Source organism: Zea mays, chromosome 4 (assembly GCF_902167145.1).
Source record: "Zea mays cultivar B73 chromosome 4, Zm-B73-REFERENCE-NAM-5.0, whole genome shotgun sequence".
Classification (NCBI taxonomy): Eukaryota; Viridiplantae; Streptophyta; class Magnoliopsida; order Poales; family Poaceae; genus Zea; species Zea mays.
Window position 1 is genome coordinate 10,356,792 of NC_050099.1, and position 72,089 is coordinate 10,428,880.

Consider the following 72,089-nt stretch of genomic DNA (forward strand, 5'->3'; position numbering starts at 1 on the left):
TAACAACACTCCAGGTAATTGCACTTTGACTAGCCCAAAGATACAAAAGCAGATTATTCAGTGTTGCGCTATAGAAACTAGAAAGAAAATAATTGAAGAGCTTGGTGAAGAGCCATTTGCAATTTTAGCGAATAAGTCTAGTGACATATCACACAAAGAACAACTAACTATTTGCTTGCGTTATGTTGATGCATTGGGAAGGCCATGTGAGCACTTGTAGCACCCTGAATTTGGGGTATAAAATTTCTTTGCTCATATTCACAAATTCAGGTGTTACTCCTCTCTTCTCATCTCCCCCAATCTCCTCTTTCTCTTTTCTATAGAAGAAGACTGGTTATTTTTATTTGTAAATGTAATTATAATCTAGTAGGCTAAACTCCAAGGGAGTATGAAATGTTGCATCATGTTGAACCCTAAACTCCACTTTTGTTTGATGCATATGCTTGAGGGTGCTAATTTGAAATTGTGGCATATTTGGATTTGAGTCAAATGGAGTAAATAAAAAGAAAAGGGAAAACAATTTCCGAAATAAAAGAAAAGAGTAAAGTGGCCCGCAACCCCTTTTCCCCTCGGCCCAGCCGGCCCACCGCGCGCGCGCCCGCTCCCTCTTTCTCTCTCTGCCCCGGCAGGCCCGCCCTGTCGGCGCTGCCGCTTCCCCTGCGCGTGCGCCCGCTCCCTCTCTCTCTGCTCATGGGCCCCCTATGTCAGCTCCCTCGTCCCCGCGTAACTGCCCTCCCTCGCTGCGCGCACGCCGAGGACTCCACGCCCATGTCACGCGTCGAGCTTGCAACCGCCCTGCCCTCGGCCACTTGAGACCCCAGAGCCCCACTCACTCTCCCCCTCCCTCATTTTCACACCCGCAGAGCCTCATTTCAACCCCCCGCGCTGCGTACACGCCAGGGAGGAGCCACCGTTGTCCGCTGCCGTCCCGAGCCCGTTTCCCCGTCGACGTCGGAGCCCGGTCGTGCCCTCTGCCATGGTGAGCTCTACCTCGACATCCGCAGGACACGCTCCAATTTCTCCTCTCCCTCACTGATTTCCTATGCCCGCACTCACCCACCGTCCTCTGCGCAGTCCCGGTGCTGCCACCGTTGACCCGAGCCATCGTCGCGCCTTCACCGCCACCGAGAGGTTCCTGGGGTATGCCTTGAGGTAAGGAACCTCCCCTGCCCTCTCCTTTTCCCTCCCTTGCTCTCTGTTGTGCTTGATTTCTCGTCGGAGTCGGTTGGCGCCGCCGCCGAGCCGTGGACCGCCACCCTCCGATGCCCCTATCGCGACTTAGCCCTCGCCATTGGGTTCCCTGTGCCTTTTCTAACCTCCCAGACCATCCCGGTCGCCCTAAGACCCGCGGAGCCCCCACGTCCCTTGTCTCCGGCGAGCTCCCCGCCGCGGGTACGAGCGCCGCCACCTCTACTGGCCGGAGAAGGGGGCTGAAGCTGGCCGCCTGATCCCCGTCGTCCATCTCAGATTGGACGGTTCCTTTTTAAATAACCCAAGTCTAATCTTAACCGTCCGCCTGGAATCTGACGGCCCAGAGCCGCCTCGCACCCTGCCTTCCTGTCGCTGGGCCCCGTTTATCAGCCGCCCGCGCCCGAGCCCCTGCCCGCGCAGCCCCGCCTGTCAGCCGCTCGTGCCCCCGCGCGCTCGCGCACCTGCCCGCCGATCTAATCTCGAGCGTCGATCCGAGATCCAACGACCGAGGGAGCCCGATACCCCTTCGCCCACGCAAATTTCTTAAAGAGACCCTCGGTTTTCTGCAAATTAACCCGCCGTCCCTAGTATTTTGCAGATAGGTCCTCGGACTTTTATTTAATCAGGAATAAGTATTTAAAAGAGTATTTTTAATCCCTAATCTTGTAAAATTCATAACTTTGTCATATGAACTCCAAATTAGGTGCTTCAAATTGCAAAATGTTCATAATGTTTTTATCTACCTGTTTAAAACAATGTTCCCCTGCTGTTTTTATGTCCCAATTAATAGTTGATCTCTAGTTTAGAATTAATGTTATTGGAACCCTAATATAAATAAAATAAAGATAGTAGACTCTAATAAATGTTGGAGTACTTAAGTTTATAGACTTAACACCATATAATGATTAACCCCCACCACTAAACTAACTTTATCTGAACAATATGATAGTGACATAGACTTGGTTAGTGAATAATGAATCACTTTGTATAGTCATCTACCCTAGACCTAGGGAACACCATATTGCCGATCTTTTTCTATTTGAACCTGTGATCTCTCTGCTGCACATGTTTGGTATATTGCTCTTTTGTTATTCCCAAGTGTATAGAATGAATGATTGTTTTGCGTAGACAACGAGCAGTCTGTGTTTCCCGAGGAAGTTGCAGGAGAAGTCCCTGAGCAGCAGCTTGGTGAAGGCAAGTGTCCTCTAACCCATTATGTCCCTTTCACTTATAATACACTGTCCCGCATTACTTAACTGAAACCTAAGGATTGACTAGCTTTGTATTTACCTTATACTTGATTACCTATTGGGTTACTATGGTTAGCTTTATGCTATTGCTTTAACTTAATCAACGAACATGATGTGAATATTTATGATACGATGATGTTGTCCTGATGATCTTGTGATATTTTAGGGGACTCGGGCTGTTTCCCGAGTACCTCTCCGTAAGGATCTGTTCGTTGAGAGACCACCCGAGGATAACAGTGCAACCATGAGGGTGAAATGGGGCGCCCTTAGCTAATTAATTAGAGGAACTAGAGGTATAGTTGCTTCGCTGTCGTGCCGTCAATGCGGTCCAGGCACAGTGCTTGCTCTGGCGAGGCTGGGTGCCGAGGTTCTTTCGTTTTGCTTTTGTTAGTCACCCCCCTGCGGGGAGGGGTACTGTGTTTATCAAACTGGAGAAACCTAACGGGCGGCTATGACCTCTAGGGAATCTTTGTAAAAGCTACATAGTGATACCCTGCCGGACCACCTAGGAAGTGATCAATGGGGAGTCATGATCCCCGAGCAAAATGGGAATCACGGCTCATGGGTAAAGTGTGCGACCTCTGCAGAGGGTAATGAAACTGATATATCAGCCGTGCTCACGGTTAAGAGCAGCCTTAGGATCCTCTTTGATTAGAGATACTTCGCATGCACCTCAGATAATGACTTTAGTGATGATGGTTAATGACGGTGACTTTAATTATGTATTCTAGTATTTCCTCTCCGACGAGGTACTTTATGGGATTATAACTTGGGTTTTACGATAAAATCTAGCTTCTACTAACAATAAATACCTGACCAACTAAAAGCAACCGCTTGAGCCTAACCCCACATAAAAAACTAGTCCACTTCAGCCAAACAGGGCATTTGCTGAGTACGTTGATGTGTACTCATCCTTGCTTTACCACAAAACACCAGGTTGTCCACATTGCAACCACTGCTCAGGAGAAGAAGCCGTCGAAGGAGACTTACAGGAGTTCCAAGACTACGACGAGTTCTAGGTGTGGGTTGGCGGCAAACCCCCAGTCAGCTGCCTGTGAAGGCCCTATCTTTACTGCATTTCGCTTAGCACTTTGATTTACCCGTTATTTGGATGACTATGTGGATGTCTCTGACTCTGTGATGTAATAAGTTAATACTCTTTTAAGTTATTATTCGAGCACTATGCGATGATGTTCATTTATGTAATCGCTATGTACGTGAGTTCTGATCCTGGCACGTGTATGGTTCGCATTCGGTTTGCCTTCTGAAACCGGGTGTGACATAAGTGGTATCAAAGCCGTGCTGACTGTAGGACCGCTGACCTAGAGTAGCACTGGTCGTACTAAGGACTATTGACCCTCATTCTCACCTTGACCTCTGGTGTCACTTCAAAAGTCGGTCACCTCGACCAATCCTATGTTCTACTACATATATATATATATATATATATATATATATATATATATTATACCTTCCTAAATTTTATTTTGTTCTGTCTATGGTTTACTTACTTGTCATATTAGTTCTGTTCTTACTCTTATGCTTATGGTGTCTTTTGTAGATGGCTCGTCTTAGACACACTGCTCGTAAGTCGGTGATCCCTTTCCTGCCGTCTCGCCTTGCGGAGCGTCCTCTGTGCCGCACAGTGTCCGGTCAGTCGAGTCACCTAGAGAGGCTGCACCACCGCCTGCGTGAGGAGCAGGAGCGCCAGCGTCAGCAGAGGGAGCAGCAGGGCTCTTCCTCCCCACCTGAGCAGGAGGTGGAGTCTGTGAGGCGCCGCTCCCCTGTTCCCCAGCTGGAGGCACCCCCTGCACCACCGCAGGACGCCCTGGCTATTGGAGGAGCTACTGGAGGAGGTCCTGGAGGAGACCCCAACGACGACGACGACGACGGCTCAGACCACAGTACTGAGCCCTCTGAGCCGCAGGAGGCGGAGGGATGGGTCGCCCGACCCATCACCCGTGACGCCGCTCGCGGTTGTCAATTCCACGACGCACTCAACACCTTGTTGCGCCGGGCTTTTGACCGGCACACCTGGTCGATCGAGTATCGTTGTGTAGTCTACCAGCACAGTCGCGGGAGGTACCCGGACCGCTGGGAGGCTACCTGCCTAGTACGCCGTCCGGAGGATGACCTCCGGGGTGTAGAGGCCTTTTCGGAGCATTACTCCATCTCCGAGAGGGACACTGCGGAGGCGGCTATGCAGGACGCAGCACGGCGTGCACTCTCCCAGTACTGTTCCTTATTCGGTGGGATGGCCGACGATCTTAACCTTAGGTACTACCCCCGCCGTCCTACTGGTAGCATAGAGTGTAGTTGTCTCGCCTATTAGTGAGGATAACCCTAGGTTGAGCCGCACAATCAACCTAGTCGCTGTGCTTAACACCGAGCTGGACCACTCTCTGGACAAGCTTTGCAGGGCTCGAACGGAGATTGCTGAGTTCCGTGCCGAGCTGGCAGAGCGCCGCCACCAGGAGGGTGGTTCCCCCGCTCCTATTGGGACTCAGCACCCTTACCGCTTGCCACCACGTGGTCACCACACCTATGGTTCCCCTGCCTGTAGGACCAGGATAGATCTGGATCCTTAGATCGTTAGCGTTGGAGTTTGTAATAAATTCTTAAGTCAGATGTCTCAGTCTTAGGTAGTCAGTTTAGTATGCTTATCAGTGGCTTCCATTTAGTTTAGTTTGCTTATCAGTTGCTTCCATGCTTGTTATGATGAACTTGTGCTGGATTTGAATCTTTGTAATGACTGTTGCCAACATGTGGGCTTCCCCTGCAGCTTGGTTTAGCTAGTGATGTTAATGAAGTCAGTTATTTAGTTGGGAAACCATTTACTTCTACTTTCCTTTTTTATCTGAGAAGTTGTATTGGATCATAATGGGGATCAGTGAAGTTTTTTGTTCACTCAGTGTCATGAAGAATTCTGTATACCCTTTTCTTATGCTGAAGGATTGTAAGATCAATGCTGATGTGTGAATGTCTTCCACAGATGTCTGACAACAGACGCCGAGGTAACAGGCGTGTTCAGCAAGAGCAGCGTGCCCAGCAGGAGGAACCCCAGCAACACCAGAGGCAGCCACCCCCGATGATAGTGGAGCAGATGTTCTTGATGCAAACTCAGGCAGTGTAGGCTATTGGGCAGACTCTGGCAGCCATGCAGCAGGCTCAACAGCAACCCCAACCCCAGTTACAAGTGCAAATGCCTCAGATGCCATGGGACAAACGTGGTGAGTTCATGAGAGGGCACCCTCCTACCTTCGCCCACTCTGCTGACCCCATGGATGCAGAAGACTAGCTACGTGCAGTGGAAAGGGAACTGCGCATCGCCCAATGTGACGACAGGGAGAAGGTTCTGTATGGTCCCCGCCAACTAAGGGGAGCAGCCCAGTCCTGGTGGGAGTCCTACCTCGCCACCCATGTCGACCCCGAAGCCATCACTTGGGAGGAATTCAGAGAGAATTTCCGTAGGTACCATGTTCCAGAGGGATTGATGATCATGAAGAAGGAGGAGTTTCTGGCTCTGAAGCAGGGACCCCTGTCTGTTAGTGAATACAGGGACAGGTTTCTGCAGCTATCTCGTTATGCACCTGAAGACCTCAACACTGATGCTAAAAGGCAGTACAGGTTCATGAGGGGTTTGGTGGATCCCCTGCATTACCAGCTGATGAACCACACCTTCCCCACCTTCCAACACCTGATCGATAGAGCAATCATGACCGAGAGGAAACGCAAGGAAATGGAAGATCGGAAGCGCAAGATGAGTGGACCACAGTCCGGGAGCAACAGCCGCCCCCGCTTCTCAGGCAGTTCATCTCAGCAAAGCAAGCCTGGTCACCCACAGGGATACCAGCATCAGAGTCTGCGCCCGTACCAGCAGCAGTTTCAGAGGCAGTACCCACAGCAGCAGCAGTATCGTCAGAACAGCCAGTAGGGAGGTAACCAGTATCAGAGGCAGAACAACCAGGCACCTTGCCTTCCTGCCCCAGCAGCGAATCAAAACAACCAAGCAGCCCCAACACAAGGAGGAGGCAGAGGATGCTTCCACTGTGGAGAGCAAGGCCACTAGGCGATGCATTGCCCAAAGAAGATGGCGCAGCAGCAGACAAACCCCAATGCTCCAGCAAGGCAAGGTGTACCTCAACAGGCAACAGGTAATCGTGGCCATGCGTACAACCGTGGAAAGGTGAACCACTTGGAGGCCGAAGCGATCCAGGATGCACCAGATGTGGCAGTAGGTATGTTCTCAGTCGAATCTCATCCAGCAAAAGTGCTATTTGATACTGGTGCAACTCATTCATTTGTCACTGCAACATGGGTAGAAATGCATAACATCTCAGTAGAGTCAATGATGCCACCCATGAGGGTTAATTCGGTCGGTGGTAAAGTGCAAGCAGATAAGATATGCTCAAATGTAAGGGTGGAAATAAGGGGGATAGGGTTCCCCAGCGACCTAATAGTAATAGACACCCCTGGGGTAGATGTCATCCTAGGGATGAATTGGTTAATGAAGTATGAAGCGAATGTTAGCTGTGACAAGAGGACCGTAACATTGAAGTCCCCGCCCGGAGAGGAGGTAGTGGCTGAGCTAAGGATGCCTAAAACAGCGAAAGGAGATTGTCACCAGATTTCGGTTGATGGCAAGGAGGCCAACCCGCTCGAGGCTATCAGGGTTGTGTCGAACTTCCCAGATGTGTTTCCCGAGGAACTACCGGGCATGCCACCCGAGAGAAAAGTCGAATTTGCCATAGAGCTTATCCCTGGCACCGCCCCCATTTCTAAAAGAGCCTATCGAGTGTCTGGGCCAGAATTGGTGGAACTCAAGAAACAGATAGATGAGCTGTTAGAGAAGGGTTACATCAGATCAAGTACCTCGCCTTGGGCCGCTCCAGTATTGTTTGTAGAGAAGAAAGATGGTACCAAAAGGATGTGCATAGATTACAGAGCCCTGAATGAAGTCACCATTAAGAACAAGTACCCCTGCCAAGGATAGAAGATCTGTTTGACCAGCTCAGAGGTGCCAGCGTATTCTCGAAGATAGATCTGAGATCAGGTTCCCATCAACTCAGAATCTGACCCTTAGACATACCGAAGACAGCATTCATCACCAAGTATGGGTTATATGAGTATTCAGCGCCAGCCTTCTTTATGTATCTGATGAACAGTGTGTTCATGGACTACCTAGACAAGTTTGTAGTAGTGTTCATCGATGATATTCTCATATATTCTCAAAGTGAGGAAGAACATGTGGAACATTTGAAGATGGTATTGCAAAGGCTACAAGAGCATCAGTTGCATGCCAAGCTGAGTAAATGCGAGTTCTGGATTCATGAAGTCTTGTTTTCGGGTCACATCATAAACCAAGATGGGTTAGCGGTGGATCCAAAGAAAGTAGCAGACATTCTGAACTGGAAAGCACCGAAGGATGTTCGTGGAATCAAGAGTTTCATCGGAATGGCCGGATACTATAGACGTTTCATTGAAGGCTTTTCAAAGATTGCTAGACCAATGACAGCGTTGCTAGCGAAGAAAGTTGAGTTTAAGTGGACCCAAAAGTGCCAAGAGGCATTTGAAGAACTGAAGAATAGATTGACTACAGCACCTGTATTGGTTCTGCCTGATGTTCACAAGCCATTCTCGGTGTACTGCGATGCTTCCTACACCGGATTGGGATGTGTGCTAATGCAAGAAGGAAGAGTTGTAGCATACTCATCTCGACAGCTGAAGATCCATGAGAGAAATTATCCCTCACACGACCTGGAGTTGGCAGCAGTGGTTCATGCTTTAAAGACCTGGAGACATTACCTGTATGGGCAGAAGTGCGACATCTACACAGATCACAAAAGTCTGAAATACATATTCACCCAGTCAGAGTTAAACATGAGGCAGCGAAGATGGTTGGGATTGATCAAGGACTATGAGTTGGAGATACATTACCATCCAGGTAAAGCCAATGTTGTTGCAGATGCTCTGCGCAGGAAGAGTCAAGTCAATATGATGGCCACGTACCCAATGTCATATGAGTTAGACAAGGAGTTCGACAGACTGAGTCTCGGTTTTCTGAACAGTACGCAAGGAGTAACAGTGGAATTAGAGCCCACCCTAGAGCGGGAGATCAAAGAAGGGCAGAAGGATGATGAAAACATCAACAAGATCCGGCAGCTGATCTTAGAAGGAAGAGGCAAGGACTTTCGAGAGGATGAAGAGGGAGTAATATGGTTCAAGGACCGATTGTGTGTCCCCGACATCAAACATATTCGGGAGCTGATCCTCAAGGAAGCTCATGAGACAGCCTACTCCATACACCCTGGAAGTGAAAAGATGTATCAGGATTTAAAAAGGAGGTTTTGGTGGTATGGCATGAAAAGAGAAATCACAGAATATGTCGCCATCTGTGATAGCTATCAAAGAACCAAAGCAGAGCATCAGAAGCCAGTCGGACTGTTGCAGCCATTGCAAATTCCTCAGTGGAAGTGGGATGAGATCGGGATGGATTTTATAGTTGGCCTACCTCGTACCTGGGCCGGCTATGATTCCATCTGGGTGGTTGTGGACCGCTTAACAAAGGTGGCCCATTTCATACCTGTGAAGACAACGTACACCGGAGCAACATTAGCCGAGTTATACATGTCCCGGATAGTCTGCCTACTTGGTGTGCCGAAGAAGATAGTGTCAGATCGAGGAACACAGTTCACCTCTCATTTTTGGCAGCAGCTACAAGAAGCTTTGGGCACGCATTTGAACTTCTGCTCGGCTTACCACCCGCAGACAGACAGTCAGACTGAAAGAACTAATCAGATCCTAGAAGATATGTTGAGAACCTGTGCGTTGCAAGATAAGTCAGGATGGGACAAAAGATTACCTTATGCAGAATTCTCCTACAGCAATAGTTACCAGGCCAGCTTGAAGATGTCACCGTTTCAGGTGCTCTATGGACGGAGTTGTAGGACTCCGCTGCATTGGGACCAGCCTGGAGAGAGACAGGTGTTTGTCCCTGACATTTTGCTTGAAGCCGAAGAGAATATCAAAATGGTTCGGGAGAATATGAAGATAGCACAATCAAGGCAGCAAAGCTATGCTGACAGAAGGAGAAGAGAACTGAGTTTTGAAGTGGGAGATTACGTCTATCTGAAGGTGTCGCCTATCAGAGGAGTCAGAAGGTTCGGAGTCAAGGGCAAGTTAGCACCCCGATACGTTGGACCATATCAGATTCAAGCAAAGCGTGGAGAAGTGGCCTACCAGCTCAACCTACCAGAAAGTCTGTCGGCAGTGCACAATGTGTTCCACGTGTCGCAATTGAAGAAGTGTCTGCAAGTACCAGAAGAACAGTTGCCAGTGGAGGATTTGGAAGTCCAAGAGGATCTGACATACATAGAGAAGCCAACGCAGATTCTGGAGTTTGCAGACAGAGTCACTCGGAGGAACACCATCAGAATATGCAAAGTCAGATGGGGTCACCACTCTGAGGAAGAAGCAACCTCGGAACGAGAAGATGATCTGAAAGCCAAATACCCTGAACTCTTTGCTGACAAACCTTGAATCTCGGGGCGAGATTCTTTTAAGGGGGGTAGGTTTGTAACACCCTGAATTTGGGGTATAAAATTTCTTTGCTCATATTCACAAATTCAGGTGTTACTCCTCTCTTCTCATCTCCCCCAATCTCCTCTTTCTCTTTTCTATAGAAGAAGAGTGGTTATTTTTATTTGTAAATGTAATTATAATCTAGTAGGCTAAACTCCAAGGGAGTATGAAATGTTGCATCATGTTGAACCCTAAACTCCACTTTTGTTTGATGCATATGCTTGAGGGTGCTAATTTGAAATTGTGTTATATTTGGATTTGAGTCAAATGGAGTAAATAAAAAGAAAAGGGAAAACAATTTCCGAAATAAAAGAAAAGAGTAAAGTGGCCCGCAACCCCTTTTCCCCTCGGCCTTTCGGCCCAGCCGGCCCACCGCGCGCGCGCGCCCGCTCCCTCTTTCTCTCTCTGCCCCGGCTGGCCCGCCCTGTCGGCGCTGCCGCTTCCCCTGCGTGTGCACCCGCTCCCTCTTTCTATCTGCTCGTGGGCCCCCTCTGTCAGCTCCCTTGTCCCCACGTAACCGCCCTCCCTCGCTGCGCGCACGCCGAGGACTCCACGCCCATGTCACGCGTCGAGCTCGCAACCGCCCCGCCCTCGCCCACTTGAGACCCCAGAGCCCCACTCACTCTCCCCCTCCCTCATTTTCACACCCGCAGAGCCTCATTTCAACCCCCCACGCTGCGTGCACACCATGGAGGAGCCGCCGTTGTCTGCTGCCGTCCCGAGCCCGTTTCCCCGTCGACGTCGGAGCCCGGTCGTGCCCTCTGCCACGGTGAGCTCTACCTCGACATCCGCAGGACACGCTCCAATTTCACCTCTCCCTCCCTGATTTCCTCTGCCCGCCCTCACCCACCGTCCTCCGCGCAGTCCCGGTGCCGCCACCGTTGACCCGAGCCATCGTCGCGCCTTCACCGCCACCAAGAGGTTCCTGGGGTACGCCTTGAGGTAAGGAACCTCCCCTGCCCTCTCCTTTTCCCTCCCTTGCTCTCTGTTGTGCTTGATTTCTCGTCGGAGTCGGTTGGCGCCGCCGCCGAGCCGCCTCGCCGTGGGCCGCCACCCTCCGGTGCCCCTATCGCGACTTAGCCCTCGCCATTGGGTTCCCCGCGCCTTTCCCAACCTCCTAGACCATCCCGGTCGCCCTAAGACCCGCGGAGCCCCCGCGCCCCTTGTCTCCGGCGAGCTCCCCGCCGCGGGTACGAGCGCCGCCACCTCTGCTGGCCAAAGAAGAGGGCCCAAGCCAGCCGCCCGATCCCCGTCGTCCATCTCAGATCGAACAGTTCCTTTTTGAATAACCCAAGTCTAATCTTAACTGTTCGCCTGGAATCTGACGGCCTAGAGCCGCACCCCACCTTCCTGTCGCTGGGCCCCGTTTATCAGTCGCCCGCGCCCGAGCCCCTGCCCGCGCGGCCCCGCCTGTCAGCCGCTCGTGCCCCCGCGCGCTCGCGCGCCTGCCCGCCGATCTAATCTCGAGCGTCGATCCGAGATCCAACGACGGAGGGAGCCCGATACCCCTTTGCCCGCGCAAATTTCTTAAAGAGACCCTCGGTTTTCTGCAAATTAACCCGCCATCCCTAGTATTTTGCAGATAGGTCCTCGGACTTTTATTTAATCAGGAATAAGTATTTAAAAGAGTATTTTTAATCCGTAATCTTGTAAAATTCATAACTTTGTCATATGAACTCCAAATTAGGTGCTTCAAATTGCAAAATGTTCATAATGTTTTTATCTACCTGTTTAAAACAATGTTCCCCTGCTATTTTTATGTCCCAATTAATAGTTGATCTCTAGTTTAGAATTAATGTTATTGGAACCCTAATAGAAATAAAATAAAGATAGTAGACTCTAATAAAAGTTGGAGTACTTAAGTTTATAGACTTAACACCATATAATGATTAACCCCCACCACTAAACTAACTTTATCTGAACAATATGATAGTGACATAGACCTGGTTAGTGAATAATGAATCACTTTGTATAGTCATCTACCCTAGACCTAGGGAACACCATATTGCCGATCTTTTTCTATTTGAACCTGTGATCTCTCTGCTGCACATGTTTGGTATATTGCTCTTTTGTTATTCCCAAGTGTATAGAATGAATGATTGCTTTGCGTAGACAACGAGCAGTCTGTGTTTCCCGAGGAAGTTGCAGGAGAAGTCCCTGAGCAGCAGCTTGGTGAAGGCAAGTGTCCTCTGACCCATTATGTCCCTTTCACTTATAATACACTGTCCCGCATTACTTAACTGAAACCTAAGGATTGACTAGCTTTGTATTTACCTTATACTTGATTACCTATTGGGTTACTATGGTTAGCTTTATGCTATTGCTTTAACTTAATCAACAAACATGATGTGAATATTTATGATACGATGATGTTGTCCCGATGATCTTGTGATATTTTAGGGGACTCGGGCTGTTTCCCGAGTACCTCTCCGTAAGGACCTGTTCGTTGAGAGACCACCCGGGATAACAGTGCAACCATGAGGGTGAAATGGGGCGCCCTTAGCTAATTAATTAGAGGAACTAGAGGTGTAGTTGCTTCGCCGTCGTGCCGTCAATGGGGTCCAGGCACAGTGCTTGCTCTGCCGAGGCTGGGTGCCGAGGTTCTTTCGTTTTGCTTTTGTTAGTCACCCCCCTGCGGGGAGGGGTACTGTGTTTATCAAACTGGAGAAACCTAACGGGGGGCTATGACCTCTAGGGAATCTTTGTAAATGCTACGTAGTGATACCCTGCCGGACCACCTAGGAAGTGATCAATGGGGAGTCATGATCCCCGGGCAAAATGGGAATCACGGCTCTTGGGTAAAGTGTGCGACCTCTGCAGAGGGTAATGAAACTGATATATCAGCCGTGCTCACGGTTAAGAGCAGCCTTGGGATCCTCTTTGATTAGAGATACTTCGGATGCACCTTAGATGATGACTTTAGTGATGATGGTTAATGACGGTGACTTTAATTATGTATTCTAGTATTTCCTCTCTGATGAGGTACTTTTTGGGATTATAACTTGGGTTTTACGATAAAATCTGGCTTCTACTAACAATAAATACCTGACCAACTAAAAGCAACCGCTTGAGCCTAACCCCACATAAAAAGCTAGTCCACTTCAGCCAAACGGGGCATTTGCTGATTACGTTGATGTGTACTCATCCTTGCTTTACCACAAAACACCATGTTGTCCACATTGCAACCACTGCTCAGGAGAAGACGAAGTCGTGGAAGGAGACTTCCAGGAGTTCCAAGACTACGACGAGTTCTAGGTGTGGGTTGGCGGCAAACCCCAGTCAGCTGCCTGTGAAGGCCCTATCTTTACTGCGTTTCGCTTAGCACTTTGATTTACCCATTATTTGGATGACTATGTGGATGTCTCTGACTCTGTGATGTAATAAGTTAATACTCTTTTAAGTTATTATTCGAGCACTATGCGATGATGTTCATTTATGTAATCACTGTGTACGTGAGTTCTGATCCTAGCATGTACATGGTTCGCATTCGGTTTGCCTTCTAAAACCGGGTGTGACAGCACTTCATTGGAGTTGTTCATGTAGATGATACTAGCTCTTTATCACTTAAGGATGCAATTGAAGCTTTACTTGTTAGTCATGGCTTGACTTTGACATGAATTCGTGGACAAGGTTATGATGGGGCTAGCAACATGAGAGGTGATATTAAAGGATTGAAAACAATGATCATGGAAGAGCCACCTTCTGCTTATTATATCCATTGTTTTGCACATCAACTCCAACTAGTTCTTATTGTTGTTGCCAAGGGAAATAATGATTGTGTGTTTTTTTTGATCAAATAAATCTCTTATTGGATATTGTTGGAGTTTCTTGTAAGCGTCATGGTATGCTTCGAGATGCTAGACTTGAGAATCTCACGAAATCACTTGAATGTGGTGAACTTGAAACTGGGAGAGGATTGAATCAAGAGATGGGGTTGCCTAGGCCTGGTGAGACTTGATGGGGCTCTTATTACAAAACTATATGCAACATAATTACTATGTATCCTGTAATCCGATATGTTCTCATGATTCTTGGAGAGTATACTATAGTTAGAAGTGATTGGACAAGGATACATTCTATGCTTGGAGCATTTGAGTCATTTGACTTTCTTTTTGATGCACACTTAATGTTTGTTATTCTTGGATATACAAATGATCTATCAGTGTGTTTGCAAAGAAGGGAGCAAGATATTATTAATGCAATTTCACTTGTTAATGTGGCAAAGAGAAGAATGCAACGATTAAGGCTTGATGGTTGGGGTCAATTCATTCAAAGAATCACTTCATTTTGCAACAAACATGACATCCAAGTTCCTGCTATAGATGGAAATTATAAGCCTTATGGAAGATCATCACAATTTGTTCATAACCAAACCAATGATGCCCATTTCAGAGGAGAAGTATATATTGGGGTCATTGATCAAATTAGCCTAGAGCTTCATAGTCAGTTTAGTCAGGCTAATATGGAGCTGCTTTCTGGTATGTCAGCCTTGGATCCTTCCAACTCTTTTGCTTCTTTTGATGCACAGAAGGTATGAAAGCTAGCTGATTTCTATCCTAATGACATGTCAAGCACCGACTTGTTAAAACTTGACTTGCAACTTGACAATTATATTGATGGCACAAGAGAAGATAATAGATTCAAAGACATAACTAATCTTGTAAGATTGTTGAAACAAAGAGACATAAGGTGTTTGATATGGTTTATTTGCTTCTCAAATTGGTATTGCTTTTGCCAGTAGGGGCGGAGGGCCTGTTATGGCCAAGTATAGCCCACGCCATACCTCAACTCAGCCCAGTCGCAGCCTCCCTGCTAGTGCTTCCCCTCTGTGGCCGCGCAACAGGCACAACTGTAGTATCGCAGGCGCACAAGCGAGCCATCTGCTCATCGTTCCGTTCGCGACCGCCTCTGCCTGGCCGGCCGCCAGCTGCCCGAGCACGGCCGCGCGCCTGTGCCTTACTGAGTCGCCGCCTCTCTGAAAGTTGCCTAAAGGGGGGGTGAATATGCGAAACCTGAAATTTATAAACTTTAAAAACACATTAAGGCCGGGGTTAGTGTTAGAATTAAATTCAAGTCTGAAAGATTGTTTCTCTTGCTAAGAGTTACTCAAAGGTTGCGGATGACATATGGGAGCAAACTCAAATCAATACTAGCAAGGAAACGTTAGAGAGAGGAAAGAGGGCAAACAAATCAAGCGAGAATCAAGGCGAGTAGACACGGTGATTTGTTTTACCGAGGTTCGGTTCTAAAGAACCTAGTCCCGTTGAGGAGGCCACAAACGTCGGGTCTATTTCAACCCTTTCCCTCTCCCAAACGGTCACATAGACCGAGTGAGCCTTCTCCTTAATCAAACGGGTCACTAAGACCCCGCAAGGACCACCACACACTTAGGTGTCTCTTGCTTAGCTTTACAAACACTTAGAAAAGGAATGAAGAAGGAAGAAAGGCAATCCAAGCGACAAGAGCAACAAAAGAACACAAATGATCCTCTCACAAGCCCTTAAGCACTAGAGTTGATTTTGGGAACTTGGAGTGGATTGATTGCTTTGATTGTGTCTTGGAGTGTTGGACTTTGCTCTTGCAATGAACGAAAACTTCAGAATGCTTGGGTGGCTTTGAATGAGGTGGTTGGCGGGTATTTATAGCCCCCAACCACTTCCTAGTCGTTGGCAAAGTCTGCTGGCGATGGGCGCATCGGACAATCATTGTTCACTATTCGGTGCGCGCCACGTCAGCGCGTTCGTTAGGGTTTGGAGCTATTGACCGTCGGAGCGGTTTGTCTTTTTGCTGCACCGGACAGTCTGGTGACCTCTGACTTCTGCGCTCTGACTTCTATCGCGGCACTGTTCATCACTATTCGTCTGAGCAGTCGACCGTTGGCGCGCAGGGAGCCATTGCTCCGCTGGCTCACCGGACTGTCCAGTGGCACACCGGACAGTCCGGTGAATTATAGTGGACCGCGCCTAGAAGAAACCCGAGAGTGGCTAGTTCACTGACTGCTGGCCTGGCGTCCGGTGCACACCATTTTTCAGCACACTCTATGTCTTTTGCTCTAATTTTGATTGTGTCCCTAACTAAATTTCTTTGTTGGTTTGTGTTGAACCTTATGCACCTGAGATAAATGATATCTAGACAAACTAGTTAGTCCACATGGTTTGTGTTGGACGTCAACCACCAAAATCGATTATAGGAAATGATTAGGTCCATTTCCATTTCAATCTCCCCCTTTTTGGTGATTGATGCCAACACTAACCAAAGCAAATATGAAGTATAGAAATGTAACTAGTTTGTAATTGATATAGATGTGCATAGGTTACTTAGAGTTATACCAATGAAAGACTTCATATATATGAATGGATTGCTTTTCTCTTATTTAGCATTTTGGACCACATTTGCACCACTTATTTGTTTTTGCAAATCCTTTGGAAAAATCCTTTCAAAATCTTTTGCAAATAGTCAAAGATATAGGAATATGATTGCAAGAAGCATTTTTAAGATTTGAAATTCCTCCCCCTATTTCAAATGCTTTTCCTTTGACTAAATAAAAGCTCCCCCTGAATGAATTCTCCCCTTAGCTTTCAAGAGGGTTTTTGAAATGACAAAAACCAATTGAAAATTTTTCATATAAATGAGATACCAATTGAAAATTGACTTTAAGAATACCAATTGAAAATTAGATACCACTTGAAAATTCATTTTGAGGCTAACTCAAGTACTAATTGAAATAAACATTAGTGAAAACCAATTGAAATAAACATTAGTGAAAATTTTGAAATGGTGGTGTGGTCGCGGTCCTTTTGCTTTGGGCTTAATACTTTCTCCCCCTTTGACATTAATCGCCAAAAACTAAGAACTTGAGAGCCCTTTTTGGTTTTTCTCCCCCTTTGGGGCCTAATATTTTCTCCCAAATGGTAGAACAAGTATGAGTGAAGGGTCATACCTTTGAGAGTTACATGAGTAATGGCAAAGGATAAATGATATCGTCAGAGTTAGAGTGGAAGCCTTGTCTTTGTCGAATACTCCATTTCCCTTTCAATCTAAGATTAAGTATAGAAATACACTTGAAAGCACATTAGTCTTAGCCTTGGCACAAGAAGAATAAGAAATATGCATTTGTACCAAATGAAAGAGACATGGTCAAACGTATAAGAATTAGCTATGTGTGCAACATTTCAATCAAAATTCCGAGAGTCAAGTATATTTAGCTCATTCCTAAGTTTGCTAAAAGTCTTTTCATCTAGTGGCTTGGTAAAGATATCGGCTAATTAGTTGTGGGTGCTCACATAAGCTATTTCGATACCCCCTTTTGTTGGTGATCTCTCAAAAAGTGATATCGGATGTCTATGTGCTTAGTGCGGCTGTGTTCAACAGGATTATCCGCCATGCGGATTGCACTCTCATTATCACATAGGAGAGGGACTTTGCTCAATTTGTAGCCATAGTCCCTAAGTGTTTGCCTCATCCAAAGTAATTGCTCACAACAATGGCCTGCGGCAATGTACTCGGCTTCGGCGGTGGAAAGAGCTACCGAATTTTGTTTCTTTGAAGCCCAAGACACCAGGGATCTTCCTAGAAATTGACAAGTCCATAATGTGCTCTTTCAATCAATTTTACATCCGGCATAATCGGTATCTGAATACCCAATTAAATCAAAGGTAGATCCCTTGGGGTACCAAAGCCCAAACTTAGGAGTGTATACTAAATATCTCATGATTCTTTTCACGGCCCTAAGGTGAACTTCCTTTGGATTTGCCTGGAACCTTGCACACATGCTGTAACACCCCAGGGTCCACCAACACCCCGGAATGCTACTAAACAACACTTCTAACATTTATATATAAAATTTCGGCAGCATCCCCCTTGCAAAATTGCATAAATGAGGGGGCAACAGTGTATAAACATATATCATGACAAAAGCATACTAAGTATTATTAATCGGCTAGCAAAGAGAAGTTAAACATACGACATGAAGTGAATTTACTAGTGCGCACGACTAGTTAAAAAAACAAACTTCCTTTGACAATAAGTTTCTAATTAAATCATGGCTGCGCCTGGGCAGCGTTATTGTGAGAGTGAAAGTGGACGTGCTGCTACTCCCCTCATTCCCAATATGTATCAAGTACCTGCATTGAGTAATGCAAGAGTGAGATGACACATCTCAGCAAGTAAAATAATATCAAACTGTTTAACCACATAAGAACATTGTTTTACCACCACTTGATTCCACAACCTTCTTATTACGAAGGTGCAGCACGTATACAACGTACAACACACCTAGTCACCACACCTCGCAGGTAGAAACCACAATAGTAACATAGTAATGTCACACTTCATATATACCTCATGAGTGCAAATGTCTGCAAATGCAAGGATGACTTCTGCCTTCATACCTCTAAGGATATGAAGCCGCATCGTACCCCTCCTCGGGCAACGTACGATGCTAAAAATGTACCGGTACGGTCGGACCATAAGATCACGACATAACTTCAAAATGCAAGATGGATGATGCGATGAGCATGTCATGCCTACAACACTTCATATAACGTGATTCAAAAAAATACTTCAACTTCATCCAAGATGGGAATCAACCACATATATCATTACCAAATCATGATCATCCACAATATTAGACAATTGAGAATTAATACTTCCAAACAAATAAACTTCATCATAGAATTCAATGATTAACATAATTAAAACTTATGCATACTCAATGTCAGGGAATAGGATGCAACCCAAACGGTAGCAACCACCACTGTATTTACTTGCCTTTACCGGAAGTTCGGGCAAATCCCTAAGTACGATCCGGAAGTCCACCACCTGTTTATGACACACAACTTAGTGCACCAATTTCACATAATCAGGCTCATAAACGACGCTGCACCTACGCACAAACTCAAACCCCGCCGCGGGTTACATCTCTCCCCACACCCACTAAACTGCAGCGGCGCTGCTTAATAATTTCATAACTTTAAAATTATGACAGCAGTGGTAACAAACAAAAACTCCAGAGGCATCTACATGAAATTCCCCACAAGTTTTGTATACAATTTATAATTAAATTCCAACATCTAATTAGCCCAAAACAGTCCACAAGATGAACCCTGTAATCTGTTTTTTTGTCTTTTGGACAGCGACATACCCGGATTCAAACAGCGATATCTTTTAAAATATAATTCCAAATCAAGCACATAAGTACTTATTGGAAAGATAAGACAAAGCCCTACATGATTATCATACTGGTTAACACTAATTACCCACGAAAAATTCCCAGAAACTGCTAATACTACTGTTGTTCACCCACCTGAAAAATCTGTTTTTTTTTGGACAGCAACATAACCGGATTCAAACAACGATATCTCCTAAATTATAACTCCAAATCGAGCGCATAAGTACTCGTTGGAAAGGTATGACAAAGCTCTACATGATTCTCCCACAGATCCCTACTAATTGCCCACGAAAAATTCCCAGAAATCACTAGAACTACTGCTGTTCGTCCACACACTAAATTTCTGGACAGCACCTCTACCAAATCGCATAGGTAAACATGTAACCAATTGGATTGCAGCACAAATACAACAAAATGATCACGAAAATCACCTTGGGTTCCTCCTTTCCTCCTTCTTTTCTTCCTTCTTCCTCCCTCCAAACTCCCATGGAAGACTCGCACCCACACGACGGACACCAAGCGGGGAGGCTCCACCTTGGAGAGGAAGAGGTGGGGGGGGGCTAGGGTTGAGGGGTGGCGCTGCAATCACTTGGGGAAGAAGGAGAGGGATTGGGGCGGCTGCAAGAGTGGAAGAGAGAGGGGAGGGGCGGCCAAAGGGGTGGGGGAGTGAGAGGGAGGGGGCGGCTAGGGTTTAGGGGGGGAAACTAATGGGCTCCCCACCGCCGGATCGAGATCCACGGCCCAAACTCGCTCTCACGTCTGCTCCCGACCCCAACGCACAAATCCAACAAGTATTATACTATTTTATTGGTGAATGCTTCCTAAAAAACTCCAACCCCAACTACACAGATCACGAAAGAAAAGGGAAAAATACATTTAACTTCTTTTCAGAAAATTGGGTATCACACTCTACCCCCCTTAAAAAGAATTCGACCTCGAATTCCGACGCTTCTATCAGAACGACAAGGAAAGATCAATAAATCAACAAAAGTCACACATAAAGAAAGGTTCGGGTACTTCTGCCGCATCAGCTCCTCAAGCTCCTAGGATTCTAAGATACGCAGCAGACGACACTCTAGAGTCTGGTCTTGCTACACAGGAATCGGCTCTAGCTCGATTTGATGGTCTGGATTCCGCAAATACTTCCTCAACATAAAGACATGGAATATATGGTGTACTCTGGTCATAGACTCCGACAATTGTAGGTGCTAAGCCAAGCTGCCAACTCGGGCTAGGATAGTAGACGGTCCTATATAACTCGGACAAAGCTTTCCTAACACCAAATCAACATTGACACATGCAAGTACTTCAATAAATATATATATATGAATGCAATACATGCTGTGCTCAAATAGCTTAAACCAAACCTATCCAAACAAGAGTAACTTCAAAAGATCAATTTAATGCTTGCATATTTCTAGACAGCAGCACAACGGTTATTTGTTTTCCTCATAACTCACAAAATATTCATCCAATAGAAGTAAACTAGGACTTTATGGAAAGCTTACAAAGTCCACTATACCCTTGGTATTATCATCACCACAAGATTTGACACTTAGAAAGGCCAAACAATGCGAAACGTAAATTTTGTCCAGACTTGAACAGAATTCAACTACTCACTTCAAAAATCCATAATTGGAGTCTCATTCATCCCATTCAGGCGCTCTTAGACTTTTTAGAAAGCCAGTAAAATTGTCTATATTTCATTTATAAACCTATCAGGTTAATTCAATGCATATCAAGATCAAAAGACATAAGAAAGGCTTTGCTGTCCAAATTTGGACAGATTCAAAGATTCCAATTAAAACAGATGTAGCTTAACTTATAGGTCACCAAAAAGGGTGATCCAAAATTTGTTGGAAAGCTCAAGGAAAGTACTACCACTTCTTTATAATTTATAAGAACTGATTCGAAGTTTAACTTGGGCAAACAAGATCAGTTTCGAAATCTGTACAGAATCTGGACAGATTCCAAGACTAGACTTGAGAAAAATCATAACTCCTAACTACTAGACCTATGGTCATGAAATTTTACACAAGTAAGATGAAGAAGTTGGCTACAACTTTTTATATACAACACCTCTACCGAAAACATGGTGTAATTCATTGAACTAGCGGCATAACCAAAAATGGTCATGTAGTCCCAAACAACAAGCAATAGATTTATTCAGGTTCTATACTCTTCTAAGATTAAGCGTTCATCGAAGGACTAATAACTTTAGGTTCTTCATTACGAGACACTTAGACCCAACATAAGGGTAGAAGCAATATGCTTACTTTTTAAATCATTTTAAGCCTGATCTCACATCATGCAAGCAAGAATCAATTTAAGTATACTGTGCCTGCCCATATATCCATCCAATAACTCAGACAATCTGCATCTCCACCTAGACTTCACACGACGTAACTATTTCATAATTACGCAAACACGCCAAGACCAGAAAACATGGCTTCACAACAATACGTACTGGCCTATTCAAATATCCCTCGCTATCTCTCTGTTTTAGCCCACGCTCCACATATACAATAACAAGATAACTATCACAACCACTACATCTATTCCCTCCCACCATACAACATAATTAACATGGATTGCGAAAGAGCTCACCATAACTAAACCAATCTCCCAAAGAAATATCCCTAAATAGAAAATTGACAATCAACAGCACAAATGCTCATTCTGTCTCTACCTCTTTCACTATAAAAGCAATGATAACAAAGAAATATTGTAAAATCATCTAAACTTCATGACCTACAACTTTTGTATTCAAAGGATAAACAAAGTTTTTTATCTCCATTTTTTTAATTTGGCTTGTAAGGTGACATACATGATCTGCCACCAGAACCTGACGGAACATGACCCATAAATTCAAAACCTCATAACTCTCTGCATCTAACAAAATTTTACAAATATAAACTCATTGAAAAGATTATAACATTCCCCAAAACTTTTATTATAATGAGTGTCTCAGAATTGGTTTCCAAACCGATAAAACAATGCAACTGCTTTGTTGCAAAACTGATAGGTTAGAAACAATGGACAACTAAAATTCAAAATACTATAACTCCTGCTATACTCAACTTAAAACTACAACGAACACGCGTTGGAAAAGTTTGGAAATTGTCCACGACTTTTGCAATAAAGTTCCACCCAAATTTATCTTTATAGCCCTCAACTCTGCATGACCTACAGCTAAACTCAGCCTGAGATACTGCACATCAGAGATTCGACTTATATCCGGACAACCACCTCTCCCAATCTATTTAACAGACAATTACAAGTAAATACCCATTAAAAGGTACTAAGAAAACTAAAAGTTTTTCTTAAAGAGAATTCCCAAATTTGGGCTCTGAAACTATCAAAACGCGGTCGATTTATTAGTGGTTTTAACGACACCTAAAGTTCAGACACAACGGTGCAACAACTTCAGAGTAGCCTAACTCCAATTATATGCAATGAAAATTATAAACCAATACTCTTTGGGAAGATCATGAAATTACTAAAACTTTCATAATCCAACAAAACCCAAAATTTACCGTATTCAATGTCTATACTTCCGTACAAAATTAAGGCTGCTATAGGAAACCCATAACTCTCAAATGTTTAGACCAAACTGGGTGATTGAGCATCCTATGCAAAGATGAAGAAACCTACTATAAAACATTCTAGATAAGTGAAGCCTGATTCAGCCTCCAACTAATTTAAAATGACTCACAAAACAAAACAACACCTTACCCATAATAAAAAAACAATATAAAATAAAACCCAAGGCATTGGCAGGTGCGACCAACATTAGGATTTTCCACTACCAAATGGGGATGCAACTCCCCAAAGCCTTTAAGCAACACTTTACCTAATAGGTTAGAACACTAAGCACCACAATCAACGAATTCAACAACCTCATTTGTTAATGCCACTAAGGTCAAACATCCATGTATCGACAATGTATGAAACACCTAACATACCCGTCTCTAGCACTATAAAACATGGTTGTTATTACACTAGAATCCAACTATTAGAGCTCTCCACAACTATTCTGTTGATGTGAAGCAAATGGTGCTCATGTCATGTAACGTCTTTTCCTCCTCTCAAAAGAGATAAAATTTGCAATACTCATAAAGCAATGGAGGGATAACAAGAAAAACTAATGTACTTCTTGACACAGACTCATGCAAAAGCTTCATAAATATTACTTTCAATACTAAAATAATAACACGATACTATGCTCAACAGGAGTAATTGGACGTCCATAAGACAATCCACATAACCAAACTACCTTGATTAACCTCACATACAACAAAACCTACTATTACTGCACTTGAACAATTTGTACTTCGTGATATCACAGGATGCATTCAAAGTAGTAGACATACATGATCTATCAAACCATCATTCATATAAGAAAAATCTCAATCCGATGCAACAACCCCATCATTAAAGAGATCGATGACTAACAAACATAAGCAACTCCCAGTTAAGCATTGACTTCGTTTAAGATAAAGCGGTCCAAATAATGATTCAACAAGCATGCATAGAGAAACTGCTCATAAAAAAATCAAACTGCCATACAATGTTGGCAAATAGAAAAAATATAAAACGGGTTGTCAATATCGCCCACATGACTAGCCTGCAACAACTAAAAAAATATGCATAGCCTTTATGGCTATTGAAACAAGCCATAGAAGGAAAACATGCACGACATAAAATCCACTTGAAACCACCCTATTTATTGTTAAAAATAAGGTTGCACATAATAAGAAAACCTATCAGGTAGACATGGTTGGACTTATCAATCTACGTCATGTCACAAATTCACTCGAGTTTTACCAGTCTAAAGATTTCATAGACATTACAACGTTGCATCTGCTCTATAGAGACAAACCAATTTTATACTAAGATCAAGTTAGCAAGTAGCCACACTAGCCTAAAAAAAGTGAGGCGCAAAGCATTGCACCCATGGAAATATTACATTGATAAGTTGGGTTGTAACCCAACAGTCAATCAAACTCAACAACACCATAAAACTAATTATATAGTGTTTTCACACTACACCAAGTCGGATTAGACCCACTATACACAAGCTCAATAAACAATTGGTCCTATAAGTACAAGAACCCAAGAATCCTTTTGGGAAAAAAACATCCACAATCAAGCATATAGAAATATATGATGGTACTAGCTCAGAGATTTGAAAACATTGCATCCCAAAAAAAACATCATGATGATATGTATATAAAACAAGTACATTAGTAGCTTCACTTGCATAATATCTTCAATAACAACCACATCAAGAAACCAATACTAAATAGAAGTAACATATCATATCAAGCATTACGTCGTTAACGACATACCCCATCAAACCATAAAGGGATTTGGAGTAAGGAAGTTCTAGTCATCTATACAATAAAATACTAATATGAAAGAGATACGAACCCATACCCTTCCTATATGTGCAAGTGTGTCAAATTTATCTTCAAATTGCGTAGAATCTAAAGCATATCCTTTGATACCAACTGTAACACCCCAGGGTCCACCAACACCCCGGAATGCTACTAAACAACACTTCTAACATTTATATATAAAATTTCGGCAGCATCCCCCTTGCAAAATTGCATAAATGAGGGGGCAACAGTGTATAAACATATATCATGACAAAAGCATACTAAGTATTATTAATCGGCTAGCAAAGAGAAGTTAAACATACGACATGAAGTGAATTTACTAGTGCGCACGACTAGTTAAAAAAACAAACTTCCTTTGACAATAAGTTTCTAATTAAATCATGGCTGCGCCTGGGCAGCGTTATTGTGAGAGTGAAAGTGGACGTGCTGCTACTCCCCTCATTCCCAACATGTATCAAGTACCTGCATTGAGTAATGCAAGAGTGAGATGACACATCTCAGCAAGTAAAATAATATCAAACTGTTTAACCACATAAGAACATTGTTTTACCACCACTTGATTCCACAACCTTCTTATTACGAAGGTGCAGCACGTATACAACGTACAACACACCTAGTCACCACACCTCGCAGGTAGAAACCACAATAGTAACATAGTAATGTCACACTTCATATATACCTCATGAGTGCAAATGTCTGCAAATGCAAGGATGACTTCTGCCTTCATACCTCTAAGGATATGAAGCCGCATCGTACCCCTCCTCGGGCAACGTACGATGCTAAAAATGTACCGGTACGGTCGGACCATAAGATCACGACATAACTTCAAAATGCAAGATGGATGATGCGATGAGCATGTCATGCCTACAACACTTCATATAACGTGATTCAAAAAAATACTTCAACTTCATCCAAGATGGGAATCAACCACATATATCATTACCAAATCATGATCATCCACAATATTAGACAATTGAGAATTAATACTTCCAAACAAATAAACTTCATCATAGAATTCAATGATTAACATAATTAAAACTTATGCATACTCAATGTCAGGGAATAGGATGCAACCCAAACGGTAGCAACCACCACTGTATTTACTTGCCTTTACCGGAAGTTCGGGCAAATCCCTAAGTACGATCCGGAAGTCCACCACCTGTTTATGACACACAACTTAGTGCACCAATTTCACATAATCAGGCTCATAAACGACGCCGCACCTACGCACAAACTCAAACCCCGCCGCGGGTTACATCTCTCCCCACACCCACTAAACTGCAGCGGCGCTGCTTAATAATTTCATAACTTTAAAATTATGACAGCAGTGGTAACAAACAAAAACTCCAGAGGCATCTACATGAAATTCCCCACAAGTTTTGTATACAATTTATAATTAAATTCCAACATCTAATTAGCCCAAAACAGTCCACAAGATGAACCCTGTAATCTGTTTTTTTGTCTTTTGGACAGCGACATACCCGGATTCAAACAGCGATATCTTTTAAAATATAATTCCAAATCAAGCACATAAGTACTTATTGGAAAGATAAGACAAAGCCCTACATGATTATCATACTGGTTAACACTAATTACCCACGAAAAATTCCCAGAAACTGCTAATACTACTGCTGTTCACCCACCTGAAAAATCTGTTTTTTTTTGGACAGCAACATAACCGGATTCAAACAACGATATCTCCTAAATTATAACTCCAAATCGAGCGCATAAGTACTCGTTGGAAAGGTATGACAAAGCTCTACATGATTCTCCCACAGATCCCTACTAATTGCCCACGAAAAATTCCCAGAAATCACTAGAACTACTGCTGTTCGTCCACACACTAAATTTCTGGACAGCACCTCTACCAAATCGCATAGGTAAACATGTAACCAATTGGATTGCAGCACAAATACAACAAAATGATCACGAAAATCACCTTGGGTTCCTCCTTTCCTCCTTCTTTTCTTCCTTCTTCCTCCCTCCAAACTCCCATGGAAGACTCGCACCCACACGACGGACACCAAGCGGGGAGGCTCCACCTTGGAGAGGAAGAGGTGGGGGGGGCTAGGGTTGAGGGGTGGCGCTGCAATCACTTGGGGAAGAAGGAGAGGGATTGGGGCGGCTGCAAGAGTGGAAGAGAGAGGGGAGGGGCGGCCAAAGGGGTGGGGGAGTGAGAGGGAGGGGGCGGCTAGGGTTTAGGGGGGGAAACTAATGGGCTCCCCACCGCCGGATCGAGATCCACGGCCCAAACTCGCTCTCACGTCTGCTCCCGACCCCAACGCACAAATCCAACAAGTATTATACTATTTTATTGGTGAATGCTTCCTAAAAAACTCCAACCCCAACTACACAGATCACGAAAGAAAAGGGAAAAATACATTTAACTTCTTTTCAGAAAATTGGGTATCACACATGCATACTGAAAGCATAATATCCGATCGAGATGCACATAAGTAGAGTAGAGACGACTGGTATACCTTTTGATCTACGGATTTACCTCCCGTGTCGAGGTCAAGATGCCCATTTGTTCCCATGGGTGTCTTGGTGGGTTTGCCATTCTTCATTCCAAACTTCTTAAGTATATCTTGAATGTACTTAGTTTGGTTGATGAAGGTGCCCTCTTGGAGTTGCTTGATTTGAAATCCAAGAAAGTACTTCAACTCCCCCATCATAGACATCTCGAATTTTTGTATCATGATACTACTAAACTCTTCAAAAGTTGACTTGTTAGTAGAACCAAATATAATATCATCAACATAAATTTGGCATATAAACAAGTCTTTTGCAACAATTTTAGTAAAGAGAGTAGGATCGACCTTTCCAACTTTGAAGCCATTAGTGATAAGGAAGTCTCTTAGGCATTCATACCATGCTCTTAGGGCTTGCTTGAGCCCATAAAGCGCCTTTGAAAGCTTGTACACATGGTTAGGGTACTCACTATCTTCAAAGTCAGGAGGTTGCTCAACATAGACCTCTTCCTTGATAGGGCCATTGAGGAAAGCACTTTTTATGTCCATTTGGTAAAGCTTAAAGCCATGGTAAGTAGCATAGGCAAGTAATATACGAATTGACTCAAGCCTAGCTACGGGTGCATAGGTTTTATCGAAATCTAAACCTTCTACTTGTGAATATCCCTTTGCCACAAGTCGGGCTTTGTTCCTTGTCACCACTCCATGCTCATTTTTCTTGTTGTGGAATACCCACATGGTACCTACAATATTTTGATTAGGGCATGGAACTAAATGCCATACCTCATTCCTCATGAAGTTGTTGAGCTCCTCTTGCATTGCCACCACCCAATCCAGATCTCTTAGTGCATCCTCTATCCAAGAATGGAGTTGGCAGGGTGATCTCTTTGAATTGCTTGGTGGACTCTTGGGTGTGGCAGTCTTTGATCTCTAATTTCTTGTTCATCTTCCTTGTCTTCATTGTAATCTCCCCCTTGATCAATGTCCTCCTCTTGAGGTGGCTCATTGTCTTGATCTTCATCCTCTTCTTCTTGAGCCTCGTCATCATCTTGAGTTGGTGGAGATGCTTGCATGGAAAATGATGGTTGATCTTGTGCTTGTGTGGGCTCCTCGGATTCTTTTAGACACACATCCTCAATGGACATGTTCCTTAGTGCGATACACGGAGCCTCTTCATCATCTAATTCATCAAGATCAATTTGCTCCACTTGTGAGCCATTAGTCTCATCAAACACAATGTCACAAGAAACTTCAACTAATCCAGTGGACTTGTTGAAGACTCTATATGCCCTTGTGTTTGACTCATAACCTAGTAAAAAGCCTTCTACTACCTTAGGAGCAAATTTAGAACTTCTACCTATCTTAATAGGAATAAAGCACTTGCTCCCAAAGACTCTAAAATAGGAAACATTGGGCTTTTTACCAGTAAGGAGTTCATACGATGTTTTCTTGAGGATTTAGTGAAGATATAACTGGTCGATGGAGTAGCAGGCTGTGTTAATCGCCTCTGCCCAAAACCAGTCCGGTGGATTGTACTCATCAAGCATGGTCATTGCCATGTCCAATAGAGTTATATTCTTTCTCTCCACTACCTCATTTTGTTGAGGTGTGTAGGCAGAAGAGAACTCATGCTTGATCCCCTCTTCCTCAAGAAATCCTTCAATTTGTGAATTCTTGAACTCTGTTCCATTGTCGCTTCTTATCTTTTTTATCCTCAATCCAAACTCATTTTGAGCCCGTCTTAAGAATCTCTTTAAAGACTCTTGGGTTTGAGATTTTTCCTGCAAAAAGAACACCCATGTGAAGCGAGAATAGTCATCCACAATAACTAGACAGTACTTACTCCCGCCGATGCTTATGTAAGCGATCGGACCGAATAGGTCCATGTGGAGTAGCTCGAGCGGCCTATCAGACATCATGATGTTCTTGTGTGGATGATGGACTCCAACTTGCTTCCCTGCTTGGCATGCGCTACAAATCCTGTCTTTCTCAAAATGAACATTTGTTAGTCCTAAAATGTGTTCTTCCTTTAGAAGCTTGTGAAGATTCTTCATCCCAACATGGGCAAGTCAGTGATGCCAGAGCCAGCCCATATTAATCTTAGCAATTAAGCAAGTGTCTAGTTCAGCCTTGTTATCATTAAAATCAACTAGATATAGCTGACCATCTAACGCTCCCTTAAATGCTATTGAATCATCACTTCTTCTAAAGACAGTAACACCTATATCAGTAAAAATACAATAGTAGCCCATTTTGCATAGTTGAGAAATAGAAAGCAAATTGTAATCTAAAGAATCTACGAGAAAAACATTAGAAATGGATTGGTCAGGGGATATAGCAATTTTACCAAAACCTTTGACCAAACCTTGATTTCCATCCCCGAATGTGATAGCTCTTTGGGGATCTCCATTTTTTCTCGTATGAGGAGAACATCCTTTTCTCCCCTATCATGTGGTTTGTGCACCCTTTATCGATTATCCAACTTGATCCACCAGATGCATAAACCTGCAAAACAAATTTAGGCCTTGTTCTTAGGTACCCAAACGGTCTTAGGTCCTTTGACATTAGAAACAAGCACCTTGGGTATCCAAACACAAGTCTTGGGACTCTTGTGTTTGCCCCCAACATATTTAGTAACTACTTTGCCAGATTTGTTAGTTATAACATAAGAGGCATCAAAAGGCTTAAATAAATGTTATGCTCATTTGATGCATTAGGAATTTTCTTTTTAAGCATTTTGATATGACTGGAATGTCTAGAACTAGAAGCCTCATTTTTATACATAAAAGCATGATGAGAAATAGTGTGAGGTTTTCTAGCATGGATTTTCCTAATCTTATGCTCAGGATAGTTTGTAGGATATAATATATAGCCCTCTTTATCCTGAACCATGGGAGCCTTGCCCTTTACAAAGTTAGACAATTTCTTGGGGGCATTAAGTTTGGTGTTGTATTGGTTCCCATGTTGGAAACCAATCCCATCCTTAATGCCAGAACGTCTCCCATTATAGAGCATGCTTCTAGCAAATTTAAATTTTTCATTTTCTAGCTCATGCTCGGCAATTTTAGCATTTAGTGTAGCTACGTGATCATTTTGTTGTTTAATCATAGCAAGGTGATCATCAATAGCTTCAACATTAATGTCTCTACATCTAGTACAAATAGTAACATGTTCAACAGTAGATGTAGATGGTTTGCAAACATTCAATTCATCAATCTTAGCATTTAGACTAGCATTTTCATCTCTAAGACATGAAATTGCATCATTGCAAATGCTAAGCTCCTTAGACAAATTTTCACATTTCTCTACTTCTAGAGCATAGGCATTTTTCAACTTAATAATTGTTTTATTTTCCTTAACGAGCAAGTCCTCTTGGCATTCCAAGAGATCATCCTTCTCATTAATGGTTTCAATTAATTCATTCAATTTTTTCTTTTGGTCTATGCTAAGGTTGGCAAAGAGAGAAACTAAATCATTTTCATCATCACTAGAACTACCCTCATCACTAGATGTAGTATATTTGGGGGGGTACTTCTAGTGTGTACCTTCTTTTTTTGCCATCCTTTGCCATGAGACACTTGTGGCCGACGTTGGGGAAGAGAAGTCCCTTGTTGACGGCGATGTTGGCGGTGTCCTTGTCGGAGGAGGATTCGGTGGAGCTCTCGTCGGAGTCCCATTCCCGCCTCATGTGCGCCTCGCCACCCTTCTTCTTGTAATATCTCTTCTCCTTCTTCTTCCCTTTCTTGTCTTCGTCCCTATCGCTTTCACTAGAATATGGACATTTAGCAATAAAGTGACCGGACTTACCACATCGATAGCACACCCTTTTGGAGCAAGGCTTGTAGTCCTTCACCCTCCTTTGTTTGAGGATTTGGCGAAAGCTTTTGATGATGAGCGTCATTTCCTCGTTGTCGAGCTTGGAGGCGTTGATTGGAAGCCTACTTGGTGTAGACTCCTCCTTCTTTTCTTTGTTGCTTTGAGTGCAATGGGTTGCACCTCGGGTGTAGAGGTGGAGCCTTGTTCCAAGTTGACAATGTGTTTGGAGTCTTTGATCATAAGTTCAAAGCTCACAAACTTGCCAATCACCTCCTCGGGAGACATCTGTTTGTATCTAGGATCCCCACGTATTAATTGAACTTGAGTAGGATTACGAAATACGAGGGATCTAAGAATAACCTTGACCATTTCATGGTCATCCCATTTTGTGCTCCTGAGGTTGCGCACTTGATTCACCATTATTTTGAGCCGGCTGTACATGGCTTGCGGCTCTTCCCCTTTGTTGAGGACGAATCGACCGAGCTCTCCCTCGATCGTTTCGCGCTTGGTGATCTTGGTCACCTTGTCCCCTTCGTGCGTGGTTTTGGGGACATCCCAAATTTCTTTGGCAGTCTTCAACCCTTGCACCTTATTATACTCCTCTCGACACAAGGAGGCGAGGAGTATAGAAGTTGATCAGGAGTTGAAGTGCCTAATTTGGGCGGCCTCATCCGAGTCGTAGTCCTTGTCCCCTACTTGAGGTGCCTGCGCTCCAAACTCAATAATATCCCAAATACTTTCGTGGAGTGAGGTTAGATGGTGTCGCATTTTATCACTCCACGTGCAATAATCTTCACCATCAAAATATGGTGGTTTGCCTAGGGGTATGGAAAGTAATGGAGCGTGCTTTGAAATACGAGGATAGCGTAGGGGCATCTTACTATACTTCTTACAGTCATGGCGCTTAGAAGTAGTGGACGACTCGGTGCTGGAGGTGGAGGGTGTTGAAGAGTCGGTCTCGTAGTAGACCACCATCTTCATCTTCTTTTTCTTCTTGTCACCCCTCCTATGTGACTTGATGAAGTAAGAGGATTCCTCCTTGTACTTGTTGCCGGACTCTCTTGAAAGAGTCTTCCCCGAGCCTGTGGGCTTGTCGCCGGTCATGATCTCCCTCTTGGCGTGATCTCCAGACATCACTTCGAGTTGGTTAGACTCTTAATGAAGCACTGGCTCTGATACCAATTGAAAGTCGCCTAAAGGGGGGGTGAATAGACGAAACCTAAAATTTATAAACTTTAAACACACACTAAGGCCGGGGTTAGCATTAGAATTAAATTCAAGTCCGAAAGATTGTTTCTCTTGCTAAGAGTTACTCAAAGGGTGCGGATGACGTATGTGAGCAAACTCAAATCAATACTAGCAAGGAAACATTAGAGATAGGAAAGAGGGCAAACAAATCAAGCGAGAATCAAGGCGAGTAGACATGGTGATTTGTTTTACCGAGGTTTGGTTCTAAAGAACCTAGCCCCCTTTGAGGATACCACAGAGGTCGGGTATATTTCAACCCTTTCCCTTTTCCAAATGGTCACTTAGACCGAGTGAGCCTTCTTCTTAATCAAACGGGTCACTAACACCCTACAATGACCACCACACATTTAGGTGTCTCTTGCTTAGCTTTACAAACACTTAGAAAAGGAATGAGGAAGGAAGAAAGGCAATCCAAGCGACAAGAGCAACAAATGAACACAAATGATCCTCTCGCAAGCCCTTAAGCGCTAGAGTTGATTTTGGGAACTTGGAGTGGATTGACTGCTTTGATTGTGTCTTGGAGTGTCGGACTTTGCTCTTGCAATGAACGAAAACTTCAGAATGCTTGGGTGGCTTTGAATGAGGTGGTTGGGGGTATTTATAGCCCCCAACCACTTCCTAGCCGTTGGCAAAGTCTGCTGGCGATGGGCGCACCGGACAATCCGGTGGCGCACCGGACAGTCACTGTTCGCTGTCCGGTGCGCGCCACGTCAGCGTGTCCGTTAGGGTTTGGAGCTATTGACTGTTGGAGCCGTTTGTCTTTTTGCTGCACCGGACAGTCCGGTGACCTCTGACTTCTGCGCTCTGACTTCTGTCGCGGTACTGTTCATCATTGTTCATCTAATTAGTCGACCGTTGGCGCACAGGGAGCTGTTGCTCCGCTAGCTCACCGGACAGTCCGGTGGCACACCGGACAGTCCAGTGAATTATAGTGGAGCACGCCCAGAAGAACCCCGAGAGTGGCTGGTTCGCTGGCTGCTGGCCTGGCGCACCGAAAAGTGTCCGGTGCACACCCTTTTTTAGCATACTCTATGTCCTTTGCTCCAATTTTGATTATGTCCCTAACTAAATTTCTTTCTTGGTTTGTGTTGAACCTTATGCACCTGAGATAAATGATATATAGACAAACTAGTTAGTTCACATGGTTTGTGTTGGACGTCAACCACCAAAATTGATTAGAGGAAATGATTAGGTCCATTTCCCTTTCACTCTCAGCCTCGCTGCTAGCTTGCTGCCTACTTGAGCATAACCGCGCTAGCTTGCTTGGCTTGGCTTGGTTGCTTGCTCTCCGCTAGCCTGCTTACTTGGCTGCTTGCTCTCCGCTAGCCTGCTTGATTGCAATGGATTTAAGCTACGCGAGGTCGGTAAAAAGAAAGGCTCCATGAAGTGGTAGTTGTATTATGTGTAACAATATTGTCTATATATTTTAGTTATTCATATTTCGTAGTGGGAGTAGGACTAATTAAGTTTAACGTGTAGATTTGAAGAGCTATTTTAGCCATGCTAGCAACACACATCCTATTACTCGTCGAAGTGGTGTATATTGAGAGGGAGATATTCAAAGGAATTGATCTTGAATCTATTAAAAAGGCATTTCAAAAGAAGAAGAATAGGAATATGCAACTACCAAAGTCTCCTAGACGTAACTAAAATAATTATAATTATCGGTATGTCACGTGTCACTAGAGTCTACTTGAATATCTTGTATTAAATTTAGCTCTTTATTTTAATGATAATTTATGCTTCCTCTTTGTTTGACAGCTTATATTTGGTTAAATTGCTGATTTGACATATAATCTACAAGGAATTCTTCATCTAAGGTACTTCTTAATGATGGTTTTGTACTAAACTTTTGTTTTACTGCAAGATATGTCTTTACCATTGCCATACCTTATTTTTGGGTCGTGCTCCGCCATTGTTTGCCGGTGGTGACATCAAGTGTTGAAAGGGCAGTATCTGCAATGAGTTTGGTGAAGACTAGATTGAGAAACAAGATGTGTGATAGTCTTTTGGATGATTGTCTTGTTACATACATCGAGAGGGATATTTTCTTAGAAGTGAATGAAGAAGATATAATTGAAACTTTTATGGCGTTGAGGAAGCGCAGGCCAAATAAGTAGTATTATTGCAATCTTTATGTTTAATGTATGCAACTTTCATGTTTAACTGTTGAATGTCAAACTTTATATCTATATATCGAATTGTTTACCAAATTTACTATAAAATTATATGTACATTAGATATAATTCTAAATGGAAATTTTGTTGTGGCACACCTTATGTAAAAATCCTAGGTCCACCATTGCCTCTAGCCCCCGACACTGTCGTTATTGTCGCTGGCAATGGGGAACCTATCACTGGCATCCTTCTTGTGCGCGATGATGAAGATGACCCTTACTATTAGTCTATTATTATTTTGCCCAAATTGAGCCCATTACCTTTCTGTGGGGTCCATTTAAGACAGAAAAAACATTTCAATAGCACGCAACGGAACCGAAAGGAAAATTTAGCTTTGTTGAGACTCTGAACAGCAAAGCATAATGTATCAGCAGCACGGCGATGCAGTATCTCATTCTCATCCAGACCGCTATTGTCAGCAGCACCAGTTTTGCTATAGGTGCCTCCGTGCAGCCACTAAGCAGACGTGCCACGGCGGGATGGGGCGAAGGATATGGAGCGGATGGAGGAAGCAGTGATTCTCCTCTATTTGTGGACGCTGGCTTGGTTGGGTTTTGAGATTTCTATGAGCCGCGATGAGGAACAGAGAATGAGGGTGATGCTGAGTTGGTGACCCGCAATAGAATGAAGCAAGGATTTGTGCAGCAAGGAGACTATCTAGCAATTAGCATGAGAAAGAGAGGTGATTGTCTTTTTTAACGTTGTCATTAAACACCACTAGTTTGCTACTGTTGATATAGAGAGAAGTCAACTTTTATTTTGAGAAAATCATCTATACAGATTTATGCCATGTAAAAACTACAACCTCTTGTATATTATTATTATTATTGTGTGTTGTATTATGCTTAGCCATCCACCTATATCTTACCATCATTGTTTTATTTAACATTTTTCCATGCATTTTATTTTTAAAACAAAATTAAATTGATATACTTTTAATCACAGAAGACAGGGACGGCGGCGACTTGCGAGCGGTCGACTATCATCGAGTAGTAGTGCGGTGAGCTACCGGCAAGGGCGAGTGTGGGCGACCGCCGGTGAGGACGAGTGCGGACGGGCTGCTGGCGAGGAGTGCGTGCCGACAGGCAGCGATGACAGATTCTTGAATCACATCCAATGGTCAGTGATAATATCTAGCCTTAACTTTTCCATCTTCTGCTGATTAAAACTATCTCCACTGGAAAAAACTACTTAATTTGGCTTTTATCTTTGATACTTGTAATGATTCCCCTTTTCCCACCCTTTTTGCACCTCTACTATGAAGCAGGCAACACATTGCAACAATGATACCTCAAAGAAATCATGGATCGTCTCAAAATGTAGAGGATAATCCTGTAATTTTCTCATCTATCACTTCATATTTATGTTTCATTATTTAAGCTTTGTAATCTTATTTTGCATATTTTATTACGTTGGGAAAGAAGTCATATTGTATTCTATTATGAGATCAGAACTTCCTGATGCAATAGCAAATAATATCTCAATCAACCCAACCACCAAGGTGAGAGATGTTCCTCTTATAAGGGAGTTTACACAAGTTTTTGTGACTCGCGTGCTAAAAAGGAAAACTACTCTACCACGACCATACTTAGGTGTAGAGAGTATGGAGATGCCCTTTTTATGCCCATTGTATGGCCAACGAACAAGGTAATACTACATCCTTCAAATGTTCTATATTTTTAGATGAGTCATAACAAAAAAAACCAACATGACCCAAGGTTCTGCAGCATCAGTTAAATATTTTCTTCCCATCATATAGAGTTGTGTATAAGTGTAGAGTTGGATTAAACACAGAGTGAATAGTACAACTTTATTTATAACTGGTATTTATAACTCTGTATTTGTAAAAAACAGAGTGAAGAAGCCATATATAGCGCATATTGGTATTTATAACTCTGTATTTTTAGAAACAAAGTGAACAATTTGAAAAAGGCATTTAAGTAGTCCATGTATCCATTGATTTAAAAAACATGCCAACACATAATAGAAAAAACACAGATCCAAACCGTTGGGTAAACAAGTATTGTATATATATTTATCTAGAGTTTAAGTGTTCTAGGACTAGATGCCCAGACATATCAGTTAATTGGTTATATGCAAAATATGGTACCATGACCAGCATGTCATCTAATTTTCTCACAAAATAAGAATGTTGTAAAAGGAGATTTAGTTGCTCCTCTTTTGCTATATATCAGAGCATGCCAACTACACATAAATAACATGATTGCTTTCCTACAATATAGGTTGTTTCCTGCAAAATCCAAATCGAAACACACTGCAGGTCTTAGGTGCAGTACTCATGTTGATGGAGAAACACAAATGAACACGACGATTTGTTTCTCGAGGTTCAGTTCCGATTTCCAAAGAACCTACTTCTCGTTGAGGAGACCACGTAGGTCGGGTCTCTTTCAACCCTTTCACTCTCTCAAATGGTCACTTAATTAGAACGGTTGCGTGCTTCTTCTTAATCTCAAGTGTCGTAGAACCTCCCAAGTTATTGGGCCCACATGCACCTGTCCTTGTCTCAAAGACCTCAGACGGCTATGCATGTGCACCAAACAACTTAACAGGATCTGTCCGAGTGTCCCAAGGACTCCGGATAAACACTTACCACCAAGGTGAGAGATGTTCCTCTTAGAAGGGAGTTTACACAAGTTTTTGTGACCCACGTGCTAAAAAGGGCAACTACTCTATCCAAGGTTTTGCAGCAGCAATTAAATATTTTCTTCTCACCATATATAGTTGTGTATAAGTGTAGAGTTGGATTAAAAACAAAGTGAATGGTACAACTATATTTATAACTAGTATTTATAACTCTGTATTTGTAAAAACAGAGTGAATAACCCATATATAGCGCATATTGGTATTTATAACTCTGTATTCTTAGAAACAAAGTGAACAATTTGAAAAAGGCATTTAAGTAGTCCATGTATCCATTGGTTTCAAAAACATGCCAACACATAATAGAAAAAACACAGATCCAAATATCTAAATAAAATATCTATGTAGCAAGAACTAGTGATATAGGAGTAGAATTTGGCAGTATTTCTTGTTACAGTAAACGAGAAAACTCTTATCTCCCTTCTATCCAAACTGAAAGTCACCTAGAGGGGTGAATAGACAAAACCTGAAAATTATAAATTTTGAACATGAACTTCACCCGAAGTTAGCATTAGAAAGAGTAATAATGAAATCGGAGTGCAGAAGATGGTTCTTCTTGCCACGAGTTGCTCAATCAATGTGCAGATTTACTTTGGAAGCTAACTCAAAAGAATAAGCAAGAGCACTTTAGAGAGAGGGGAGAGAAAGAATCAAATCACAAGGTAAAGATCAACACAAATGAACATGACGATTTGTTTCTCGAGGTTCAATTCTGAAGAACCTACTCCTCGTTGAGGAGACCACGTAGGTCGAGTCTCTTTCAACCCTTTCTCTCTCTCAAACGGTCACTTAATTAGACCGGTTGCATGCTTCTTCTTAATCTCGAGGGTCACTTAGACCCTTAAGGATCACCATAGAATTATGTGTCTCTTGCTAGCTTTATAAGTCACTTGAGAGTTTAGAAGGAGATGAAGAAAGCACGGTCAAGAAAGCCAAGCAACAAGAAAAACATAAGATCACACTCTCTCAAGACTTTCCAAGTCACAAATCACTAACGATAACTAGTCACAATTATGGCACTTGGAGAAGCTTGGGAGCTTTCAATGTGTCTTGGGATGAAGTGCTTGCTCTTGTATTGTATGAGGATGAATGGAATGCTGGATGGAGTGAATGGAGGTGGTTGGGGTTATATTTATAGCCACCAACCACTTCCTAGCCATTGCCCACTTTCTGCCAACCACGGACGGTCCGCGCTCCTAGCCCGGACGATCCGCTCCTACACACATCAACGACTGAAATCACAACGGTCAGCAGTAATGGCTATATCAACAGCTATAAGTGCATTAAATGTGTCGTCAAATGTTAGATAAAGCAGTTGCGCACGGTCTGGGCGTGCACCCCAGATGGTCTGTGGGGATGCTAAAATGAATTTTACTGAATCTAGCACTTTCAGGTTTATCTAGATTCCAATGGGTGGACGGTCTGTGCCTAAGGTCCGAACGCTCCGCGCTTGGTCTCGGACGCTACTCTTCTCTCCTTCGAACAGTCCGTGGTAGAAGTCTTGAGATTTGCATAGTTCCTATTTGAGGCTCACTGAGGTGTCGCGGACAGTCCGCCAGAAGAGCCCGGACGATACGCGCATAGGTGAATTCTCCAAAAAGCTCTCCTGTTTAGAATAATCTACGGTATTCCGGACAGTCGATTTAGAATTGAGATGGTTGGACTTATGCACCTGAGAATCAATCAACTAGGCAAACTGGTTAGTCCATTAGGTTGTAATGGTCATCAATAATCAAAATCAATTTAGAGAAAATGGTAAAGGTCATTTCCCTTTCAATATCCCCATTTTTAGTGATTGATGCCAACACAAACCAAAGCAAGTATAAAGTGCAGAAATGTAATTAGTTTGCAATTTTGACAAGAGTGCATAAATTACTGAAGTGAAATCAGTTCTAAGTACATATGAATGTTTTGATATAGTTAAAATTTTGGACCACATTTGCACCACTTAGCTTGTTTTTTTGCAAATCTTTTGGAAAAGTCTTTTCAAATTATTTTGCAATTGTCCTGAGGTATAAGAATAGAATTTTTCAAAAAAACATTTTCAATTTTGGAAGATGCTCCCCCTTTTTCAAAATACTTCTCCTTTGGCCAAATAAAAGGTCCCCCTGAAATCATTCTCCCCTTTGGAATAAATACTTTTTCTCCTCTTAGCTGTTAAGAGGGTTTTTGCAAATGTAGTGGTAACAATTTGGAAGATAAAAAGTTTTCAGAAAACAGTGGTGGCCAAATAAAAAGTTTGCAAATGTAGTAGCAACTTACAACCATGGTTATGAATACTCAACTAACTAATAAGAGAGACACATTCGAGTGGTCTCTACATCAGCATGGTCGGTTCATGGTTTGGTCAATGTATCCAACTCTTATAATGCCGCATATTACACCTAGAAGACATCCTATATAGAAACTTAGGATTCCTCTAAAGATAAAGGTTTTTATATGGTATCTTATCAAGAACATAGTCCTTACCAAAGACAACCTAGCAAAAAAAGCAATGGAAAGGAAGTTTAAAGTGTGTTGCATGTATTTTAGATGAATTCATTCAACACCTTTTTTATTGCTATATTGCTAGATGTGTATGGCTGTGTGTTCATGTCTCCTTTAATATCTTACCACCTAGAAGCATACAACATATGTTTGGAAGGTGGATGGAAGGGGTAGATGGGAACCTTAGGAACAAGATTTGGTTCGGAACTTGTGTCTTTTACTGGACAATTTGGTTATGTAGAAATGATATTATTTTTAACAGTGCACAAGTGCCTACTCCTTTGCATGTAGTCTTCAGAAGAACGTACCGGATGAGGGAGTGGGCAATAATGCTAAAGGGAGAAGACAAACCACAAATAAAACTGGATGTCGTCTGCTTGAAACGACCATGATGCAGATTTTCGCTTCCAATGGATGGAACTTTTCTAGCAGGATCACATTTTAGTAGCTTGTGTTTTGTCTCTGCCTTGGATTAACATGTTATGTTTGTGCTGTTGGGACTTGGGATTATCCTTGTTATGTTGCTGCTGTTGGGACTACCTTTCTTAGTCGATATATGTTAGACAACTTCATGCGGCGGAATTATATATTCCCTTTTTCTAAAAAAGAACTTGTTGAAGAAACCCGGCGCGGGATTTGAACTTTACTCTTGCAAATAATTAAACAAAGGTGGTTAGGCGGGAAAATGAAGGCTCAAAAGCTCCATCGAACCGTGAGAAGACGCGGGCTACAGAAGGAAACCTGGAAGCCCAATCCAATCAACACTGCTAAACAAGTACGTACCCGAGCCCATAAGATATTGAGGCCTGTAACAGACCCGAAGTGAGATGTGGGCCAATGTCCTCCTCTTGAATGTCTGGGCTTTGCTGCGCCACTAACAGATGGCCCAACATCAGTCACTTACGGCCCTTGTGCCAGTGACTTCTGCAACAACAAAAAAAACTAAAACAAAATGGCCGTGCGCCTCACATCTTCCCTCCGCCAGTCCGTTGACACCCCCCCCCCCCCCCCCCCCCCCCTCGGCCATCCACCGGAGATGGGCGCCGCCGGCAAGCCTCCTCCCCTCGTCTGCTTCAAATGGCCGTGGGGCCCTAATCCTATCCCATCGGCGAGCTCCAGCCCCAGCCCCTGCGGCGACCTCGAGCTCCCCTGGCTCTTCAAGTCCATCCGCACCCTCGCGCAGGGCCTCCTCATCGCCGGCGACATCCCCTCCCCCGCCTCTTCTCCCAGCGGAGGAGTAAGGGGCGTTCAGAGGCGCACGGGTGCCGCGGTGGTGGAGGTGGACCGCGGGGACGCTGAACAGCGCGCCCTGGCGGCATCGCTCGCGAGCGGGAGGCCCGCCACGGTGCTGGAGTTCTACTCCCCGCGCTGCCGCCTGTGCGCCTCTTTGCAGGGCCTCGTTCGCGAGCTCCAAGACGGTGCCAGTGGCTCCGCCAGTTTCGTGCTCGCTGACGCCGAGGACGACCGGTGGCTCCCCGAGGTATGTCGCCCCTTGCCATCTTCTGGGAAAATTCAGACAATTTGTCAGATTTGTGATGCCGATTTGGGTGCTCTGTTCTCTACAGAGGAAAGATAAACCTTTGCAATAGTGATTTAGCCACATAGGTCTTCTTCTGTTAATTGCCTTTGCTATGGTAATTTAGCCATATTGGTCATGTTCTGATCAATTTATGATGACTAGATGCTATGTTGCACTTTGATGATGAGAAATTGATGATTAGAAAATCAGTAGGTTCCATGGTAAATGATCCTCCCCTTTTCTTTTAAGGGGTGTTTGGATCCCTCCATTTTAAAGAAATTGGAATCTACTTGATAAAGTATGCTATTTGTTTGGAATTTGACATTTTACCACTTTCCAAAGTTTAGATATAAGACTCAAATTCATAGGATGAGAGAGTTGAAATTGATTTTATATATCACTAGTCTATGTTTCTACTCTGCAACTTATAACACGCTCTTCAACTTAGTCCCCTATGATAGAAATGTAGCACATAAATATCTCTCTCATATGGTTAGCAATAATATACAAATACTTTCTATAAAAATCATATTAGCTTAATTGATTTATGTCTAAATCACGATTATTAGAATGAAATTGAATTCCAAGGATCCAAACGAGGCGCAAGGTTATCATGTTTCATTTGTCTTATTTACCTCGTACAGTGTCAGTTTGAAAACTTAAGTTCGGTCATCACACCATTTAGACCAAACATTGCATTCAGTTATGTGACTTGCGCAGCTTGAGGGACAATGCCATGAAAATGGAAAAAAAATTTGGTGCAGGTCATCTACAAACAAGAATGTTTGCAGTCCCTCACAAAAAGGAAGATAGACCCACCCATAGCAGCAATAACACAACTAAAACATTATCTGATGGACCTACAGGTAAGGTCTATATTCTTTTTTGTGGGGGGCTGCAAACATTCTGGTCTGCATCTGGTCTGCACCAAATTTTTTTCCCATGAAAATACCCAGGCGTTTGTTTTGATTCTTGGACATTGTGAAGATTGTCACCTTAGTATTTAATTACTTTGCACAACAATGAAAGGGTGAGAAGGAGCTTCATACGGTATATATGCTATCACTCTTATTACTTAGTTCCACGAGTAGATATGATTTCTAAAGGTTTGCCAGACCAACGCCAACGGTGGTGACATCAAGTGGGCATTGGTTCCACATTAGTATGACTGGTTGAAGATATGTGAATATGTCAGATGGTTGAACATTCATCCTTGGTGATGGAAGCAGTGATTTGTTGAATTGCATCATGCCTGGCCATCAAGGGTGTTAAGTTACAACCAGGGACTTCGGTGCGATATCTACTTTCTTCACCAGTTCACTAATGGAGCATTATATCAGTTGTTGCTGATGCATACGGTTTACTTAACTGTTCAAGTAATTAATTGATTATGATACAGTCGTCAATTGGTGTCCATGCATAAGTACTTCCTCTGTTCTCAAATTATTGTTTACTTTGTCTTTGTCCTAAGTCAAACTATTTTACTCTGACTAAGTTTATAGAAAAATGTACTAACATCTACAACATCAAATTAGTTTCATTAAATTATTCATGAAATATATTTTGATATAACTCTTATTCGAAATTGTAGGTGTTGATACATTTTTCGAAAAAAAAAAACTGTCAAAGCTAGTGAAATTTGGCTTAATACAAAGCCAAAGTAAATTATGATTCAGAGTAGAATGAGTACTATCGTTTTTAATTGGCCAATAGGTTAGTTTACATTTTAGAAGAAGAATGTGAATAGAGAGCTCAACATAGGTTTACTTGAGGGTTGATGGAAAACCTGCTCTGACAATTTTGCATGTGTACGGATATGTGATAGTTCTGGTGGGGCTGCTAGTTTTTTAAAACATGGACTTGTGCGACTGTGTATTAACTGTGCACGTAAGCTATAGGCTGATATCTCTTCCTTTTACAGGTATTGGCAAATGCCAAGTTTAAAATTACGAAATTTCCCATTCGGATGAGCTGAGGCAGTTAGAATTTATATTATCGCGTTAAGGTGCTGAAGCGACCACAGGTTTCAGCATCATAATAGTTCTTGATGATTGAAGCTAATCCACATAGAACAACCAATAAGCACTGTGGGTTGTGCTTCTGCTGCCATAAAATGACAGTCCTTGTTTACCAGCCTAGTTTGGATTATGACCTTATTATTTCTTGAATGTACATCTGCAACTCTGCACCGGAGCATCATACCACTGCTCCAAGCATATATCATTTATGTAAAAACTGAAATGAAAATTCAATATTCTGACAGTCAATTTGTTTTTTAACCGCTTGCAGCTTCTGCATTATGATATCAGATACGTCCCTTGCTTCGTGCTCCTGGACAAGCACGGTAGAGCTCTAGCGAAGACTGGAGTACCAACCAGCCGGCAGCACGTTGTCGCCGGTCTCCATCACCTCCTGAGGATGCAGCAGCCATCCGGACTGGAAGGAAACCAGAATGCGCCTCCGTCATGAAGCCCAAATACCTGAGCAAGGCCTGTATTGACAAAGAAAAATTTTCAGAATGTGCCTTTTGTTTTTGCAAGCATGAACAATGGGCAAACATTGATGCGTTAATTCTTTAGCTGGTAAGTACAGATTGAAGTTGGTGCAAAAGCAAAAGGCAGGTGGTATTTTTTTTATGATATCCGCCTTGAAATAACCTTGGAATTTGTCTCATAGATCTTCTAGGATAATTTTTTTTCTTGTTCATTCATCAGCAGTCATTCATATTCTTGGTCCACTAGCTGTCTCATGCTTAATCTTGAAAATGGACTTAACATATCTGTAACACCCCAAAATATTATTTTGGGTAATTTAGAAAAAAAATTCTAAAGTAAAAAAAAATAGTTATGTTTTGAAACAAGTGGTTAAATAAAAGGTCCAATATGAATGACTGCCATAGTAAACCATGAAGAATTAGTTAAACAAACTATTAATAAAAGATTATGCATTAGAAAATCTTTTCTATCAAAATAGATGAATATGAACTTTTGAATATACTTTTAATTTGACTACAAACAATGTGTGTATATGTTGCATATTGGAGACATTCTCGAATAAATAAAGTATTTAATATAAAAATATAATTGCATTTCATGCTGAATTTTTATATGTGCATTTGAACTCAAATCCTAAATTTGAATCTTGTGTGAAATTATAAACTTCAAATAGAATAAAAAAATATAGAAAATGAAAAGAATAAAGGGGAAGGAGTATAAGCTACAAAAAGAAGTGAAAATATAAATGTACCCTATTCAAATAGAAATCCTATTTTATTTTATTTACATGTGCAGTCTGGAAATCAATTTTTAAATTCAGATAGCAAGTTTGAATTTAGAAAAGGGAATTCAAAATAAAGCAAAATAAAAAAAGGGGAAAAGAGAATGAACAACTTTGGTTTGGGCCGAGTTCCCCACCTTCCGGCCCACCACCTCTCCTGCTCACCCGTCTCCGCCCGGTTCGATCACCCTGTGCCGGTCGCGCGGGTGCCTCTCTGCCGGGCGGGCCCACGCGTCGGTCGTCCAAGGGTTCTCACTCGCCCTCCTGCGCTCTGGTGTTCGGTCACTGCATGGTGGGGCCATCCTGTCGGATCAGTCTTCTTCCCCCCACGCAGACCGCTCGGGATCGCGCAGGAGTCCGTGGCTGAGCTCCAGTCCCGCGCGTCGAATCGATTATTCTGGGGTGGAAATCTCTGCCGTGTGGGGCCCACGGTCAGGGTGGTCTTCAACCCGGTCGGTTGCGATATCCGCGTTGTCTCCTCGACGTTGGTTTCAACAGATGTGGCGAAAACCTTGCCCGGATCCTCATCCTTTCTACCGAATTCTTGGGGGAGGTGGACTCCGCCTGTTGAGGGGCATAAAACCCGCCGCTACCTCTTGCCTCGCCTCCGTGATTCCCTAGTCGAGCCATCATCCTTCCCCGTCGCGAATTGTGAGGGAGTGACGCCGCCGCTGCCGTGGAGTTTGTGTTCCGTCATCGTTCGGGGCGCGAGCTCAGGTCTGTGGGCTTCCTCGAGCACGGCGGAGATCATTGAAGAACTCGTGGGTGGAAGAAGCCTTTGGTGCTGCCCCAATTTCTCACCGACGCCAACATTAGCCGCGGGTCCGCACTCCATCGCGGCCGGGGGTCTGCACGGCACAAATACCGGTAAGAAGGCTCCCCGGGCGTCCGCCTCTGCCTGCGCAGCGTTTAGCTCTGTTTTGATTCAAGTTTAGGGCGATCAATGCGTCGTTTGCACATCTCACCGGCGTGCGCCGCCGTGCTGCCTGTGTGCGCCGCCGTGCTGCCTGTGTGCGCCGCCGTGCTGCCTGTGTGCGCCGCCTTGAACCGGTGCGGGGTTAGGAGAAGGCCCCCTGGCCGTTGGATCGGTTAGGGACGAATAGGATTAAATCTGGCAAAGGGTTGGCACCCGACCGTCGATCATGCGGTGGATGGCGTAGATTTGATCGAGCCCCTTTAAAATCAGAACCGTCGCTTTCGGATCTGGTGGCCACCATTTCCTACCGATTCCTTTATAGGCGCGATATAATCTGGTCCACAGGGATTGGATCGGACGGCTCATATAAACTCGTACCCCTTCGCCGCGCCTCTTTTCTTAAAGAGCCCCTGCCTTTTTATTTATTCAACCCGCAGTCCTGTATGTGGGAATCCTAAGACTCATGAAGTTTTGCGTAATAACCCCTGTGTCCTTCTGTTATTTGTGCCCAGTCCAGAGAACAATTGAAATAGAAAATTAATTATAGAAAATGATTTTTAATACAAAAATAATTATAGAAACTTGTATAATTCATAGAAAATTCATATTAAATCCAAATTGACCCATTCCAGTTCCTATAATTTTGTAATATTATTGTTTATCATTTCGTGTCACTATTTTGACATAAAAGCCATATTAAAATTGATATCCTAAATTAATCTTGTACCAAGCACATAGAATCTTTAGAAATCCATAACATAAAATCTATAACTCCAAAATTAATAATTCCTGTTCCTGTGATCTTATTTAAATATGTAGATTATTAATATGAATTTTGCATATATGTTTGGTGTAATGTTAATTTTGCCTATCCCATGTTTGTTTGTATTGCTACGAATAGCAGTGAGGTCACGAGAATCTGAAGATCATCCTGGTACCTGGAATCTCAAGTCCCAGGCAAGTTGTGCCCTTGATCACTTCTTTTTACCCAGCCATGTTCTGATTAATCATAATGATCTGCATAGGTTAATTTTGATGGGACCCAATAGGTTACCCTAGTTTGTCTATCTTTATACCTTGTTTACCACTGAACTTTTTGGGTAGTACTTGCTAGTGCTTTATGTGGTTTTGGGTATGAAGGTACATTATTCATGATCACACTTTTATTATATGTTTATTACTACTGTTTATGATAAGATCATTATGTTAATTGGAACATGGAGCGACCACCCGGGAAAACAGTGCTACCACAAGGGAGGAATGGGACCCCTTGGCTGATTAATTAGGAAAGCTAGTGGAAGACTACCTTACCCGAAAGGGGCAAGGGCAGTAGGGGAGTGGTCAGTGTAGGGAGGCCCTCGGGAGGATTTTGCTGCGATGGCGGTCCTGCAAGGGATTCCTGCATTGGAGCTTCCTATAAACTGTAGCGGGTTTTCTGAAGCTAGTGGAACTTTGTAAAGGCCTCGTAGTGTTACCCTGTCTCGCCTCCTCGGTAGAGGTGTATGGGAAGTCGCGATCCCTTGGCAGATGGGTAACATGACTTGTGGGTAAAGATGTGCAACCTCTGCAGAGTGTAAAACTGGTATACTAGCCGTGCTCACGGTCATGAGCAGCTCGGACCCTCACATGATTAATTTATGGAACTAAATTCAATTTGTCATATGCAATGCATCGCAGGTGATGATGTTACTTTTGTTCTACTACTTAATTGGGTTGGTATTTACTTATACTTAGTAACTGCTAATAAAATTTTGACCAACTTTAAAAGCAATGCTCAGCTCTAACCATCCTCTTTGGTAAGCCTTACACTTCACGTGAGCTCCCACCTTTGGCGAGTTCATGCACATTATTCCCCACAACTTGTTGAGCGATGAACGTATGTGAGCTCACTCTTGCTGTCTCACACCCCCCCCACAGGTCAAGAACAGGTACCGCAGGATGAGGCGCATGGAGGATGCTGTGATGTGTTCGTGAGAGGTCTAGGCCGTCGTCTCCCAGTCAACTTTGGGTTGCTGGACCGTTGTCTCCTTATAATGTAATTACTTATTTATTTTGTATAGAACTCCTATTATATAGTAAAGATGTGACATTCGATCCTGTGCCATGATTCATCATATGTGTGAGACTTGGTCCCAGCACACCTGGTGATTATGTTCGCGCCCGGGTTTTGGACCCCTAAAATCCGGGTGTGACAGAAGTGGTATCAGAGGAATGTTGGCTGTAGGACGAAACCTAGATAGAACTGAACAACCATTGTCTACTTACCTTTGCTACTCTGATTCTTTTCTAAACTTTTCTTAATCTTTTCTCATCTATTTCCGCTTTACTCTGATTACTCTTACCTTTTCCTTCTAAAGACAAATGTGGATTTCACACTTTGAAATCTCGTGCCTAAAGTGATCTTTAGGAATAGGAGACCTATTCTTAGGAACAAAAACAAAACTATTTTTTTTATCTATATGCTTGAATGTTTGTTCTTATGATATTTGTTTGATTTGGATCTTCGATTGAGTGTGATGGGTTGTGGATCAATGTCCACAATTACATCTGCATATACATCCAGGCACAAAGGATAGTATTTGTAAGACAACTAGACAATCTAGGTTATCCCCTTAAAAAAAAATCTAGCATTCCGTATCTATCTCGTCTTGACAGGTTCTATCTTACCTTTGGACATTCACCTCATACAATTAGTTCCCCTAGTCTTGACATAAAATATCTGGTCAAGCCCTGCCAAAGAATTTTTAGTACATAACCAACTATTAGCTTATTCATTCTGCCTACAAATGATTCCTTTGACTATCTTACCATATGTATCTAACTCAGATGGTCAATACCAGGCGGGGTGGTGGAATTGATTTACCTCCTAATCGACACACTCGGTGGATATATAGACAACCCCAACCACAGCCAGTAGAGATGAATCCTCCTAATCCTCCAACAGGCGGAGTTGACCCACTGATTGCAGCTCAGATGAGTATGATGCAGCAAATGGCGGACACTATGGCAGATATGCGCGCTCAGATGCAGCAAGAACACCAGGAAATGCGCCAGGAAAGAGAGGATGCACGTCGAGAGATGCGCCAAGAGCGAGAGGAGATACGTCAAGAAAGAAGGGCGCAACAGCAACAACAACAAGCGCCACTGCCTCCACCTCCACCACCAGTTCCACCCCGGGACAAGCACCGAGAATTCATGAGCCACAAACCACCAACCTTCTCCAACTCCGTGGATCCGCTGCAAGCAGATGACTGGCTAAAATCTGTAGAAAAGATGCTCAACATAGCTCAGTGCTCGGACAGAGAGAAAGTACTCTACGCATCAGGTCGTCTTGCTGGTCCTGCTGCAGATTGGTGGGATGCGTACTGCGCTGCTCATGCTGCTGTTGATACAATTACCTGGGCAGAATTCTCCACTCAATTCAGGAATTACCATATTCCTGCTGGGCTCATGAAGATTAAGAGAAAGGAGTTTCTATCCCTTAAGCAAGGAAGTATGTCCGTGAGTGAATACAGGGACAAATTCATCCAGTTGTCTCGATATGCTCCTAGAGATGTTGAGGATGATGAGCAAAAGCAGGAGCTTTTTCTGGACGGTTTGATTGGACCCTTGCAATATCAACTGGTATCACACACATTCCCATCCTTCCAAAGGCTACTTGACAAAGCTATTGCTGTGGAAAACAAGAGGAGTATATTTGGAGAGAAAAGAAATGCGACCAACCAAGGGCAGGCTGGAAGTAGTGCCCGTCCTCGCTACACTACCACTCCAAGTACACCAGCTAGTGGCAGTTCCGGGCAACAAACTCAATGGGCACCAACTGCTCCTCCGCAAGTAAGCACCCCATCAGGACCCGTTGCTCCTAACACAACCACCAACAGGGCATGCTTCAAGTGTGGATAACCGGGACACTACGCCAACTACTGTCCCAACAGGGCTGCCTACACCACACCAGCTCCAATGAAGCAAGGACAAGCCTCGGCAGGAAAGAGTCAGCCCCTATCTATCAACCGAGGACATGTCCATCATGCAGAAGTAGAGGTTGAACCAGGTGAACTAGAAATTCAAGAAGAAGAGCTAGTTGAAGATGAAGTAGTCGGTGAAGAAGTCAACGAACAACAAGAATAGAGATAAACATAAACATAGATACATATATACATATTTTACTATTTGTAAGACCTAAATATTAGTTTATCTAGTAGTAGTATTTTACTATTTTGGTAATAATAATAAGGTCTATTGACCCTATGTTTTGCTAATGAGTTATGAATCATGCTGAGATTTTGTTTGTGCATATGTTCTGAGAACAATATGAGTATACATCCTTTTTATTACAAATCTCGAGGACGAGATTTCTGTTAAGGAGGGTAGGATTTGTAACACCCCAAAATATTATTTTGGGTAATTTAGAAAAAAAATTCTAAAGTAAAAAAAAATAGTTATGTTTTGAAACAAGTGGTTAAATAAAAGGTCCAATATGAATGACTGCCATAGTAAACCATGTAGAATTAGTTAAACAAACTATTAATAAAAGATTATGCATTAGAAAATCTTTTCTATCAAAATAGATGAATATGAACTTTTGAATATACTTTTAATTTGACTACAAACAATGTGTGTATATGTTGCATATTGGAGACATTCTCGAATAAATAAAGTATTTAATATAAAAATATAATTGCATTTCATGCTGAATTTTTATATGTGCATTTGAACTCAAATCCTAAATTTGAATCTTGTGTGAAATTATAAACTTCAAATAGAATAAAAAAATATAGAAAATGAAAAGAATAAAGGGGAAGGAGTATAAGCTACAAAAAGAAGTGAAAATATAAATGTACCCTATTCAAATAGAAATCCTATTTTATTTTATTTACATGTGCAGTCTGGAAATCAATTTTTAAATTCAGATAGCAAGTTTGAATTTAGAAAAGGGAATTCAAAATAAAGCAAAATAAAAAAAGGGGAAAAGAGAATGAACAACTTTGGTTTGGGCCGAGTTCCCCACCTTCCGGCCCACCACCTCTCCTGCTCACCCGTCTCCGCCCGGTTCGATCACCCTGTGCCGGTCACGCGGGTGCCTCTCTGCCGGGCGGGCCCACGCGTCGGTCGTCCAAGGGTTCTCACTCGCCCTCCTGCGCTCTGGTGTTCGGACACTGCATGGTGGGGCCATCCTGTCGGATCAGTCTTCTTCCCCCCACGCAGACCGCTCGGGATCGCGCAGGAGTCCGTGGCTGAGCTCCAGTCCCGCGCGTCGAATCGATTATTCTGGGGTGGAAATCTCTGCCGTGTGGGGCCCACGGTCAGGGTGGTCTTCAACCCGGTCGGTTGCGATATCCGCGTTGTCTCCTCGGCGTTGGTTTCAACAGATGTGGCTAAAACCTCGCCCGGATCCTCATCCTTTCTACCGAATTCTTAGGGGAGGTGGACTCCGCCTGTTGAGGGGCATAAAACCCGCCGCTACCTCTTGCCTCGCCTCCGTGATTCCCTAGTCGAGCCATCATCCTTCCCCGTCGCGAATTGTGAGGGAGTGACGCCGCCGCCGCCGTGGAGTTTGTGTTCCGTCATCGTTCGGGGCGCGAGCTCAGGTCTGTGGGCTTCCTCGAGCACGGCGGAGATCATTGAAGAACTCGTGGGTGGAAGAAGCCTTTGGTGCTGCCCCAATTTCTCACCGACGCCAACATTAGCCGCGGGTCCGCACTCCATCCCGGCCGGGGGTCTGCACGGCACAAATACCGGTAAGAAGGCTCCCCGGGCGTCCGCCTCTGCCTGCGCAGCGTTTAGCTCTGTTTTGATTCAAGTTTAGGGCGATCAATGCGTCGTTTGCACATCTCAGCGGCGTGCGCCGCCGTGCTGCCTGTGTGCGCCGCCTTGAACCGGTGCGGGGTTAGGAGAAGGCCCCCTGGCCGTTGGATCGGTTAGGGACGAATAGGATTAAATCTGGCAAAGGGTTGGCACCCGACCGTCGATCATGCGGTGGATGGCGTAGATTTGATCGAGCCCCTTTAAAATCAGAACCGTCGCTTTCGGATCTGGTGGCCACCATTTCCTACCGATTCCTTTATAGGCGCGATATAATCTGGTCCGCAGGGATTGGATCGGACGGCTCATATAAACTCGTACCCCTTCGCCGCGCCTCTTTTCTTAAAGAGCCCCTGCCTTTTTATTTATTCAACCCGCAGTCCTGTATGTGGGAATCCTGAGACTCATGAAGTTTTGCGTAATAACCCCTGTGTCCTTCTGTTATTTGTGCCCAGTCCAGAGAACAATTGAAATAGAAAATTAATTATAGAAAATGATTTTTAATACAAAAATAATTATAGAAACTTGTATAATTCATAGAAAATTCATATTAAATCCAAATTGACCCATTCCAGTTCCTATAATTTTGTAATATTATTGTTTATCATTTCGTGTCACTATTTTGACATAAAAGCCATATTAAAATTGATATCCTAAATTAATCTTGTACCAAGCACATAGAATCTTTAGAAATCCATAACATAAAATCTATAACTCCAAAATTAATAATTCCTGTTCCTGTGATCTTATTTAAATATGTAGATTATTAATATGAATTTTGCATATATGTTTGGTGTAATGTTAATTTTGCCTATCCCATGTTTGTTTGTATTGCTACGAATAGCAGTGAGGTCACGAGAATCTGAAGATCATCCTGGTACCTGGAATCTCAAGTCCCAGGCAAGTTGTGCCCTTGATCACTTCTTTTTACCCAGCCATGTTCTGATTAATCATAATGATCTGCATAGGTTAATTTTGATGGGACCCAATAGGTTACCCTAGTTTGTCTATCTTTATACCTTGTTTACCACTGAACTTTTTGGGTAGTACTTGCTAGTGCTTTATGTGGTTTTGGGTATGAAGGTACATTATTCATGATCACACTTTTATTATATGTTTATTACTACTGTTCATGATAAGATCATTATGTTAATTGGAACATGGAGCGACCACCCGGGAAAACAGTGCTACCACAAGGGAGGAATGGGACCCCTTGGCTGATTAATTAGGAAAGCTAGTGGAAGACTACCTTACCCGAAAGGGGCAAGGGCAGTAGGGGAGTGGTCAGTGTAGGGAGGCCCTCGGGAGGATTTTGCTGCGATGGCGGTCCTGCAAGGGATTCCTGCATTGGAGCTTCCTATAAACTGTAGCGGGTTTTCTGAAGCTAGTGGAACTTTGTAAAGGCCTCGTAGTGTTACCCTGCCTCGCCTCCTCGGTAGAGGTGTATGGGAAGTCGCGATCCCTTGGCAGATGGGTAACATGACTTGTGGGTAAAGATGCGCAACCTCTGCAGAGTGTAAAACTGGTATACTAGCCGTGCTCACGGTCATGAGCAGCTCGGACCCTCACATGATTAATTTATGGAACTAAATTCAATTTGTCATATGCAATGCATCGCAGGTGATGATGTTACTTTTGTTCTACTACTTAATTGGGTTGGTATTTACTTATACTTAGTAACTGCTAATAAAATTTTGACCAACTTTAAAAGCAATGCTCAGCTCTAACCATCCTCTTTGGTAAGCCTTACACTTCACGTGAGCTCCCACCTTTGGCGAGTTCATGCACATTATTCCCCACAACTTGTTGAGCGATGAACGTATGTGAGCTCACTCTTGCTGTCTCACACCCCCCACAGGTCAAGAATAGGTACCGCAGGATGAGGCGCATGGAGGATGCTGTGATGTGTTCGTGAGAGGTCTAGGCCGTTGTCTCCCAGTCAACTTTAGGTTGCTGGACCGTTGTCTCCTTATAATGTAATTACTTATTTATTTTGTATAGAACTCCTATTATATAGTAAAGATGTGACATTCGATCCTGTGCCATGATTCATCATATGTGTGAGACTTGGTCCCAGCACACCTGGTGATTATGTTCGCGCCCGGGTTTTGGACCCCTAAAATCCGGGTGTGACAATATCTCATGCACATTGTTGGTCCCTTTATCCACTCGTAAGGAGGGGAGGAAATGTAGGGAGAAGGCCAAATAAACACAAATAACCCAAGAAGGAAAATGTAAGGAGAAGGCCAAATAAGCACCTTCGGAATACTAGCGAGATGGCCGAAGGTGCGTTTCAAGTGGGGTGAGAGAGAGAGAGTACGTGAACTGTAACGTCTGCTCTTTGCATGGGCACATGATTACCTCTTTAGTTCTATCTTCTATGATCCGAACCGTTCACAGTGGCATGCGATTTCGTTAGTTTCATCTTCTATGATCCAACCTGCACGTAAGTCATTAACACACTTCATTTACGTTACTCTGTTTTTAATTTCGGGACATCTCTGGCGTACTGCAGGCTTTTGAGACCCTCAGCCTTGTAAGACCGTTCATCGCTAGGGATAAAAACGGACCCTCAACCTTGTAAGACCGTTCATCCCTAGGGATAAAAACGGTCAGGGACGCCCGGAAAAATAACTCTACTGTTTTTATTTTCATATTTATCTTGCAGACGAAAAGGAAAACAGGATATACCGGTAATGAAAACGAACGGGATAAATACGGGAATCGAAAAACGATACGATCTAGTCGGGTAAAGGTCGAAATCGAACGGGAACCAGTATTTTAGATCGTTAAAATCACACTATGAAACCATATATTCAAAACTTAACAACAAATAAAAAATTGCAAACACAAGTCTTAGTTAAACATGATAAAGGCCATGTAAATCTGGAGTACACATAGTTTAATGTAGCACATAAGTCTTGGCTACCATAAGAAGCCATATAAGTCTACTAGCACAGTAGCACACATGACATATGACATAATATAAAGTTTAGAACACATATTCATAATCACTTGCTCACATCAGGATCACTTAGCATGCATAGACTATTACAACCAAGGCTCATTTGCTCACATCTCTCAACAAACATAAGGCACATTGCTCATAGAGAGGAGCCACTTGCTACATCTTCATTATTCTTAGAAAATTCTAGTGCGACTTCATCCTGTTAATGCAATAAAATAAGTTAGTTTTGGATAAATAAATCTAGAAGCAATGAACTAGGTGAGAATTAGGTTCTCAAGTTGAGTAGTGAAAAGCAAGGCAGTAAGTGCTAGCAGCCCAAGTGCACAAATTATCAAAACAATAGTGAACAATAGCAAAACTAATAGCCCATGCACGAAGTAAATGATAATCTTTAAATACCTCATCCATCTCATTCTCATGATTCGTTGCAGCAGCAATAACAGAGTCTAGCACCTCAAGATCACCAATCGTTGTTGGAAAATTTGTAGCACCTTGAATGAGACAAATATGCATCAATATAAGTAAAATAATAGCTGGATAACTATAAATTGGAACTTCATTATAACATATATGCATTTACCTTTCCTAGATGCTGCTACCCAATCTTTTGTGCATATCAAAGTTCAACAATCTCCGGACTAAGACAATTGCAGTAAGGATCAACGATATGACCACCAGCACTGAACACAGACTCAGAAGTAACAGTCGACAATTGTATTGCTAGCATATCCCTTGCAATTTGGGTGAGAACAGGATATTCTACAACCCTTCCCCTCCACCATGATAAAATATCAAACTGACCACTATGCTTCAAAAGGGGTTCTGACATATATTTATCCAATTCATTTGACTCTACTTGATCATAATCCTTCAACTCATGCAAATAGTTTTGAAATTCATCATCTTCATTTTCCATCAAGGTATCATTTGTACTATCATTAGTAGTTGTCTTTGTCTTTGGAGATGAAGGAGTACAACTAGAATAGAATTGATACAATTTTCTAATGACCCTAACAAAGTCATCTACCTGAACTTTGTATGAGTCACCATGGAATTTTTTTCATGTAGAACTCAATCAATTTTTTCTTGTACTTAGGGTCAAGGAAGCATGCTACAACTAGTGCAATATTAGACATTTTTCCAATATTTCTCAAACTTTTCACTCATTGCAACGACCATTCTCCTAATGACAAATTTTTCATGAATACAACATTAGTCAATCAAATACTTTATCTCACAGAAACCTTTGTAAAATAAATTTGTAGTGGAATATTGAGTACCAGATAGGAGTTCAGTGAGATCAAAAAACTTCTTCAAACACTTAAAAAGAGTTAATGACATCTTCCACTCCTCGGCTTTAGGAAAAATTGCATCGTACCTACAAGAATTGACATTTGACTAATTGAGAATTTATAATGAAGACATGTACAAGAATTGAGACAACGTACCTGCGAGGATCACTTGTTTTAAGCCTTGTTAGTGCAGGCTTATAATATAAGGCATCCCTCAACATCAAAACATCAAATAGGTAGAATTCCATCTAGTTGAGACATCACACGAGATCTTTTTAGATTTATCCAATTCACATTCACTAGCACACTTCATTAGTTCTTCCCACTGCAAAGGAGAAGATTTCACAGCAAGTACAATCACTTTGATTTTCTCGATTGTTCCTGCAATTACAGCTAAGCCATCCTTTGCAACCAAGTTCAGTATGTGACAAACATGCCTCACATGAAAGAAAGCACCATCACAAACTAGATTTGAATCAGTCTCCTGCAAATCCTCAATTATATCGTGCACAACTACTTCATTTGCACTAGCATTATCAAAGACAAGACAAACATTTTTTCTCAATGTTCCACTTAACCATGATTGCAGTGAAGGTTTGTGACAACCTTTGGCCAGTGTGGTGCCCTTCAACATGAAAAAGCCAACAATTCTTTTTTGGAGACACTAATCATCATCAATCCAATGGATGGTGACACACATGTATGACTTATTTTGACAAGATGTCCACATATCCATAGTTGCACTGAAGCGACACTGAACATCTTTTAGTTTTCCATACAACTTTTCTTTTTCTTCCAAATACAAATCCATGATATATTTTCTAGTAGTGACATAGGACTTTATTGGAAAGTGAGGGCGCAGAGACTTAACAAACTCAATAAAGTACTCACGTTCTACTATATTGAAAGGATATTCATGCATGATTATTGCCAAATGAAGCTTCTTTAGGCTAACCACTTCATCGTACTTATAAGGCTCAATGAGATTTATGTCTTTGCCATGATCCTTTTCACTTTTTAGATACAACTGACCTTTAACTAAACTATGTGATGTTCTCAAGTGATTTCAAAATCCGCTTGTTCCATGATGACCCTCAGCCCTATACTTAGCCTTGCAATTAGGGAAGTTGCAATGTCCCCATACATGAACATATTTCTTTCCATCGACCTCCACTTTGATATCCTTCTTGGTGAAGTGCTACCACACATCAGATGTGCACTTCTTTCCCCTCTTCTGTGGTGCTTCTTCTTTGGGTTCAGGTTGTGGTTGTGGTTCATCAACAATAGCCACATCATCTTGACTTGGATCTGTAGCTGTACCATTTGCATTGCTACTGCTTACACTCTGAATAAAATGCCTCTCGGCCTTAGCTATTGAGGATGATAGTGATGTGCGGCCACATCCATGCCTGCACGCATGCAATGTACATTCCGAAGCCGACTAGAAGAGGCCTCAGCTTTTCTTTTCAATCCTATTATAAACAAAATTTTGACATTATTACTCATGCTACTGTTATTCTACAGTCAATATGATGCTTCTGAATCTACAACCAATTAGTAATGCTAATGCTACTATTTTTCTTTTCCTTCTATAAAATATACCTTGAGCATATGCAGAGAATACTGAATTTGTTTTGCGAGTAGAAGATGCTCTTGTGGTAGACATCAACTTGGCCAATCTCATGGCTAAGCCTGATGGGGGATTACTTCCAACCGGAGGCATCATCTCAGGAATGGAGCCGCAGCCGCAGTGGAGAGCAGAGCCATGTAGACTGTCGAGGGAGAGCAGAGTCATGGAGATTTGGAACCTCAGCTAGTGAGAGCAGAACCATGGAGATTCGGAACCTCAGCTAGTCAGTTGTGGAACCGAGGTCAACCGAGTGCAGAGCCGTGGCCGGCGTCAAGGGCAGCCCATAGCCGGCATCGAGGACGTCGTCGAGGGCGGTGTCGCGGCCAGCAGTGGACGGTGGCCCGTGGCCGACTATCGAGGGAGAGGCCGAGAGCCAGGGATTGAGGACGCAAGATGGTAGGAGCAGGAAGCACTAGTAGTAGCGGCGGAGACACATCGTGGAGTCAAGGGAGAGGCCACGGCGGCGGCGTGGTCGCGTGGAGAGGCCAGAGCGGCGGTGAGTTAGGTTTTTAGGTTGGTGTTTAGATGGGCCTAAAAGTTGTCACTGTCTGGAGCAGGCCATATTGAAGTGTTCCTGAATTACAAAATATGGTACACAAAATGGGACCATCCTGATTAAAAACGGGATCCCGGTTAAACGGTTGGGAAAACAACTCTACCGTTTTCGTTTACCGTTTTCCATATACTGTTTTTGTTTTGTTTTTTAAATCGGGTTCGAAAACGATCGGGACAAAACTAACAAAATCGGTTATACGATAACGGTCGTTTCAGGATTTTCCCATCCTAATTTCATCTCTATTCATCCCAAACACGATTTTGCACTGTTTATAGAGAGGAATTTGAATTTGAGTATCTAAATAGGTAAGCTGATGGAGATAGTCTAAGGTCTGTTGGATATGACATGGCTTACTTTACATGTTTGCATATAGCATGAGTGAGAGAAGACTCACGCTCATAGGAACTACGAGGACGATGTACCCCCAAAGATGTTAAGAAGAGGAGGCTCATGGAACTGATCGACACCTTCCGTGAGACCACGAAGAAGAACTACGATTCTGAAATCGGTATGGTGCAGCTTGTTCTTGTTGTGGGACCTAATAAGCGTGCTCCCAGGAAGACTGATAGGGGCCATTGAAAGTCGCCTAGAGGGGGGTGAATAGGTGAAACCTGAAATTTATAAACTTTAAACACATACTAAGGCCGAGGTTAGCGTTAGAATTAAATCGAAGTGTGGAAGAATGTTTCTCTTGCTATGAGTTGCTCAAATTGATGTGGATAACTTTGGGAGCAAACTCAAATCAATATTAGCAAGGAATCTTTAGAGAGAGGAAGGAGGGAAAACAAATAAAGTGAAGATCAATGCAAATGAACACAATGATTTGTTTTACCGAGGTTCGGTTCCAAAGAACCTAGTCCCCGTTGAGGAGGCCATAAAGGCCGGGTCTATTCCAACCCTTTCCCTCTCTCAACCGGTCACATAGACCGGTCGAGGCTTATCCTTAATCACTTGAGTCACTAAGACTTCGCAAGGATCACCACACACTTAGGTGTCTCTTGCTAGCTTTACAAAGCACTTAGAGGAATAAGATTAGGAAGGAGAAAGCAATCCAAGCAACAAGAGCAACAAAAGAACACAAAACACCCTCTCTCAAGTCACTAAGCAATTGAGTTGATTTGGAGGCTTGGAGGGGATTTGATCTATTGATTGTGTCTTGGAGTGTAGTCTTTTGCTCTTGTTTTGAATGTGATGTTCAGAAAACTTGGATGACTTGAGTGGAGGTGGTTGGGGGTATTTATAGCCCCAACCACTATTCTAGCTGTTGCTGGCGATGGTGCACCGGACAGTCCGGTGGTGCACCGGACAGTCCGGTGGTGCACCGGACAGGACATTGTTCAGTGTCCGGTGCGTGCCACGTCAGCGGCCCGTTGGGGTTTGGAGCGGTTGACCGTTGAAGCCCTTTGTCATGTAGCTGCACTGGACAGTCCGGTGGCACACCGGACATGTCCGGTGCGTTCTGACTTCGTAGCCTGACATCTGACTTTTGCACTGTGCGCTTTTACTGTTTACCGCAGTCGACCGTTGGTGCATCTGACCGTTGCTCCGTTGGCTCATCGGACATTGTGATACCCGGTTTGCAAAGAAGAGAAGTTGGGGGTTGTTCTTTTTGTTTTTTTCCTCATCCGGTTGTTGTTTTGGGGATTTGGGATTTTGTGGAAAACATTCACAACTAGGGCAGTAGAATTTATTTGGTTTGACGCTTGCATTGCGGTCGGGAGCTGTCGCGTGGGTTAGTTGGGCCGCAATTGGAGTTTCGGCCCATTAACCCTCCCAAACCCTAGCCGCCTCCCTCCTAACCCCCTCCCCCCATGTGCAGCCGCCCCCCCACTTCTCTTCCCCCTTGGCCGCCGCCCCCCTGCCCATCTCCTCCTCTCTCAATTCTTGCAGCCACCAAACCCTAGCCGCCCCCCCTCTCAATCCCCTCCTCCCAAGGTGCCAATCCTTGCCGCTCGGATCATCGTCGTCGTGGTGCGAGTCTTCAATCGTTTTGGTGGAGGGAAGAAGGGAGGAAGGAAAGGGGGAGAATCCAAGGTGATTTTTGTGTTCATCCCTTGTTCATTTGCGCTGCAATTTAATTGATTAGAGGTTGCGTTTGCGATTGGGGTAGAGGGGGGGGCTGTCCAGAATTTTAGGTGGTGGGTGAACAGCAGTAGTCTAGCAGTTTCTGTGTTTTTTCGTGAGGAATTAAGGGAAATCAGTTTGGGGATCATGTAGAACTTTACCTTACCTTTCCAACGAGTATTTATGCGCTCAATTTGGAGTTATAAATTGAAAGATATCACCGTTTGAATCCGGGTATGTGGCTGTCAAAAAAACAGATTTTTCAGGGGGATGAACAGCAGCAGTATTAGCAGTTTCTGGGGATTTTTCGGGAGAAATTAGTGTTAATCAGTATGAGAATCATGTAGGGCTTTATGTTATCTTTCCAACAAGTACTTATGTGCTCGATTCGGAGTTATAATTCAGGAGATATCGTTGTTTGAATCCAATTATGTTGCTGTCCAAAAAAACAGATTTTTCAGGTGGGTGAACAGCAGTGGTATTAGCAGTTTCTGAGAATTTTTCGTGTGTAATTAGTGTTAACCAGTATGGTAATCATGTAGGGATTTGTCTTATCTTTCCAATGAGTACTTATGCGCTTGATTTGGAATTATATTTTAAAAGATATCGTTGTTTGAATCTGGGTATGTCGCTGTCCAAAAGACAAAGAAAAACAGATTACAGGGTTCATCTTGTGGACTGTTTTGGGCTAATTAGATATTGGAATTTAATTGTAAATTGTATACAAAACTTGTGGGGAATCTTATGTAGATGCCTCTGGAGTTTTTTTTGTTACCACTGCTGTCATAATTTTAAAGTTATGAAATTATTAAGCAGCGCCGCTGCAGTTTGGTGGGTGTAGGGAGAGATGTAACCCGCGGCGGGGTTTGAGTTTGTGCGTAGGTACGGCGTCGCTTATGAGCCTGATTATGTGAAATTGGTGTACTAAGTTGGGTGTCAAAAACAGGTGGTGGGCTTCCGGATCGTACTTGGGATTTGCCCGAACTTTCGGTAAAGGCAAGTAAATACAGTGGTGGTTGCTACCGTTTGGTTTGCATCCTATTCCCTGTCATTGAGTATGCATAAGTTTTAATTATGTTAATCATTGAATTCTATGATGAAGTTTATTTGTTTGGAAGTATTAATTCTCAATTGTCTAATATTGTGGATGATCATAATTTGGTAATGATATATGTGGTTGATTCCCATCTGGATAAAGTTGAAGTGTCTTTTTGAATCATGTTATATGAAGTGTTGTAGGCATGACATGCACATCGCATCATCCATCTTGCATTTTGAAGTTATGTCGTGATCTTATGGTCCGACCGTACCGGTACATTTTTAGCATCGTACGTTGCCCGAGGAGGGGTACGATGCGGCTTCATATCCTTAGAGGTATGAAGGCAGAAGTCATCCTTGCATTTGCAGACATTTGCACTCATGAGGAATATATGAAGTGTGACATTACTATGTTACTATCGTGGTTTCTACCTGCGAGGTGTGGTAACTAGGTGCGTTGTACGTTGTATACGTGCTGCACCTTCGTAATAAGAAGGTTGTGGAATTAAGTGGTGGTAAAACAATGTTCTTATGTGGTTAAACTGTTTGATATTATTTTACTTGCTGAGATGTGTCATCTCACTCTTGCATTACTCAATGCAGGTACTTGATACATGTTGGGAATGAGGGGAGTAGCAGCACGTCCACTTTCACTCTCACAAACGCTGCCCAGGCGCAGCCATGATTTAATTAGAAACTTATTGTCAAAGGAAGTTTGTTTTTTTTATATGGTCGTGCACACTGGTTAATTCAGTTCAGGTCGTATGTTTATCTTTCCTTGCTAGCCGAGTAATAATACTTAGTATGTTTTAGTCATGATATATGTTTATACTCTGTTGCTCCCTCTTTTATGCAATCTTGCAAAGGGGATGCTGCCGAAATTTTATATATGGACGTCGGAAGTGTAGTACAGTAGCATACCGGGTTGTTTGTGGAACCTGGAGTGTTACAGTTGGTATCAAAGGATAGGCTTTAGATTCTACGCAATTTGAAGATAAATTTGACACACTTGCACATATAGGAAGGGTATGGGTTCATATATCTTTCATATTAGTATTTTATTGTATAGATGACTAGAATTTCCTTACTCCAAACCCCTTTATGGTTTGATGAGGTATGTCGTTAACGACGTAATGCTTGATATGAAATGTTACTTCTATTTAATATTGGTTTCTTGATGTGGTTGATATTGAAATTATTATGCGAGTGAAGCTACTAATGTACTTGTTTTATATACATATCGTCATGATGTTTTTTGGGATGCAATGTTTACTAATCTCTGAGCTATTACCATCATATATTTCTATATGCTTGACTGTGGATGTTTTTTTTCTCAAAAGGATTCTTGGGTTCTAGTACTTGTAGGACCGATTGTTTATTGAGCTTGTGTATAGAGGATCTAATCCGACTTGGTGTAGTGTGAAAACACTATACAATGAAGTTTTATGGTGTTGTTGAGTTGGATTGACTGTTGGGTTACAACCCAACTTATCAATGTAATATTTCCATGGGTGCAGTGCTTTACACCTCACTTTTTTTTGGCTAGTGTGGCTACTTGCCAACTTGATCTTAGAGTACAATAGGTTTGTCTCCATAGAGCAAAGGCAATGTTGTACTGTCTATGAAATCTTGAGACTAGAAGAACTCAAGTGAATTTGCAAGATGACGTGGGTAGATAAGTCCAACCATGTTTACATGATAGGTTTTCTTATTGTGTGCAACCTTATCTTTAATAATAAATAGGGTGATTTCAAGTGGATTTTATGTCTATATTATAGTTGAAGAGGCATGCATGTTTTCCTTCTATGGTTTGTTTCTATAGCCAAAAAGGTTATGCATAATTTCTATTTGTTGGAGGCTAGTCATGTGGACAATATGGACAACCCGTTTTATATTGTTTTTAATCACCGATGATACATGGTAGTTTTTTTTATATGATCAGTTCTCTATGCATGCTTGTGGAATTATTATTTGGGCCGCTTTATCTTAAACAAAGTCAATGTTTAACTGGAAGTTGCTTATGTTTGTTAGTCATCTATCTCTATAATGATGTGGTTGTTGCATTAGATGGAGATTTTTATTATATGAATGATGGTTTGATAGATCATGTATGTCTACTACTTTGAATTCATCCTATGACATCACTAGGTACAAATTGTTCAAGTGCAATAATAGGAGGTATTGTTGTATGTGAGGTTAATCAAACTAGTTGGGTTAGGTGGATTATCTTATTGAAGTCCAATTACTCCTGTTGAGCATAGTATCGTGTTATTATTTTAGTGTTGAAAGTAATATTTATGAAGCTTTTGCATGAGTCTATGTCAAGAAGTACATTAGTTTTTTCTTGTTGTTATCCCTCCATTGCTTTATGAGTATTGCAAATTTTATCTCTTTTGAGAGGGGGAAAAGATGTTATATGACATGAGCACCATTTGCTTCACGTCAACAGAATAGTTTTGGAGATTTCTAGTAGTTGGATTCTAGTGTAATAACAACCATATTTTATAGAGCTGGAGACGGGTATGTCAGGTGTTTCATACATTGTCGGTACATGGATGTTTGACCTTAGTGGCATTAACCAACACGGTTGTTGAATTCATTGATTGTTGTGCTTAGTGTTCTAATCTATTTGGTAGAGTGTTATTTAAAGACTTTGTGGAGTTGCATCCCAGTTTGGTAGTGGAAAATCCTAGTGTTGATGGCACCTGCCAATGACTTGGGTTTCATTTTATATTGTTTTTTTTATTGTTGATAATGTGTTGTTTGGTTTCGGGAGGCATTTTAAATTAGTTGGAGGCTGAATCAGGCTCACTTATCTAGAATGTTTTGTAGTATGTTTCTGCATCTTCCCATAGGATGCTTAATCACCATGTTTGGTCTAAACATTTGAGAGATATGGGTTTCTTAAAACATCTTTGTTGGTGTCTCTAGCAGAGTGAGTCTTTAATTTTGTACGGAAGAGTAGACATTGAAGACGGTATAATTTGGTCTTTGTGGATTATGAAAGTTTTAGTAATTTCATGATCTTTTCAAAGAGTATGGGTTTCTAATTCTCATTGCATATAATTGGAGTTAGGTTGCTCTGAAGTTGTTGCACTGTTGTGTCTAAACTTTAGGCGTCGTTATAATCACCAATAAATCGACCGCGTTTTGATAGTTGCAGAGCACAAATTTGCGAATTCTCTTTAAGCAAAACTTGTAGGTATTTTCAGTACCTTTTTAATGGGTATTTACTTGTAACTTTCTGTTAAATAGATTTGGAGAGGTGGTTGCCCGGATATAAGTCGAATCTCTAATGTGCAGTATCTCAGGCTGAGTTTAGCTGTAGGTCATGCAGAGTTGTGGGCTATAAGGATAAATTTGGGTGCAACTTTATTGCAAAAGTCGTGGACAATTTTCAAAACTTTTCCAACGCGTGTTCGTTGTAGTTTAAGTTGAGTATAGCAGGAGTTATAGGTTTTTGAATTTTAGTTGTCCATTGTTTCAATCTTATCAGTTTTGAAACAAAAGAGTTGCATTGTTTTATCGGTTTGGAAACCAATTCCGAGACACTCATTATAATAAAAGTTCTAGGGAATGTTATAATCTTTTCAGTGAGTTTATATTTGCAAAATTTTGTTAGCTGCAGGGAGTTATGATATCATGTATAGAATGTGCTTGGATGAATATGTGGGCAGACATAACATGCTTAAATTGATTCTTGTTTGCATGATGTCAGATTAGGCTTAAATGATTTAAAAGGTTATCATATTGCTTCTATACTTATATTTGTTCTAGGTGTCTCGTAATGAAGAACCTAAAGTTATTAGTCTTTCAATGAACGCTTAATCTTAGAAGAGTAATGAACCTGATAAAATCTATTGCTTGCTATTGGGACTGCATGACCAGTTTTAGTTATGCAGCTAGTTCAGTGAAGTAAACCATCTTTTCTGTAGAGATGTTATATATAAAAGTTGTAGCCAACTTATTTATCTTACTTGTGTAAAAATTTCATGACCATAGGTCTAGTAGTTTGGGAGTTATGATTTTCTCAAGTCCAGTCTTGAAATCTGTGCAGATTCTATACAGATTTCGATGCTGACCTTGTTTGCCCAATTTAAACTTCGAATAACTTATTATAAATTATAAATAAGTTGTAGTACTTTTCTTAATCGTTACAACAAATTTTGGACTAATTTTTTTTTGGAGATCTATAAGTTAAGTTACAGCTGTTTTAAGTGTGATCTCTGAATCTGTCCAAATTTGGACAGCAGAGCCTTTCTCGTGTCTTTTGACCTTAATATGCATTGAATTAACTTGATATGGTTATAAATGAATTATAGACAATTCTACTAGCTTTCTAAAAAGTCTGGGAGCACTTGAATTGGATGATTGAGACTCCAATTATGGATTTTTGAATTGAGTAGTTGAATTATGTCCAAGTCTGGACAGAATTTACGTTTAGCACTGTTTGACCTTTCTAAGTGTCAAATCTTGTTGTGATGATAATACCAAGGGTATAGTGGACTTTATAAGTTTTCCATAAAGTCCTAGTTTACTAATTTTAGATGCATATTTTTGTGAGTTAGGAGCAAAACAATTAACCGCTGTGCTGCTATCTAGAAATATGCAAGCATTAAGTTGCTCTCTTGAAGTTGCTCTTGTGTGGCTAAGTTTGGTTTAGCCTATAGGAACATTATATGCCTTGCATTCATATATACATTTCTTGAAGTACTTGCATATGTCAATGATTGATTTGGTGTCAGGAATGCTTGGTCCGAGGTATATAGGACCGTCTGCTATCTTGGCCGAGTTGGCAGCTGGGCTTAGCACATGTAATTGTCGGAATCTGTGATCAGAGTACACCAAGTATTCCATGTCTTTTTGTTGAGGAAGTATTTGCGGTATCCAGACCATCAAATCGAGCTAGAGCCGATTCCTGTGTAGCAAGAGCAGACTCTAGAGTGTCGTCTGCTGCGTATCTTAGAATCCTAGGAGCTTGAGGAGCTGATACGGCAGAAGCACTCGAACTTTTCTTTATGTGTGAGTTTTGTTGATTCATTAACCTTTCTTTTGTTGTTCCGATAGAAGCGTCAGAATTCGAGGTCGAATTCTCTTTAAGAGGGGTAGAGTGTGATACCCGGTTTGCAAAGAAGAGAAGTTGGGGGTTGTTCTTTTTGTTTTTTTTCCTCATCCGGTTGTTGTTTTGGGGATTTGGGATTTTGTGGAAAACATTCACAACTAGGGCAGTAGAATTTATTTGGTTTGACGCTTGCATTGCGGTCGGGAGCTGTCGCGTGGGTTAGTTGGGCCGCAATTGGAGTTTCGGCCCATTAACCCTCCCAAACCCTAGCCGCCTCCCTCCTAACCCCCTCCCCCCATGTGCAGCCGCCCCCCCCCACTTCTCTTCCCCCTTGGCCGCCGCCCCCCTGCCCATCTCCTCCTCTCTCAATTCTTGCAGCCACCAAACCCTAGCCGCCCCCCCTCTCAATCCCCTCCTCCCAAGGTGCCAATCCTTGCCGCTCGGATCATCGTCGTCGTGGTGCGAGTCTTCAATCGTTTTGGTGGAGGGAAGAAGGGAGGAAGGAAAGGGGGAGAATCCAAGGTGATTTTTGTGTTCATCCCTTGTTCATTTGCGCTGCAATTTAATTGATTAGAGGTTGCGTTTGCGATTGGGGTAGAGGGGGGCTGTCCAGAATTTTAGGTGGTGGGTGAACAGCAGTAGTCTAGCAGTTTCTGTGTTTTTTCGTGAGGAATTAAGGGAAATCAGTTTGGGGATCATGTAGAACTTTACCTTACCTTTCCAACGAGTATTTATGCGCTCAATTTGGAGTTATAAATTGAAAGATATCACCGTTTGAATCCGGGTATGTGGCTGTCAAAAAAACAGATTTTTCAGGGGGATGAACAGCAGCAGTATTAGCAGTTTCTGGGGATTTTTCGGGAGAAATTAGTGTTAATCAGTATGAGAATCATGTAGGGCTTTATGTTATCTTTCCAACAAGTACTTATGTGCTCGATTCGGAGTTATAATTCAGGAGATATCGTTGTTTGAATCCAATTATGTTGCTGTCCAAAAAAACAGATTTTTCAGGTGGGTGAACAGCAGTGGTATTAGCAGTTTCTGAGAATTTTTCGTGTGTAATTAGTGTTAACCAGTATGGTAATCATGTAGGGATTTGTCTTATCTTTCCAATGAGTACTTATGCGCTTGATTTGGAATTATATTTTAAAAGATATCGTTGTTTGAATCTGGGTATGTCGCTGTCCAAAAGACAAAGAAAAACAGATTACAGGGTTCATCTTGTGGACTGTTTTGGGCTAATTAGATATTGGAATTTAATTGTAAATTGTATACAAAACTTGTGGGGAATCTTATGTAGATGCCTCTGGAGTTTTTTTTGTTACCACTGCTGTCATAATTTTAAAGTTATGAAATTATTAAGCAGCGCCGCTGCAGTTTGGTGGGTGTAGGGAGAGATGTAACCCGCGGCGGGGTTTGAGTTTGTGCGTAGGTACGGCGTCGCTTATGAGCCTGATTATGTGAAATTGGTGTACTAAGTTGGGTGTCAAAAACAGGTGGTGGGCTTCCGGATCGTACTTGGGATTTGCCCGAACTTTCGGTAAAGGCAAGTAAATACAGTGGTGGTTGCTACCGTTTGGTTTGCATCCTATTCCCTGTCATTGAGTATGCATAAGTTTTAATTATGTTAATCATTGAATTCTATGATGAAGTTTATTTGTTTGGAAGTATTAATTCTCAATTGTCTAATATTGTGGATGATCATAATTTGGTAATGATATATGTGGTTGATTCCCATCTGGATAAAGTTGAAGTGTCTTTTTGAATCATGTTATATGAAGTGTTGTAGGCATGACATGCACATCGCATCATCCATCTTGCATTTTGAAGTTATGTCGTGATCTTATGGTCCGACCGTACCGGTACATTTTTAGCATCGTACGTTGCCCGAGGAGGGGTACGATGCGGCTTCATATCCTTAGAGGTATGAAGGCAGAAGTCATCCTTGCATTTGCAGACATTTGCACTCATGAGGAATATATGAAGTGTGACATTACTATGTTACTATTGTGGTTTCTACCTGCGAGGTGTGGTAACTAGGTGCGTTGTACGTTGTATACGTGTTGCACCTTCGTAATAAGAAGGTTGTGGAATTAAGTGGTGGTAAAACAATGTTCTTATGTGGTTAAACTGTTTGATATTATTTTACTTGCTGAGATGTGTCATCTCACTCTTGCATTACTCAATGCAGGTACTTGATACATGTTGGGAATGAGGGGAGTAGCAGCACGTCCACTTTCACTCTCACAAACGCTGCCCAGGCGCAGCCATGATTTAATTAGAAACTTATTGTCAAAGGAAGTTTGTTTTTTTTATATGGTCGTGCACACTGGTTAATTCAGTTCAGGTCGTATGTTTATCTTTCCTTGCTAGCCGAGTAATAATACTTAGTATGTTTTAGTCATGATATATGTTTATACTCTGTTGCTCCCTCTTTTATGCAATCTTGCAAAGGGGATGCTGCCGAAATTTTATATATGGACGTCGGAAGTGTAGTACAGTAGCATACCGGGTTGTTTGTGGAACCTGGAGTGTTACAGACATGTCCGGTGCACACCGGACAGTCTGGTGAATTATACCGGAGCGTGCCCTAGAAAAAACCCGAGAGTGGCTAGTTGGGATGGTGCTCGGCCTGGGGCACCGGACACTGTCCGGTGCGCCACTTGGCAGTAGTATTCCAACACTTTGCTCCAAACTTTGTTGAGTCCCCAACTTAATTTCTTTCTTTGTTTATGTTGGACCTTATGCACCTAAGATAAAAGACATCTAAGCAAACTAGTTAGTCCACATGGTTTGTGATGGACGTCAACCACCAAAATCGATGATAGGAAATGATTAAGCCCATTTCCCTTTCAAAATCTCCCCCTTATTGGTTATTGATGCCAACACAAACCAAAGAAAATATAGAGTGTAAAAATGTAACTAGTTTGCAATTATGATAGTTGTGCATAGGTTACTTAGATTTAAACAAATTGAAAGACTTTCTACATAAGTCTAAGAATATACGTGATCGCTTTCTTCTATTTAACATTTTGGACCACATTTGCACCACTTGCTTGTTTTTGCAAATCTTTTGGAAAACTCTTTTCAAATTATTTTGCAAATAGCCAAAGATATAGGAATATGATTTCAAGAAGCATTTTCAAGATTTGAAATTCCTCCCCCTGTTTCAAATGCTTTTTCTTTGACTAAATAAAAGCTCTCCGTGAAGAAATTCTCCCCTTAGCTTATCAAGAGGGTTTTTGAAACAGATACCAAATGAAATTATACCGATTGAATTTTTGAAACCAAATGAAATACCGATTGAAATTTTGATACCAATTGAAATAATTTCTTCCTTTTTGTGAAATAGTTTTTGAATATTGAAAATTTGGTGGTGCGATCCTTTTTCTTTGGGCCTAATACTTTCTCCCCCTTTGGCATTAATCGCCAAAACGAAGAATCTTGAGGGCCCTTTGAATTCTCCCCCTTTGGGGCCTATATCCCCTTTGGTAATTAAAGGATATGAGTGTAAGGTCATACCAATTGAGATTTTCTTGAGTAAAGGCAAAGGAAAAATGATACTGTCAGAGTTGGAGTGGAAGCCTTGCCTTTGCCGAATACTCCATTTAAGACTAAACATAGAAGTACACTTTAAAGCACATTAGTATTCAGCCTTGGCACAAGAAGAATAATAAATATGCATTTGTACCATATGAAAGAGTTATGATCAAAGTATATAAATGAGCTATGTGTGCAATGTTTCAATCAAAGTTCCGAGAATCAAGTATATTTAGCTCATTCCTAAGTTTGCTAAAAGTCTTTTCAACTAGTGGCTTGGTAAAGATATCAGCTAGTTGGTTGTGGGTGCTAACGTAAGCAATTTTGATATCCCCCTTTTGTTGGTGATCTCTCAAAAAGTGATACCGGATGTCTATGTGCTTAGTGTGGTTGTGTTCAATGGGATTATCCGCCATGCGGATTGCACTCTCATTATCACATAGGAGAGGGACTTTGCTCAACTTGAAGCCATAGTCCAAGGGTTTGCCTCATCCAAAGTAATTGTGCACAGTAATGTCCTGCAGCAATATACTCAGCTTCGGTAGTGGAAAGAGCTACTGAGTTTTGTTTCTTTGAAGCCCATGACACCAGAAACTGACAAGTCCCTGATGTGTTGTTCCTGTCAATTTTACATCCAGCATAATCGGCATCGGAATACCCAATTAAATCAAAGGTAGAACCCTTGGGGTACCATAGCCCAAACTTAGGAGTGTAAACTAAATACCTCATGATTCTTTTCATGACCCTAAGGTGAATTTCCTTAGGATTTGCCTGGAACCTTGCACACATGCATACTAAAAGCATAATGTCCGGTCATGAAGCACATAAATAGATTAAAGAGCCTATCATCGACCGTTATACCTTTTGATCTACGGATTTACCTCCCGTGTCGAGGTCGAGATGCCCATTTGTTCCCATGGGTGTCTTGATGGGTTTGGCATTCTTCATTCCAAACTTCTTCAGTATGTCTCGAATGTACTTAGTTTGGCTGATGAAGGTGCCTTCTTGGAGTTGCTTGATTTGAAATCCAAGGAAATACTTCAACTCTCCCATCATTGACATCTCAAATTTTTGTATCATTATCCTACTAAATTCTTGACAAGTTGACTTGTTAGTAGACCCAAATATAATATCATCAACATAAATTTGGCATATAAACAAGTCTTTAGCAATTGTTTTAGTGAAGAGAGTAGGATCAGCTTTACCAACTTTGAAGCCATTAGTGATAAGAAAGTCTCTCAAGCATTCATACCATGCTCTTGGGGCTTGCTTGAGCCCATAAAGCGCCTTTGAGAGCTTATAGACATGGTTAGGGTACTCACTATCTTCAAAGCGAGGAGGTTGCTCAACGTATACCTCTTCCTTGATAGGGCCACTGAGGAATGCACTCTTCACGTCCATTTGATATAACTTAAAGCCATGGTAAGTAGCATAGACAAGTAATATACGAATTGACTCAAGCCTAGCTACGGGTGCATAGGTTTCATCGAAATCCAAACCTTCGACTTGTGAATAACCTTTTGCAACAAGTCATGCTTTGTTCCTTGTCACCAGACCATTTTCATCTTGTTTGTTGTGAAATACTCGTTTGGTACCTACAACATTTTGGTTAGGACGTGGAACCAAATGCCATACCTTATTCCTCATGAAGTTGTTGAGCTCTTATTGCATTGCCACCACCCAATCCGGATCTCTTAGTGCATCCTCTATCCTGTGGGCTCAATAGAAAACACAAAAGAGTAATGTTCACAAAAATGAGCAACTCGAGATCTAGTGGTTACTCCCTTGTGGATGTCACCAAGTATGGAGTTGACGGGGTGATCTCTTTGAATTGCTTGGTGGACTCTTGGGTGTGGTGGTCTTTGATCTCGAATCTCTTGATCATCTTCCTTGTCTTGATCATCTTCATCTCCCCCTTGATCAATGTTCTCCTCTTGAGGTGGCTCATCATCTTGGTCTTCATCCTCTTCTTCTTGAACCTTGTCCTCATCTTGAGTTGGTGGTGATGCTTGCACGGAAGATGATGGTCGATCTTGTGCTTGAGGAAGCTCTTTGGATTCTTTTGGACACACATCTCCAATGGACATGTTCCTTAGCGCGATGCATGGAGCCTCTTCATCATCTAATTCATCAAGATCAACTTGCTCCACTTGGGAGCCATTAGTCTCATCAAACACAATGTCACAAGAAACTTCAACCAGTCCAGTGGACTTGTTGAAGACTCTCTATGCCCTTGTGTTTGAGTCATAACCAAGTAAAAAGCCTTCTACTGCTTTAGGAGAGAGTTTAGGTAGTGTTTGGTTGAGGAGCCAAGTAGAATGGAGCCGTTCCATCCCTGATTTTAGGAACGAAACCGCTCTATTCTGTGTTTGGTAATCTGGAACGGAGCGGCTCTGTTTTTTGTTTGGTTGCAGAGTGAACGGAACTGAGCGTGACTGTGAGAGCGGGATGGGAACGGAGCGGCTCCGTCCGATTGATTTTTTGGAGCGGAATGGTTCCAGATCTGAGAAGAATATTCCCTAATTGGAGTCATTCCGTTCTAGTTCCTTTGTAACCAAACAGCAACAAAACTGGGACAGAACGGTTCCGGTCTACTTGGCTCTTCAACCAAACACTACCTTAGAGTTTCTACCTCTTTTAATAAGAATAAAGCATTTGCTCCCAAAAACTCTAAAATAAGAAACATTGGGCTTTTTACCAGTGATGAGTTCATATGATGTTTTCTTGAGGATTCGATGAAGGTAGAGTCGGTTGATGGAGTAGCAGGCGGTGTTAATCGCCTACGCCCAAAACCTATCTGGTGTCTTGTATTCATCAAGCATGGTCCTTACCATATCCAAAAGAGTTCTATTCTTCCTCTCCACTACACCATTTTGTTGAGGTGTGTAGGGAGAAGAGAACTCATGCTTGATGCCCTCCTCCTCAAGAAATCCTTCAATTTGAGAGTTTTTGAACTCCATTCCATGTCGCTTC

The 72,089-nt window shown here is 42.5% G+C and overlaps 1 protein-coding gene and 1 long non-coding RNA gene across 3 annotated transcripts; one reads left to right on the forward strand and one right to left on the reverse strand.

Moving 5' to 3' along the window:
* Window positions 1-14,611: 14,611 nt before the first annotated feature.
* On the reverse strand, window positions 14,612-18,145 carry LOC118476876 (uncharacterized). Its single transcript, XR_004857670.1, has 2 exons — window positions 16,963-18,145; window positions 14,612-15,048 (listed from the first exon to the last, which is right to left on the reverse strand). It is a non-coding gene; the product is annotated as an uncharacterized lncRNA (long non-coding RNA).
* Window positions 18,146-40,417: 22,272 nt separating this feature from the next.
* LOC103652812 (uncharacterized) lies at window positions 40,418-43,643 on the forward strand. Of its 2 annotated transcripts, XM_008679788.2 has the most exons (3): window positions 40,473-40,933; window positions 41,737-41,838; window positions 43,262-43,643. In XM_008679788.2, exons 1-3 carry the CDS (start codon window positions 40,490-40,492, stop codon window positions 43,439-43,441), a joined length of 726 nt encoding a protein of 241 aa, XP_008678010.1. In that variant the 5' UTR covers window positions 40,473-40,489; the 3' UTR covers window positions 43,442-43,643. The 2 variants fall into 2 exon arrangements, with proteins under 2 accessions (XP_020408045.1, XP_008678010.1); XM_020552456.2 differs by lacking the exon at window positions 41,737-41,838 and having other exon boundaries at window positions 40,418-40,933.
* Window positions 43,644-72,089: the final 28,446 nt, after the last annotated feature.

Bases quoted from the DNA above. Each gene is read 5' to 3' on its own strand.
- LOC103652812 (XM_008679788.2), top strand. From the start codon at position 40,490: ATGGGCGCCGCCGGCAAGCCTCCTCCCCTCGTCTGCTTCAAATGGCCG. The intron at 40,934-41,736 runs GTATGTCGCCCC...AATTTGGTGCAG, and splicing joins ACGACCGGTGGCTCCCCGAG to GTCATCTACAAACAAGAATG. The intron at 41,839-43,261 runs GTAAGGTCTATA...AACCGCTTGCAG, and splicing joins ATTATCTGATGGACCTACAG to CTTCTGCATTATGATATCAG.